General features: G+C 38.0%; 1 protein-coding gene across 1 annotated transcript; it reads right to left on the bottom strand.

Annotated features, from left to right (window-relative positions):
* Window positions 1-39,358: 39,358 nt before the first annotated feature.
* Window positions 39,359-69,970, bottom strand: LOC146002583 (cuticle protein 19-like). The gene is made up of 3 exons (XM_083140523.1): window positions 69,905-69,970; window positions 46,032-46,298; window positions 39,359-40,345 (listed from the first exon to the last, which is right to left on the bottom strand). The coding sequence occupies exons 1-3, from the start codon at window positions 69,917-69,919 to the stop codon at window positions 40,085-40,087; spliced, it is 543 nt and encodes a 180-aa protein (XP_082996649.1). The 5' UTR covers window positions 69,920-69,970; the 3' UTR covers window positions 39,359-40,084.
* Window positions 69,971-72,089: the final 2,119 nt, after the last annotated feature.

Raw genomic sequence — 72,089 nt, 5'->3', positions numbered from 1 at the left:
TCATTTCGATTGATGCCTCTGATATTAACAATACAAAAATAACAGTCATTAAAGTGGTTTTTCGGTTTCCTCCATACCATTGATATACTCCACATTTCAGGCAGTTTCTCATTCCGTTTGTCCTCTGGCCCAAATGGTCCGTACAAGTTTTGCATACAAAATGACGCTCTCATGGCTTATCCTGATTTTCAAGTTTGACACCAAAATAACCTAAACATGCTCCTTTTACACTCGGAAGTTGGTTTCGATCTTGCTTTCAGTGTTTATTCCCTACAAATATAGCAAAATACGTCGGGATGATTGAAGTACTTACGCCTTGAAGTAGACAACCTGTAGGGTGTTCGATCCGCAAAAAATGAAACGATATGCGTGGGAATAGTTGTGAAATAAAAGTCAATTACATTTTATAAAAATGTGGATAGTTCAAATACATTAATTGGAAAGTCAAATAAGAAAGCTTGTCATGACATCCCGATTCTTCATAGGAGATCTTTTAAAGATCGGACTAAAATTGTATACATTCATATCTATCATGTCATATTCATATCTAAGAAACTAGAGCTGATTCAGGCTATTCAATGCAATTTTGAAAATTAGCGCCCTCAAAACCCCCAGTAACAGGCCTAAAACTAGGGCACCAAAAAAATAATGTTGGGCAGTATTATCCATGGATGTCACGCTAGGAACTGGAAAGCCGAGCATTTTTGAATTTCCCCGATGATCATAAATAGGGCTGTTTTGTGAAGGTGGATCTGGTGAACTCATCTGGTATCCATGATGCTTATCGCAGTTTTACCATGGGTCCGGTTTCAAAATATATTTCAGGTACAACTGAAAGGAAATTGACGCTCACATTCGAAAACAGAAAATGATGGGGTCCATTACAGGCTTCTCCATTATTATCTGAAGCAAGGTTTGAAGCTCGCTAAAATACACGAAGGGTTGTAATTCAGGCAAAGTTGATGGTTAGCCGCCTATATTAACAGAAACACAGAATGGTGCATGAAAGTTGTCAAGGGCTGAAAAAAATATATAAATTGCTGAACAATGTAATGCAATGGAAAATAAGCAAAACAGAATGAGATGCAATTTGGTAACCTTTCAACCTTTTACCCGCATCGCTGAAAATCTAACCCTTTTCGAAAGGGTCAATACCTCTCTCTCATACGCGATACACTCATAGCTGTTGGTGTCGCTGTGCTCGAATTATCAAAGCTAGCGATATATCAGTTTTATTATGATATCCTAAAGCCAAAATATGGAGATCATATTCAGATTGTTTATATGGACACAGATTTCTTTGTGTGTATGATAGAAACAGATTATCTATATACATATCTCGAAACTTTGAATGAACATTTTGACTTTAGCAATTACCCGAAAACCATCTATTATATAACACAAATAACCATTGAAAATTGGCAAAATGAAGGATTAATCAGCAAGTGAGATCACAAGTGTGAATCGAGCATGCACATCTAAGCTCACCACAAATGATTACAAAATTTGCCTCTTTGAAAGATAAAAATAATGGCCGAATGCTACCTTTCTAGCAAATTGGAAGGTGTACACAACGCCTATGGATAAATTTCGAATATTGGTTTGCAATATTCATACCTTAGAATAAGTTCATCATAATCCCTCTGATCATTTTATGATTTGTGATTCGAAAGATGAGGAAAATGTGTAAATGGCGCTCCGAAAAGGCATATTGCAGAGCTGTTTGCGGATTCTTATAGCAGTGCTGGATCTATGTTACAGCTGCCTGATCTCAAATTCAATATGGTGACCGGAAGTGGTCTTATCTCCGAAATGAAAAACATCAGAGAAAATTGGTTTGCTTATTCTTAAAGCATGGCCTGATCTATGTTAAACTCGCTTGGTCATGGATTTCATGTTTTCAAAATGGCAACCGGAAGTGGGTCTATCACCCAAATGGAAAATCTAAGAGCATAGCTTTTTGCAAATTATTAAAACATGACCGATCTTGAAAGTGGTGACCGGAAGTTGCCTTATCTCCGAAACGGTAAACAGTAGAGGAAAGTTGTTTGCGGATTTTTAAAACATGGATCGATCTATGTTAATCCCGCTAGCATTCGGATCTGATGCTTTCAATATGGTAACCGAAAGTGAGTCTATCTCCAACATGGTAAACCTCAGATCAAAGCTGTTTGCTAATTCTTAAAGCTGGGCTAAATCTATGTTAAACCCACTTGGATTTGATACTTGGCTCCAGCAGGGGATCGAAGATTGGAAACGGATGGTCTGGCGAAACATATGGTAGGGTCTGATAGCATAATTACTGCAAGAAAATAGCAGCATCATGCCTATGAATGTTTTCGGATGTAAAAAAAAAATCCGGCGGAAGCTTCAACAATAGGAACCTCGGTGAATATGGAGCTGATCAAAGAAATGCATCATAAGTTAAAGGGCTTGGTCATTAAATAGGTACATCTAAATGCGATATGGTACCAGGCAGTTGAAAATCCCGGGAAGGAGTTATATGTATTCAATAATAGCGAATCACCTTACACATTTCCTGTCGGCGGAAAGCTCCAGATCGCGGCAACACCTTGCCATGCAGCAATTGTGCAGATTGCCTGTATCGAATCAAGCATTCCGCTGTGGAATCGAGTACTAAAAATTATATCAAATTGGGCAAATTCCTCTATGGCTTGATGGTTGGCGAATTAAACAAACTATACTCTTGTCATCGAGTTACAAAATTAACATATTTGGAAACACCCGGCATAAATTTTTCCTGATAACAACGATAGACTTCTTATGCTAGATGTTTGAGCCAATAAATTGTGCAGCGATCTGCAGGCGCTGAAGCACAATTCAAGCATACAGACCGAGATACCCAACCTCCAATTGGAGCTTGTGAATTGTTTCTATTAACGTGGATAAAGCTATATTTTTATTACTAGTTCTTAGATATATAATTTTATTCAGGACCAATCTACCATAGACAACTCCGTTAATAGTGTACGTTGCTTAAACTGAAAAGAAGGAATAGTTGTTGGAAAATTTCGAGTATCAATCTAAATTTCGGCAAGAAGATCAACTGCACGCGAGAACGGCATAATCCCGCACTTTACTGATCCGACCCATGAGCTATTGAGGAAATATAATGATTGGTGCAAACTATCTGGAAACGTGGTCTAATAAACCTAAAAACATGTTAAAGATTTCAAAATGGAATGGGTTAATAGAAGATGTAATTCCCTCAAAATGTATCGTGAAGGTTGAGAAAGCATTGGAGCTTTATGGACTTTAGGATTTGCATTACATGAAATATGTCCCGAAGTTATTAAACGAGGGTCCGAAGTCGTGGAATAATGAACATAACGTTGATTTTATGCCCTATGATCAATTTAAGAAGTAATTCGCATCGCATTATGAGAGCACAAAGTGGACAAGCACTTGATTGCAAAAGATCTTGATCGCGCCTTATGTAAAGAGTAATGAGGTAACAGTGCTTCAATTCTGCTCACAAAATTTCAAATTGTTAACATCAGTTCAACGAGAGCTGAGAAATCCCGCATTGTGGCGCAGATAAGTACACTTTTGATATTTAAATGAAAGAAGCATTTTGACAGGCAGAACATCTCACATTTTCGGACGTTGTTCATGCTATTTATGGAAAAAATAAGTGAGCATATTGTATCCATTTGTATACACGATATATCGTGCAGCTACACGATTGCTCACCTCATTTTTTGATGGTAATGGCGAATTTATCTTGGTATTGGTTTTGAAGAGTTCATCAGTATTCCTTAAAAGGGAAGATTTAACATAATTCACTGGAACAGAGAGTGAACGGTTTTTCTTCTGGTATGAGTCGTTTTCAAAATGTTACATTGAACAAACTTGAATCCCAGTTCACAACTTGTAGCTGAGGTGATATACATGCTTAAGAAGAAAGTCCTGTCGAAGTTAGATATTTTAATGATGTGCAAGATCGTCGATCCAATCTCGCCAATATGCAATTTGTGAGAGTGAGGTGAATAGAATATGCAGGCAGCTCTTTGAATAAAGGACTGCAATGTTTTGTTCAAAATGTATATAGTAAATTGTGTTTATATTTTTAGATAGGAAGTAATTGCAATTTCTTATGATAAATATTATAATGGTGAAAATAAATTGTCAGACAAGTAAATCATTTACTTAATTTATATAATAGTGTATTCTATAGAGTTCAGTTATGGGGAGTTATTTTATTGAAAGTCATTTAAGACGCTGAAGTTCTTTGGAGAAATAGATGAAGATATGCATTTTTCCACATCCTGTTTATGTGGACAATGCTGACTTGAGCCTCAAATTGGTAGTCGGATAATAAATGAGTCAGTAGTTTTGTAGAACTCGTGACAACTAATAATTCAAGTTGGGTAATAAAACATGCATGTAAACGTTGCAAGTACGTAAATAGTATTGTCCAGTAGGCAAATGGAGTGAAAAGTACTCTCACAACAGTTTATTCAAATTTTCATTCCTAAGGACATAACCAGTCACGTGTACATATATGCTGAAGACATCATGTTCAAGAGGGTATGTTGTTAATGAACCTGACATGAGTAGTTTTGGATCATCTATTATATAAGGGGATAAGATTAGGTAAATAGGTGCAGAAGAAGTAGAAAGTATCAAACAGCTATTTAGAATCTTTGCAAATTTGGTATCTTCATATAAAATGCTTTCTCTAAGGTGGCCGTGAAGTGGAACCTCCGTGTTCATATGAGGTTGAAGTAGAATATTGCCAGCGGTCATTAAGAATAACACGTGGACGAGATTTTGCGGTGGGCTAGGTCGTACGATGGCAATCGACTGACTCTTTTGCTGTTCAGTAGGTAGAAAAAATATTAACCATGGACATAGATGTTGAGGATGTCAAGCAAGTGTTGGAAGATCATTGCAAAAATAGAGGGTTCCGGAAGGAATGTTCCTGTGAGTTCTAAAGTAGGTTAGTTTGCGAGTAGATATTTTCTCTTCGCTTACAAGCGAAGTAAAGTTCCGCCGGCGGCGGACGAATAAGCCAAGTAGGCGAAATTTTAGGACGGGTTAACACGCACTATTTTGATCGATTTCTATGCTATGTTTGCACTCATCTCACAGACCAATATTGTTAAGTTTGATGTGCTCGGGATTGATATCTTCATACCTGGTTGAGAATTGTAAATAATTGTATGTGGTGATATATATATATTGTTTGTAAATTGTTAAAAAAATATGTATCTTCATATTTGTGCATATTGGAACCAAGTGAAATAATGTGATGTGTATTTTGAGGTGACGTAAAATATGTTTACCAATGCCATGGGATATATGCATGTGTAAATACAATGTTATTTCATTTGGCATGTTCGATTCAGCCCATGCCGGGCGCCAATTATGACAATTCGTCATAAAATATACATTAAGGTTAAAGTAGTTTGCATGTTTATTCAAGGATAGTGCAGCAGGCACAATGGTTATGAAACTTGGGTTTTGTAACTTGGTCAGTTTGGGGACCAGTGCTCCTGTGGCGTACCGTCGTATTATCATTACTCATTCGTATTTTGTCAAAAGTGTTAGAAAATCGAAACTAAATAAACGAAATCAATCCATAGTTGCATGTTAAAATGACTCAAAAATCTCAGTGGTTTAGATTAATCCCATCCATAATGTCGTAGGAACTAATGTCATTTAGACGCTCCGTTTTGTATTTGAAAGTTCAACGAAGATTCTAAATAATCAGTGATTTATCTTGTATTTTTGTCAAAGGACAGTTATTCCTATTCATTATATAATGCACATGAGAATCTGTAATTTAGATTGTGTGCCATGGATTTGAGTTGTTGGCCGGGCAAGCCAACGGTTGTTTGTTTGCTGTTGGAGGGCGGGTATATCTACAGTAGGTTGTTGGGAGGGTGCGGAAGGCGGGGCGGATCTGTTTTGGTTGGTTGGAGTGCGGGCGGATGGGATATGGATGGTTGGATAGAGATGGAAGGTGGGTGAGCGAATGGATGGTTGGTTGGAGACGGTGGGCGTGTGGATCAATGGATGGTTGGTTGGAGACGGTGGGCGGGTGGGTCAATGGTTGGTTGGTGGTCTTCAATTATATTCTCGTACATTCAACATAAATTAATGAAATTATAACTAATTTATTTGTTACTATAACTAACATAGCAATCTGTAATAGTGGAATGCCGACCTGTTAACACGATTCGCCAATGGAGATATTACATGATTATATTTACATATAGAACGACTGAAAATGATGTACCCAAGATCCGGTAACCATTTTCTCAAAAAAACGGGTATTTTAATATTTTATTTAAAAAAATGTACGTTATACATATACTAAAGCTAAGTAAAAGTACAGAATTTAAAATGGGATGCCGATCGAATCCAGAGATATATTAGTTTTTGATTAGGCTTGTTCAACATATGTAAGGGAAGGTAATTCATGATATTATATGCAATTTTATAGACAAATTAACATAAACAAAAGTACAACGGAAATGATACTAAAAAAAATAAAAATAATGTTTCTATTAACGTAGATAAAGCTATTTTTAATTACTGGTTATTACAAATATAATTTTATTCTGGACCAATCTATAATAGACAACTCCGTTATTAGTGAACGTAGCGAAAACTGTAGAAAAGGAATAGGTGTTTGAAACTTTGCGAGTATCAATCTAAATTTCGGCAAGAAGATCAACGACAAACAAAAACGCCATGTTCCCGCACGTTCCTGATCCGAACCATGGGCTATCGAGGAAATATGATTATTGGTGCAAACTTACTGGAAAAGTCGTCTATAAAACCTAAAAACTTATTAAGGCATTCAAAATGAAATGAGTTTATTGAGGATGTAACTCCCTCAAAATTTCTCGTGAAGGTTAAGAAAGCATTTATGGGGTTTAGGAGTTGCATTGCCTGAACTATGTCCCGAAGTTATTGAGCGAGGGTGCGAAGTCGTGATATAATTAACATAACATTGATTGTATGCCCTATGATTAGTTTAAGAAGTAATTCGTATCGCATTATGAGAGCACAAGTTGGACAAGCTCTTGTTTGGAAAAGATCCTGAACGCGCCTTATGTAAAGAGTAATGAGGTAACAGTACTTCAATTCTGCTCACAAAATTTCAAATTGTTAACCTCAGTTCAACGAGAACTGAGAAATCCCTCATTGTGGCTCAGATATATACTTTTATATACTTTATATACTTTTGCTATTTAAATGAAATAAGCATTTTGTCATGCAGAACATCTCCACATTTTCGGACGCTGTTCATGCTATTTAAAATTTTGAGACATTAAAGATAAGAGTGGCTAATATGTGGTGTGTGTGTCCCTCCCAAGAATAAGAGTTTCAAAGGGAGGGGAAAGTGAATCGTATCGTTGACCTCCTCAAGGTTGGATTCTTCAGATGGACATGGCAGTCGTAATAAAAGCAATTAATCCACAAGTGGGGGGAAACTCCTCGTACGAGTCCTAAGTCGGATCGACGTTGTCCCAACTACTAGTGGCCAGAAGGATTGTCGCGGCGAAACCAAGATCAGGGTTGCAGTAAAAAATAGTCCATATACAAAGATAATAAAGCTAGACTTATTGTACTTGCGATATAGGAGACTGTGTAAAGTGAGTGTTACCGAGCGGTTGTTTTAAAACAAACAACTCATTGGTGACAGCATCATAGTTAGATTGGAGTAAAATTTGACAACTACACAGTTACTCAAGATGAAAAAGGCAATATAAATGTAGTCGTATCAGTAAGTGGTCGTAGTTTTGAGCAACTGAATGAAAGGCTCAGTTAGTGTTAAAAATTGTTTGACACTGTAATTGTAATCTTTAGCACAAAATATAAATTCTTAGGTTGAAGACTCTATAAGATATTAAGATAAATTTGTCGGGAACTTTGAAAGTGCTGATAAATCTTACTAATGTATTAAATTGTTTTTTGTTACAAAAATACTGATAAATAAGATTTTTTCGTGTGGGATGAATGGAAAGAATAAGTGAGCATATTGTTTCCCTTTGTATACACGATATATCGTGCAGCTACACGATTGCTCACTTCATTTGTTTATGGTAATGGCGAATTTATCTTGAATTAGTTTTGAAGAGTTCATCAGTATTCCTTAAAAGGGAAGATTTAATATAATTCACTAGAAGAGAGAGTAAACGGTTTTTCTTCTAGAAGGAGTAGTTTTCAAAATGTTAGGTTTGAAGAAACTTGAATCCCAGTTTACAACTTGTCGCTGAGGTGATTTTCATGCTTAAGAAGAAAGTACTGTCGAAGTTAGATATTTTAATGATGTGCAAGATCGTCGGCCCAATCTCGCCAATATGCAATTTCTGAAAGTGAGGTGAATAGAATATGAAGGCAGCTCTTTGATTAAACGACTGCAATGTTTTGTTCAAAATGTATGTAGTAAATTGTGTTTATATTTTTAGATAAGAAATAATTGCAATTTCTTATGAGAAATATTATAATGGTGAAAATAAATTGTCATACAAGTAAATGATTTAGATAATTTTTATAATAGTGTATTCTATAGAGTTCAGTTATGGGGAGTTATTTTAGTGTAAAATTATTTAAGACGCTGAAGTTCTTTGGAGAAATAGAAGAAGATATGTATTTTCCCACATCCGGTATATGTGGACAATGCTGACTTGAGCTTCAAATTCGAAGTCGGATAATAAATGTGTCAGTAGTTTCGTAGAATTCGTGACTTATTGTAGTTGGGTGATTCAAGTTGGGTAATAAAACATGCATGTAAACGTTGCAAGTACGTAAATAGTATTGTCCAGTAGGCAAATGGAGTGAAAAGTACTCTCACAACAGTTTATTCAAATTTTCATTCCTAAGGACATAACCAGTCACGTGTACATATATGCTGAAGACATCATGTTCAAGAGGGTATGTTTTTAATGAACCTGACATGAGTAGTTTTGGATCATCTATTATATAAGTGGATAAGATTAGGTAAATAGGTGCAGAAGAAGTAGAAAGTATCAAACAGCTATTTAGAATCTTTGCAAATTTGGTATCTTCATATAAAATGCTTTCTCTAAGGTGGCCGTGAAGTGGAACCTCCGTGTTCATATGAGGTTGAAGTAGAATATTGCCAGCGGTCATTAAGAATAACACGTGGACGAGATTTTGCGGTGGGCTAGGTCGTACGATGGCAATCGACTGACTCTTTTGCTGTTCAGTAGGTAGAAAAAATATTAACCATGGACATAGATGTTGAGGATGTCAAGCAAGTGTTGGAAGATCATTGCAAAAATAGAGGGTTCCGGAAGGAATGTTCCTGTGAGTTCTAAAGTAGGTTAGTTTGCGAGTAGATATTTTCTCTTCGCTTACAAGCGAAGTAAAGTTCCGCCGGCGGCGGACGAATAAGCCAAGTAGGCGAAATTTTAGGACGGGTTAACACGCACTATTTTGATCGATTTCTATGCTATGTTTGCACTCATCTCACAGACCAATATTGTTAAGTTTGATGTGCTCGGGATTGATATCTTCATACCTGGTTGAGAATTGTAAATAATTGTATGTGGTGATATATATATATTGTTTGTAAATTGTTAAAAAAATATGTATCTTCATATTTGTGCATATTGGAACCAAGTGAAATAATGTGATGTGTATTTTGAGGTGACGTAAAATATGTTTACTAATGCCATGGGATATATACATGTGTAAATACAATGTTATTTCATTTGGCATGTTCGATTCAGCCCATGCCGGGCGCCAATTATGACAATTCGTCATAAAATATACATTAAGGTTAAAGTAGTTTGCATGTTTATTCAAGGATAGTGCAGCAGGCACAATGGTTATGAAGCTTGGGTTTTGTAACTTGGTCAGTTTGGGGACCAGTGCTCCTGTAGCGTACCGTCGTATTATCATTACTCATTCGTATTTTGTCAAAAGTGTTAGAAAATCGAAACTAAATAAACGAAATCAATCCATAGCGGCATGTTAAAATGACTCAAAAATCTCAGTGGTTTAGATTAATCCCATCCATAATGTCGTAGGAACTAATGTCATTTAGACGCTCCGTTTTGTATTTGAAAGTTCAACGAAGATTCTAAATAATCAGTGATTTATCTTGTATTTTTGTCAAAGGACAGTTATTCCTATTCATTATATAATGCACATGAGAATCTGTAATTTAGATTGTGTGCCATGGATTTGAGTTGTTGGCCGGGCAAGCCAACGGTTGTTTGTTTGCTGTTGGAGGGCGGGTATATCTACAGTAGGTTGTTGGGAGGGTGCGGAAGGCGGGACGGATCTGTGTTGGTTGGTTGGAGTGCGGGCGGGTGGGATATGGATGGTTGGATGGAGATGGAAGGTGGGTGAGCGAATGGATGGTTGGTTGGAGACGGTGGGCGTGTGGATCAATGGATGGTTGGTTGGAGACGGTGGGCGGATGGGTCAATGGTTGGTTGGTGGTCTTCAATTATATTCTCGTACATTCAACATAAATTAATGAAATTATAACTAATTTATTTGTGACTATAACTAACATAGCAATCTGTACTACTGGAATGCCGACCACTTAACACGATTCGCCAATGGAGATATTACATGCTTATATTTATATATAGAACAACTGAAAATAATGTAACCAAGATCCGGTAACAATTTCCTCAAAAAACGGGTATTTTAATATTTTATTTAAAAAATGTGTCATACATATACTAAATCTAAATAGAGTGTCGCGGCGAAACGGATATCAGGGATGCAATGAAGATAATCCATTTACAAATAGAATAAATCTTGAGTTACCGTACATGCGATATATGAGATTGGGTAAGTTGAGTATTACCGAGCGATTGTTTAAAAACAAACAACCCATTGGTGACAGCATCATAGTTAGATTGGCGTAAAATATGACAACTACACAGTTACTTTAGATGAAAAAGGCAATAGAAGTGTAGTCCTTTCAGTAAGTGGCCATAGTTCGGAGCAACTGAATGAAAGACTCAGCTTGTGTTAAAAATTGTCGGACACTGTAATTGTAATGATTAGCACAAATTATATTCTAAGGTTCCAAACTCTAGAATATATTATGATAAATTTATCGCGAACTTTGAAAGTGCTGATAAATCTTAGTAATGTACATGTATTAAATTGTTTTTTGTTACAAAATTACTGAAAAACAAGTTTTTTCGTGTTATAAGAATGGAAAGAATAAGTGAGGATATTGCATCCCTTTGTGACACGATATATCGTGCAGCTACACGATAACTCACCCTCGTTGTTTGATGGTATTTTCAAATTTATGTTGAATTTGTTTTGAAGAGTTCATCAGTATTCCTTAAAGGGAAGATTTAACATAATTCCCTCACTTAGTGGTTGCATTACCTTGTATTTGGTTGTGGGGTTTGCGTGCTCTGACGATCCCCTAGGCTATACCGGTGGTTGCATATCTACTGACAGGTCCCCCAATCCGGGCATTCTAGCGGATAAAGAGCCAGACTAAGAATCAACCTTGCGGTCAACGGCTTCAAAGGCGGAAGAAGATGGATGATCATCTCAACGTCTATGGTGGCGGGGGAACCTAGAGCAGTAATACCTCTATAAAAAGATCTTGGTTCATCTGGCTCTGGATGGTAGCACCTTGCAAGGACCCCTTGGCAGGGTTACGATGAAGACATCAACGACATCTATGGCGGAGAAGTAGAACTTCGGAACGGCAGAGATGGCGGAAGAAGCAAGCAACCCTCTTGGGAGAAGAGGGAAACCAGTGCCTTGTGGAGAAGGGGAACTTCAAAGGCTAAGGTAGTAAACCCCGAAAGAGAATCCTGGTCCCCCATGTTGAGGGTTGGAGTGAGAGGCATTAACTCTACCCGTAAAACATAGAGCAGAACAGCTAAGCTATGCTCAATGCAAGCGCAGAGGCAGAAAGGAGGCAGCCCCTCCACTGGGCTAAAATGCTGTACGCCAATCCCGTGCACATATGAACCTACGATGATTAAAAGAAGAACAAGAGAGCAAGCCGGACAGATCACGATAACGACGAATTGACGAGGATATGGCTCAGTGAATGTAGGAACATGGTATGTAAGGGGTCTAAATTTGAAAGAATGTGAATTAGTAGTAAGAGATAAAGGAAACAATAGTGAAATACCTTGCAGTTACTGAAACAAAGAAGAAAGGTAATGGAATTGAAGAACTTGATGAAAACTTTCTTCTATTCTACAGTGGAGTACCAAAACAAGAAAGAGCAAGATCAGGAGTGGCATGCATGACACATAAAGATAGAAAGGAAAATATCAAGGGATGGAAATTTATAAATGAGAGAATAATGGCAGTAGACATTTTAGAGCAGAAACAATTAACTCTAGTGATTGTATATGCCCCTAATGAGAATGAATCTTCAAACAACAAAGATCAGTTTTATGAAATACTACAAAGAACTATTGAAGACATAGATAAAGAAGTTATTATCCTAGGAGATATGAATGCCAGAGTGGGAAACAAAACTGATCGATGGGGAAACGTAATAGGAAAGTATGGAGAAGAAGTGATAAATAACAATGGAGAGAGACTATTCGAACTCTGCATAATAAATGATCTGATTATAACCTACACTATGTATATACATAAAGACATACACAAATATACAAGAGAAGTACCAAGTAGAAATGAAAAATCTATAATAGATTACATCATTATGCGGAGAGAGATGAAAAAGTTCATAAGAGATACAAGAGTTAAAGAGGGCCAGAAGTAAACACTGATCATAAACTTCTCATATTAGATATGACCATAGGGTAAAGTAAAGTAAAAGTAAGACATCAAGGATGAATAGAAGGAAGAAAACGATAAATTACAACATAAGAGAGAAGATAAAAGTATACAAGTTGAAAGAGAAAAATGTTCAAGAAGAATTTAGAAAGAATGTGAAAGAAGAACTAGCAAATGAGCAAGTAGAAGAAAGAGAAGAGGACTTAGATAAGCTCTGGAGTAAATGGAAAGGGGCAATAATATCTGCAGCTGAACAAGTGTGTGGAACATCTGGAGTAGCAAGCCAGAAGAAGATAACATATTGGCGGAATCCAGAAATAGAAGCAGAGGTAAAAGAAATGAAAGAAAAATGGAAGAAATACCTGTCAGTGGGTACTCTATAGGCATTTGAAGAATATAGAAAGCAGAGAGATAAAGTGATAAAGTGTTTCAAGAGGAAAAGAAAGAAATGTGGGAGCAATTTGGAAGAAGTGTGGAGCAAAATCGTAAAGAAAATAAAAAACTTTTTTACAAAGTTTTGAAGAAAATGAGGATACAAGAAGATTGGCCTTTAAAATTTATATATGATGAAAATAAGAAAATATTAACAAAATCTGAAGAAATAATGAAAAGATGGAAAAAATACTTCCAAAATTTAGTAAGTGAAAATGAAAGAAGAAACGTAACAAATAAAGAGGAGGAGGAGGAGGAGAGAAGGCCTGAAGAACCAGATATCCTAGATGTAGAACAAGGAGTAATTACACGGGAAGAGTTAAGTAGAGCTATTAGTAGAATGAAACTAGGAAAGGCAGGTGGTCATGATGGCATTGCACCAGAAATGATCAAGTATATGGGAAAGGAAGGAGAAGATCTGTTGCTCAGAATAATAAATGTGGCATGGAAGGAAAAAAATATAGTGATGGATTGGGACATATCAATACTAATACCAATATATAAAAAATGAGATAACTGGAAATGTGGAAATCACAGAGGTATTTCACTGCTCAGCGTGCCTGGCATAGTGAATTCAAGAATTTTCTAAACTAGACTAAGACAAGAAATAGAGGATAAATTAGAGGAGACACAAAGTGGATTCAGGCCAGGTAGATATGTCCAAGATCACATATTTACAAAAAGGCAAATAATAGAGAAAGTTATGGAATACAATAGAGAATTATACCTATGCTTTATAGACTTGGAAAAGGCTTTTGATAGGGTGCCATGGAAAGAGCTATGGAAAACCCTAAAGAAAAAGAATGTAAACAAAAAATAGTAGAAGCAATACAAAGTTTCTACAAAGCAAATAGATGCTATGTCAGAACTGGCAATAACCGATCAGAGGAATTCATAACAACAACAGGAGTAAGACAAGGTGATATTTTATCCCCATACTTGTTTATCATTCTGATGGATGATGTTCTGACAGAAAAAAACCAAAGATGAGAAAATTCAAAGTAGGAAATTGGAAACTGAAAACTAACTGTATCTGAACTTTTATATGCAGATGATATTGTATTATTTGGAAATTCACCAGCAAACCTACAAAGAAATTTAGAAATAATAAATGGTAATATGTCAGGGAAATATATGAAAATAAACTAAGATAAAACAACTGTGTTAAGGATAGGTAGAATAGAAAAACCCTGGATAATAAGCCTTGAAAATTCAGAGTTAAAATAAGTATAAAGTTTTAAGTATCTAGGTGTTACAATCAATAGTAATGAAAAAATAGATTAAGAATTAAACACTCGAATAAAGAATACAAACAGATTATATTATGCCATAAACAAAGGATTTTAAGGGAAATAGGAAATAAGCCAAAAAAACAAAAATGATTGTGTACAAATCAACGTATGTACCAACACTGATATATGGAAGTGAATCCTGGATAATTAATGAAGAACAGAAGCAAAACTTACAAACAGTAGAAATGAAATATTTGAGGAGAACAATGAGGAAGACCAGAAGGTACAAAATCAGAAATCAAACAATCAAAATAACATTAAACACAAACCATTATATTAGGATGTTGAGCAAGCACAACTCAGATGGTTTGGACACCTCAGCAGAATGCCTGAACATCGAATACCCAAACAGGTATGGGAAGCAAAAATGGGAGGATTGGATGCAAAGAGACCGAAAGGAAGACCACGTACGACATGGAATGAGGGAATGAAGGATATCATGATCAGGAGGAACATCTCGTAAAGTGAAGGAATGAAGCTGGCAGAAAATCGTGACAGATTGTGAGCTCTCTGCAAAACCTCGACACCAATCGGTAGAAGAGGATCGGAATAAGTAAGTAAAATTAAAGTTAACATAATTCACTGGAACGGAGAGGGAACTGGTTTTCATCGAGTGGGAATCGTTTTCAAAAGGTTAGGTTGTAGAAACTAGAATCGCAGTTCACAGATTGTCGCTGAGGTGATATATGTGCTTAAGAAGAAAGTCCTGTCGAAGTTAGATATTTTAATGATGCGGAAAATCGTCGGTCCGGTCGGCCAGTCACTTGCACATATACGCCGAAGACATCATGGTCAAGAAGGTATGTTGTTAATAAACCTGACATGAGCAGTTTTGGACCATCTTTTCTATAAGTGGATATGATTAGGTAAATAGGTGCAGAAGAAATGGAAAGTATCAAACAGGTATTTAGAATCTTTGCAAATTTGGTATCTTCATGAAAAATGCTAACGATATCTAAAATTCGTACCAACTGTGGAACTGTGGAAGTTTTATACAAGATGATAAGTATACCCACATGCGCTCCATTGGTTGTACGGAGGATTTCTAGAAGATAATCTAGTTCCACCAATGTAAGCTTCAAAATAGCTCCGTCTAGATCGCTGCACGTTTTGTCTCTCTGTGCACTCGCACGTCTAGTTGATTACACTGTGCAACACCGACTGGCCTACTTCGTTGCTTTGGTGTCAGGTAGTGTATTTAGTGTCTGCACCGTTTGCACTACGTTCTGGAGCGATGTAATGTGTGGTGTATGGTCACTTGGTGCGTGCTAACCAATCAGGTGAACGTTTGAAGCAGTAGACCGGCTTTTCTTGAATATTCTGAACTTGAACACTGCTACAATTCTACTTTAGTGAACGTCATTTCCTTGCACCAGTCTGACACCGGGGAACACCAGCACTACACCTAGTGTCAAAAAGTTCAACGAACTAGACGGGTCTAATGGCTGCAGGATCTTTTCTCAAGGGGACAGAGTCACACAAACTTTTATTATTATTATCATTATTATTATTACATTATTACTACTACTACTACAAATGCTTTCTAAAATTACCTACATTTGTAATCTCCGTATTCTCTAGGACAATTTGCATATCGTCCAAAGGCAAAAAACATTAATCACCTTCCCCTGGTATTTTTATGCGTTAATCACTGTCGTGTTTTGTTTTTCACTTTTCTAATTAACTAACTTGATTTCGTTAATGAACTCTTCCTTATCTATCCTTAGGCAGCTCAAAATTACCAATCCGGTTTCTTATAGATACTTAACACTAATTGTAAATCTCTTAGCAAACTTATCAGACAAGCATTATAAGTACAATCTTGTACAATTTGAACAAATGATATTTGATTTCAGTTTAAAACTGCCTATGGGAACACTTCTACAAATTCTTGAGTTGTAATTATCTGTGTGCATGACTTGCGAATCCAGGAAGACGTCCAAAACTTGCACTTCGCTTAGGTAAAATTGTCCAAAATTGAGAAAATGTTAGGTGCCCCACTTGTGACGACCATACAGGAGTGGCGCATCTTCAGAGTATAAACATGGATGTCACATACATATCGTTTCTCGTGCAGTTATTTCAAGGCGTAATGGCTGCCTGTGTGTCCAACTACACCTTCACAGTGACGGCGATTTGGGGAAAGGGGGACGAGGGAGGCAGTTGCCCCAAACTTTTCGCCACTTTTGCCCCCGCAATGTGCTAAAAATAATCTACAAGGGAAATATACTGTCTTTGCCCACCGGTTTTGGAACCCAATCGCCGCCAATGCGACCTACGTATATTAAATAGCTCTAATTTTGGTACATCCTATAGAACGTATGCGACTTTTATTTCACCAAAGAGTTCAGTTTCTAGAAACATAGATTATACGTAGATGGACGCGGGAATAGTTCAATTTGCATGTTAACATTATTCTTCACCTTAATACAAATAGCAGACGTTCGGATTGTAATATTTTTAAAGCACGAACATGTGAAACGGTCACTGCAATCTAAGCTAATAAAAGCATTTATTATCATTAAAGTAGTTTATAAGAAGTAATAAACTACACTAAAAGTAACTAAATGAGCATACTTACATGTTATTCACTCAGAATCGAAGATTTGATTCGCAAAACTAACTGTTTTGGTATTTTCACGATTTAATATATAGGATTAATCTTTTTTGTCTGTTTATAATGTGGTATACTATATATATATATATATATATATATATATATATATATATATATATATATATACATATATATATTTGTGAAACAGGCAAAACATGTAAACTTTTCAAAGTTTTTAAACTACCAGTTACTTTATGCAACCGGCACTGAAACAAGCGCGGAATATTTTCTTGCAGAGGAATCCTACGTACAATAGGTAACCTAGAGCTTCTGTCGATTGGATTTCTCAGTGCGGTCTAGGCTAGACGCAGTAGTATTCCCCTGTAGCTTATCTCCTGCGCGTACAGGAAATTTAATCTATAAAATCTTCTACTACAGTGACCAAGTCTGCATTGAGAGGTCAACTCACGCTCTACCATCAAAGGCTCTGGATTTGAAACCCAGTCGGGCACACACGTCCCCCTTAAAGAGTGTCCTTTCATACATTTCATCTAATCATAATAAATTAATATGTTTAGCACGCCATCAAGTTTACGAATGGTGGAGGAAATTCGATAATGGCGTCATATGGATGGAGATACCTCATAAATAACTGCACATGCATCCCAAAGATTATTGTTTTTGAGGTACTCAATCTTGAAAATATGTGAATACAATATAATTTATTTTCAAGTATGAACTTATACAACTGTATATACGGTACAAGGATGAAAAATGTTATCATTTTTCCCTAAACCCTTCTCTCAGTCTACTTCATCTTTGCACTGCTTGGGAGTTCACAAACACCATCATTTCCCTTACTATCACTAGTCTTGCGCTATTTCACTACAGTATTTCACTAAACTCTTACCTAGATTTTTCTCTTATATTTATTTATTTGTTTAGTAGCCTCCATTCACTCATTTTCGCTCTCCCCACTGAGCTTCTTTGCTCTCTTTGCCCAGACACAATGTAGGAAAATTCCAAGATCCCTTATTTGCGCGTCTCCGCCTCTTGGTCTCTCCCTCCTAATAATGGTTGTCATCTCAATGCTAGCTTCATTTATTTCCCTTATATATTTTTGTCTTTCCTCACCTGTTTCTTTGCACTGGAGGAGAATGGGAAATTTCGTCTCGGCATAGCAGCATTCTACGCTCCCGTCCTCCAGTTTGAGTTGAATTTGTGTCCATCACACAGTCTGAACCAGGCCAATCCTGATATTTCTTTTGCCCACACAGATCAACGTAGTTCCTCCTTCCTCATTCTCGGTCTCTGTCCACTATTTTTGCTGAGGTTAACGAAATTTTTGCGCCGCATTCCGCCAAAATGTTTTGTTTGTTAATGTCGTCCAGTGTGTCACGACTGGCTCCTATCATCTGCATATCAATTCTCCCCTCTATTCCCTCTTCCCACACCCATGCCAGCCCTATTCCGTATAATTCCGTCTTTATCTTTGCTACCCATTGGCCATTGCCTCCCATGGGAAATTGAGTGGTGTAAGCGCAGCGTTGCCAACCGTATGGTCCTGACCGTACATGTACGAAAATTTCATGGCAAATTCACGGCTTGTCAAAATTTGCAGTTTTATCAATAATATTCCGCTAATAAATTCTTAAATCAAGCGTACGGACCTGGAGACAAAAATACAGTCCTTTGCCATCTGCGTACGGTATTATGGTTTTCGATAAAGTTTGCAATGCTGACAGAGTAAAGCAGGGAAAGCGGGTAACTTCAGTCGCCCATTACGCAATCCCGTTTCTCTCACTGTTCATTGGTGGAGCCGTCTCGCGTCACTGCTTGAGCAGAGACTTGTTCTCGTTCGCCTGGTCTACAGTTAGCTGGTATAGGGTTTAGGTCGTCTGCGTACAACAAAAGCGGAACCTTTATGTCGAATATCATCGATGGGTCCGTGTCCCTCTGCGCTACTTCCTCCACGATATTGGTAATGAAGAGGATAAACAGCAGAGGGGAGAGAATGAACCCCTGCTTCACCCCCAGTATTGATTCATTTGCACATGCCACGCCCTCATTCCCGCACTTTACGCAAAACTACACTTTTTCACATGCCGCTTGGAAAGATTTTATCATTTTGGCGGATACCCCAACGTCCCACAATTTCGCCCACAGCATTTGCCTCTTAACCGTGTCAAACGTCCACGTAGGAGATCAACAATGGGGGTATGTTAAAATGGAGCAGGCTTGTGCAACCGTACATGCAGAAATCTATTAGATAAAAGACAAACACAAACTAAAATTTTTATTGAACTCTCCCACTTATGTAGGATTTCCATGTAGTGAGAGTCTACATCAACATTCGATATTTCCTTACATACATATGGAATGTCATGATTAAGGGGTACATTTTGAGACGTCTTTTGTGCGATCTCAATGTAGTCCCATAGCAAATGTTACTAATTATTCAAACCAGATGCTGCTTTTTTTATTTTGCACACCCCCTCCCCACCGAAGACCAAAGGCTATTAGTGAAAGTTACTCTTTTCAGCTTTAATGAACACTTTACTTGATCTACCCCCCCTCAATTTTTACTTATACTGCATCCATCTAACGGGTTAACACATTGACTGCCGTGTGTATGATATATCATACACATGGCTTCTTGCTTCTGGGCCACGTGTATGCTACTCCATACACAAACAAGAACCTGATTCTTGGCCGCGTGTATGGAAATGCGTACACAGTTCAAGCAAAACTATATGACTGTTAAATAGCCGTGGCGTACAGCTAAGATGGGGCAGTAATAATTTTTCGTTCTGTAATGTCTTACAAGAGTAATAAAATCTTCAAATCTTTATTTACGCTTACGTATTATTTTCACTAGTACAAATGTATTGACAACTAAAGAAGAAGGGTAAATGTGTAAATACATTTTTTTCTGGTTTGAATTCACAGCAAACGATTATACATTATGGAATACATTGCTAGTACATCATAATTCTTACAAAACGATTCGTTATATAATATTTTTTTGTAAACTTATGTTCCTTGTAGATATATATAGATATAAGAATAACATATTTGGTACCGAACACTTTGGAAGTTCAATGATTTTTGTTGAAACACTCCCGGCACATAAAAGGATTTTTGGGACATTTGTCAAATACTGTCTTCACCCACCTGGCAAACTTCCTCCCTGTCGAGTCAGAATTTCCACTTCTGCCATAGATTTTGTAGCAATGTTCACAGCGTCCTTGCATCTTTCTTCCATTATCCCCTACTTTGTTTATCAAGTGATGAGTTGGAGTTTTTCTGCCTTGTTGCCCAGGTAAAGTGAGTTTGCTGTCCAGGAGTTAATTGTTCAGAAATAATATTTAGGATTACAAGTTTCCTGAATTCATTTATGTGTATGTTACTGGACTGGATGCAGTCACTGTAGAGAATGTAGGCATTCACGAGAGCCGTTCTCCATATAAATTCAATAATTACTTTCTTGTACCATTTTGTAGTCTTTCGCAGAGCATTCCCATATGAAGCGAATTGATCACTTACGTCAATGACGGACTTGCTAGTAGTGTAATCAATAATTGCGGTAGGCTTTCTAATTTCTGAACCACGTCTTTCTGTTACAGTTACCTCTTCAGCAGAGTGAGCTGTAGATAGGACTAACACATCTCTCTTATCTTTCCACTTCAGAATAGTTACACCTTCCTGAGTTTCCATTCCTACAATATCACCTTTCCTCAATTTATCTTGAACAACATTTGCTGGCAAATATTTACGGTTAGTTAAACCTAATTGTACCAATCAGATGGGTATTATTGTCAATGGCAAGGTAAGCAAGAGGAACGCTGGTGTGATAATTATATCTGCGTAAAGACGCCGGCCTTCACCGAGAAGATCTCTTACAAGCTGTAACACAACAGTTTCAGGAACTGACATGTTACCGGCCGTTTATATTTCCAACATAAAGAATAATGTTCCATGTATAGCCCCTGCTGGCACACAACTTGAAAACTTTCACTCCGTATTTATTCTTTTTGGAAGGGATGTATTGCCGAAATGAAAGTCTTCCCCGCCATGGTATCATACTTTCGTCGACACAATTTTTTTCCCCCTGGTGTGTATATTTCTTGGACTTGTGAAATGAGTTTTTTGGTGATGTTCGTAATTTTTTGTAATCTATCATTAGGGACAGCACGTGAATTGTCTGCAAAATGCCACATTCGTAGAAGCAGTTCAAATCTGTTTCTACTCATCATACTTCGGGGAAGAGGAAAATCAAACAAAGCACTAGTGAGTGCTCCAGTAGTCTGATAATTTTGGTACGTTGATCACCACAAAATTTTAAAACAGCGTGATATTCAAAAAGAACAAGACAAAATGTGGTAACACAAAGCGAATAATTACGTGTATGAAATCATATACACGTGGCATACAACCTCAAATTGAAAACCTACGCCGCGTGTATAGAAATGCATACACACCACAAAAACCTCAACAATGGGCTTAATTTCAATTGTATTGAGATATTATGCATACACATTTTATTCACAGTCGGTCAGTAACAAGAAAATCGGATTGGCCCAGAAGAGATACATTTTCAGTTACATGGTGGCAGTCAATGTGTTTTAAATATGATACGCATAGGAGCAAAAATGGTTTGGATGCATTGATTGACTAATTTATTTGGTATATTTTACTTTGCTTTTCTGACACTTTTGGGTAATCCCGAATATGAGGGTAAGTATTGATATGAAATTGATGAAACGTCACCCGCAAATAACACCCATGCCCAAAAAGTCACTTGGATCGATCCTGTGACGGTCCTGTGAATCCGCACAATATAATTATATGTTTATTGAAATTATTAATTTCATATTATACAAATCACTTTATATTAACGTTTAAAAAATGTATAATTATTACTTTGTACAACGTTAATTATGTTTTATGTTATTCATTGCACTCTACGCTGTATAAACGAGATATTTGGAATTCTAACGTTGCTATAGCAACGAGAATCAATAGTCATTATGTGGTAGTGTGTCTGACAAAAATGGAAATATAGGTAATAGTGAACTGCATATTGCTTAGATATTTCACTAATATATAGACCTATAGAAGTTGTATCTTCACCTTCGCGTTTTATTTCAAATATTTATGAACTAAATGTGATCGTGCAAATGATTGACTTGTGAACGTCACAGGATAATTGGTGGCCAGTATTGTGGAACGTTATCAGCACGATCTTGAGTGATGTGTTTTGCGTAAGTGTTAACTTACACCATTGTTCTCGTGAATCTAGTTTGTACATAAATTTATATTATGTACGCATTAAGTAATCCTTATAATCTGAGATCCAAAACAAGTCTTACAGCTAGATCTATCAATTGTGGTGATGAACCTGATGAATCACAAAATAAGAATGGTGCCATGAATATGGTGAAGTGCTGCAAAGATCCCGATAAGGAAAGGTTGGTAGCTTGTGAAAATTGTGGCCATTGGTATCATTTACAATGTTTGGGTTTGTCCGATAAGCATTGGGAGTTATACCAGTTAAAAGAAAATTATTTCTGTACAGATTGTGATCCATCTTATGATCCGTTCAGTATTGAAGCTTTTGTGCAATGGAAAAGAAGTCAAGAAAATGTTCAAGAAATTGACATTCGTCCTTCTGTGTTGGCAGAGACGTCAACGGGGCAAAGTAATGTTCCTTTTCAAATGTTTGATCTGCTGGCAGAGTTAAGAAAAATGAGCGAGTCACAACAGATGGAATTTACAAAAATTAGGGAAACTCAAGAGTCTCAACAGCTTGAGTTTACAAAAATGAGGCAAACTCAAGAGTCTCAACAGCTTGAGTTTACAAAAATGAGGCAAACTCAAGAGTCTCAACAGCTTGAGTTTACAAAAATGAGGCAAACTCAAGAGTCTCATCAGCTTGAGTTTACAAAAATCAGGGAATCTCAACTGGAAATTCAAAATTCACAGCAACTACTCAAGCTTGACTTCCACGAATTGAGTACATCGTTACGAAAGGAATTAGCTGAAGTTGCAGAGTCCTGCAAATTAGCAACACGTTCATTACATCAGGAAATGGAAAGAGAAGTGCAAGGACTAACAGAGAAAATCGAGGAAGTCAGCACTACTTGTACAGAGAATTCTGATAAACTTGCTGGCTTGAATGATCAGATTACCGAATGCCAGAACAATGTTTCAGGGTTGTCTCGGCAAGTTCAAAGACTTGAAGCCGTTGTGAGCAAGGACGAAATATCTAAGCGCGTGGAAGCATGTGAGGAAAATATTACTAAGTTAACATCTAATATTTCGACTAATGTTGAATCAAGTAATCCTGTACAAGTTTACAGTTCTCATGTGAATAGTAACTGTCAGCCTGGTATTCCTGCACGGAACCTAACCTCCCCTAAATCATCTGATTCTTCAGCGTGTGATGTTTCTGATGATGAACACAATCGCATTGCTTCACAAAGACACAAACGTTCTAGAAATAATCGAGTGAGAACTAGTAATACTAACAAGTTATGTCAATCAACCCGTACTTTATATTCTGATGGTTCTGGTCAGGAAAGAAAGAGGCAAGTAAACCAAAGGTCAGCAAATCCGCAGAATCATCGATGTGATTATCCTGACAATTGTATGCGTTCGCTTACTCAAGAACCTCGACGGTTGGTAAGATTGAATGAACTTACTGTTCTTCCTAAATATTCTGGAGATCCTGAAAAATCAAGCCCACGTAAGTTTATTAAAACTTTAACGTCCTACTTAGACTTACTGCAAGTTCCTGACATGCAAAGGCTTGAATGTATTACTAATTGTTTTCAAGGACCTGCAGAAGGTTGGTATAATACTCATGTCGATTAGTTTACATCATACAAACAGTTTGTTGACGAATTTCTGAATCACTACACGTCTTATTCGTTAACTCAGGCTCAATTATCTGAACTTAGAAGTCGTAAATATGATCCTAAATCGACGAATAGTATGGAAGTTTTTGCTATTCGTACGCATTCAGCATATTATAATTTAGTTGATCGTCCGAATGATGCAGAAGTTATTGATATTTTAATCAATCAGTTGCCCACATCTATTGCACAAACAATATTAGCTGCTAGATTAGTTAAAATGGATGATGTAATTGCGTTACTAAAGAGGTTGGATTTAGTGAATTCAAGATCAAACAAGAGTTTTAATGTTCATGATAATGTACGTGAAAAAAATTTCCGACATGATGGGAATAATTCTAAAAGTTTTACCGACAATAATAGTGCAAGGGCAAAACTGAGAGTTCAAAGTGTTGCTAAAAGTTCATCGTTTGTGAACGATGATGAACCTAATGGAAATCAAGGTTCAAGACGTAACGTAAGACCTAATGATAGTGTTCATTTTGTTTCTTCTAGCGAAGAAAATAAAAGAAATAAGATTCCACGTACAGATGTTCCATTTGTTGCTGAAAACCAACAATCAAACTCCAGCCAGAAGACGATGATATTTAATAGAAATAGTAATTTTGGGAAACCTAACCTAACTAACAAACCATATAATCGTTACAGACGTAATGGTGCAGGAACTCAAAATTTCCGGCAAAATAGAAGTCCACAAAGCTCACGATACTTCAACAATAATGGTAGATTTATGAGCAACAGTTTCAATGCCAGAAACGAGCAAGAACAACAGCAATTTACACTGCGTCCTAACTCTCAGTTCTCTAACAATAATTTTCACTCATTCCAACCATGCAGTGTATGTGCCAATTGCGGATATTCGTCTCCTCAGATGTCAACGGGTAACAGTTGCAATGCAACTGCAGTGGCGAATACTCCATTAAATGAAAATGCTCCATCTTTCGATCCAAGAGAAACTTCTTGTAAACAGTTTATTTCTTCTGTCTCTGAAGCAACATTAAACGAACGTCGCGGGTGAACGTGGACCAGTTTGCTCGCACTAACATAATGGAGGGTCCGTCTAAATCATATCATAGTGATAATATAGGCACAACTTGTCAGTATGCTGTATTAAGTAATTCCGGTTTATCTGAAGTTGATCATTGTTATCCACTTTCAATATTTTTTTCAATTAGATTGGTACGAAGATGAATCTACTTGGATTTTAAATGATACTGGTATACCTACTCCTATTACTGATCAACCTTTGATCACAGGAACAGTTTGCGGTATTACGATACAGTGTGTCATCGACAGTGGAAGCCAGTGTAATTTAGTCAGTTATGAATTATGGTGCAGTATAAAATCAATTATTCCGAGTGCCAAACTGGATACAGTGGATCAACTTAAGTTATTGCCGTTTGCAGGACATCAGAAGTTTCGTGTTGCTGGTCGGAAGATTATAAGTATTTCAATTAACTCGGAAGTTTTTACTTTGGAGATATTCGTATTGAAGCAACTGCATGCTGAATTAATTCTCGGAATGCCATTTTTAAGGCAATACAAAGCTGTACTCGATTTTAGAAGAAACGAAATTAGTTTGATGGCGTCTACGGGTTCCGAATTGGTTCAACCATTTAACTCTAGCAAAATCACAACTGATAGGGATCGCTGCCAAATGCAAGAAGTTACTATAATCAAAGAAGCAGAAAATTTACTTGTCGTTTCTCTAGATCAGATCACAACGAAGGTGCGGTCGTGTGAATCACTCAACACGGAGCAGCAGTCTCAGCTTGAGAATCTAATAATAGAATATCATAGTTTGTTTTCTGATCGACCTCGATCTGCATTCGTAGAACCTTATCAAATTGAACTAGACACAAAGGAACCAATTAAGGCACCTATATATCCAGTACCGTTCGCCAAAAGAGCGGCGTTAGAAAATGAACTAGAAAAATGGAAAGCCTGGGGAATAATTAAAGAGATGTCTTCGCCTTATTTGAACCCAGTACATATCGTCCCAAAATCTAATGGTGAGTGGCGTCCAGTGGTGGATTTTCGTCGCCTAAACCAACATGTAATTTCACCACTTACCCATGTTGAACCGATAAACGAGCTACTTCAACATTTTAAGGGTGTAAGATATTTTTCTTCGATTGATCTCTCCTGTGGATATTTTCAAATACCACTTACGCCCGACTCATATAAGTACACAGCTTTTTCGTATCGAGGACGACAGCACGTGCTTTGTTACTTGCCATTTGGTATAAAATCAGCTGTTTCTGTTTTTGTTGAGAGAATGAATAAGGTGTTTGGACCAGAGACTTATTCATTTCTGATGATATATGTGGATGACATTTTAATATTTAGCCCAACAATAGAGAAACATTTTGAACATCTTGATTATGTTCTACAGACATTGCAGATGACGAACATGTCCATAAAATTTGCCAAATGCAAATTTTTCCAAACGGAAATTAAGTTTTTGGGTCATGTGGTGTCTGGTTCCGAGATTAAGGTCGATCATGATAAAGACTCAGCTATTCTACAGTTTCCTGTTCCTCAAAACAAAAAGTCACTTCGCAAATTTTTAGGACTGGCAAATTGGAGGAATCGTTTTATACATGGATTTTCAGATATCGCTAGTCCATTATATAATCTTTTACGCAAGAATGTGCCATTTTATTGGACACCTCAGTGTCAAGAAGCTTTCTTGTTATTAAAGAATGCTCTAATTTCAGCACCAGCATTGAGTCAACCCGACTTTGAGTTGAGGTTTTGTGTTTCTGTTGATGCAAGCCAGAAAGGATTAGGTTGTGTACTTTGGCAAGTTGATAATGATGAAATTCGTGTCATACAATACGGCAGTCGTTCTCTTAGAGGAGCAGAGATTACATATAGTACACACGAATTGGAATGTTTAGCTATATTATTTGCTCTGGAGAAATTTGCTATATATCTTAAAGGAACTGATTTCAACTTATATTCAGATCATAAGTCGTTGTCTTGGCTTAAAACTGCACAATCACTTAATTCTCGTCTTACGAGATGGGCTCTCAAACTGCAGTGTTTTGATTTCACGTTATATCATGTCCCAGGAGTTTCGAATAATATTGCTGATACGTTGAGTAGATTTCCGCCTTGTACTTCTTATTCTGCACTTGATGATAAATTATATATCAATCAAGTAATTGTGGAAGATTCACAAGATGATACTTCTTCTATTTGGTTAAAAGCTCAACGAGCAGATGAAAATTGCAATAATATAATTTCTCACCTGGAAGATAGTACAACTGATAAAGACTTTTCAAAGTATCTTCTTCACAACAAAATTCTGTTTTATAAACCCAATTCAGATTAAATTTGTAAACTTGTAGTGCCACGTGAGCTTATACCTTTGGTATTGCACAAAATGCATGATTTAAATGGACATTTTGGTTATCAGAAGGTTTTAGCAGCTTGTAGAAGGGCATATTTTTGGCCGTACATGAGAAAATCAATTAGAAATTACCTGAAAGATTGCTTAGAATGTGCACGAACAAAGATTGTAGGTCGCCGTTGCGGAGAGATGAATATCACGTCGTTTCGCACCAACCTCACGATTTCCTCTCTATTGATTTAATCGGAAAATTACCAAGATCACGTACATATGAATATCTCCTCACAATTGTAGACGTTATGTCAAAGTTTGTTATGATTTATCCGTTAAGAAAAGCGACTGCCAGGGAAATTATCAATCGTTTTGAAGAACAATATTTTAAACATTACTCTGTATGCAATGTATTATTATCAGATTGTGGAAGCCAATTTACATCAAATGAGTGGAAAGCCTACATGGATTCAAGGAAAATTAAGCATATTACTACCACTACATACAATCCGAAATCTAATCCTATTGAGAGGTACAATAAAGAGATTGTTAGGTTACTGCGATTATTCTGCAATGATAATCACACCAGTTGGTATCCAAAAATAAATTCTATTATTCAGTTATTAAATCATTCATGCTCTTCAGTTACCGGATTATCTCCTAGTGAACTTTTCTTACATGAAGATATGAAGGACTCAATATTTGAAGAAATCAGCTGGCCAGAACAAATTAAATCTTTGCAATGGAAATGCAAATTGTTTTTAGCAGAAATCAGGACTAGACAATCTAGAAGAAGTAGGAAGATTAAGAATGCATTGAATTCGATCAAACTTCAAACAGGAGATTTGGTTATGATAAAAAATAGGCAAGTTAGTTCCAAAATTAACAGCCAGATTCATAAATTGTTCAACTTGTATATTGGGCCATTCCTTGTCAAGGAAATTAAGGACAATAATGCAATTCTTTACACAATGAACCAGCAATATTATGACAAGGTGAACTTTTCAAATCTTCGAGTGTTTAACTGTTCGGAAGAAAAGAGGAATCAACTCTTGTCTGAGAATTAAATTTATGAGAGTAGATACCTGAAAAAAATGAAACCATTCTGTTTATTATTTTGTACAATTGAATGTTGTATTATGTTCTGATTTGTTATTACCTGTTAGGCACAAATCTGTTTATGTGCACGTTGTTGTCGAATGTCAGATAATATTGTGCATTTGTAACTTTGTCTTAGTTATGTTGATAAACATCTGACTGATTTTTAAATGAAAACTCCTCCTTGCTGTTTCGTAGTTTTCATTTTCCCGGAGGAGGGGAATGTTGTGACGGTCCTGTGAATCCGCACAATATAATTATATGTTTATTGAAATTATTAATTTCATATTATACAAATCACTTTATATTAACGTTTAAAAAATGTATAATTATTACTTTGTACAACGTTAATTATGGTTTATGTTATTCATACGCTGTATAAACGAGATATTTGGAATTCTAACGTTGCTATAGCAACGAGAATCAATAGTCATTATGTGGTAGTGTGTCTGACAAAAATGGAAATATAGGTAATAGTGAACTGCATATTGCTTAGTTATTTCACTAATATATAGACCTATAGAAGTTGTATCTTCACCTTCGCGTTTTATTTCAAATATTTATGAACTAAATGTGATCGTGCAAATGATTGACTTGTGAACGTCACAATCCAAAGTAAGTGAATTGCTAAGAAAATTCTGATTCCCGCCTCTCCGTCTCGTCAAACATATTGCAGCATGAAGCTAAGGTGTAAACGTTTATGAATAATTTTCTGAAAAAAATGTTGAATTATATATTGTTGTAAGGAAAAAATCTTTTCCCAAAATTTTGATGACGCAGTTCACACTTGGAGTCGAACTGGTGTAATGAAAACGAGAACGTGAGATGTTAACCTGATCAGAAACAAGTTATTTGTTGGCGAAGAAGCTAAAGCTATGGATATAATCGCTTATGATCACTTTTATGAATCCTGCACCGTGGCTGTCTGAGGCGTCATGCTTTGGGCCCCGACTTCGGGACGCGCGCAGGTTCTATACCCTGTCCCAGCTATCTGTAGAGCAGGGCCGCGCATATCGGCAGAGGAGGAGGAGGAAAATCGAGTGGTGAGTGCGGATTTTTTGCAACCGTACGATCCAGACCTTAGTGCGTACGCTAAATGCACGGCTTGTCAAAGTTTGCTCTTGCAGTTGTATCCCTAATATTTCCCTAAGAAATTCTTAAACCAATCATACGGACTTGGAGTCAAAAATACAGTCCGTTTGCCATGTGCGTTCGGTTTTATCCTTTTCAAAAGTTTGCAACGCTGCATAGGAAATAAGGTAACTCCCGTCGCCCATTACACAATCCCGTCTCTCTCACTGTTCATTGGTGGAGCCGTCTCGCGTCACTGCTTGCGCAGAGACTTGTTCTCGTTCGCATGGTCTACAGTTAGCTGGTACGGACTATTGTCTCCTGGAGGAAGCGTCGCAACTTTTCTCTGGAGATTTCGACCTGAGTATGGAACCGGTGGTCACCCACCATCGTGAGGATAACTACGAATGAAAACCTACAACAACGACTGGTGGCTCGTCGTGCTGACCACACGTCACCCCGTAACTGGATGAATGATCTCCCACCTGTGGTGAGTGAGTGAGACGAATCAGGTGGGAGTGACCTGGCAGTCGGTAGGTAGGCACGGCCCTCAATGAGCTGTTATTATTATTATTATTATTATTATTATTATTATTATTATTATTATTATTATTATTATCACATAACTACTTTTATGCATTTAACCTAAAACCGGAACTGCTACAGTAGCGCTGCTATTTTACAAAATACATGAACATAAAACAGATTCAGAATTGTATCTTTCTTTTTTGCCTAGAGTTCGTTCCTTCTTTAAACTTAATTGTTGCAAAAATTGTTATCACAATAGTAAGTCAACACAGAAAGATTTACCTCCCTGAACGGAATTGAACCACACGCACCAAAGGTGAGAGCTTTAACCTAATAACAAATTCTACATAAAACATGATGGGAGGAGTAAAATTAGTTTTTTTTCTTACACGAAATGAATGCTATCCGTGATTTGAAAGTAGCAGTATTCCGATTCTGACTTGTGACACTGAAAAACTGTCAGTACGGTGGCACCATCTGTGAGACGTCCTTGGAACTACAAGCGATTTAATGCAGGCAGGCCTAGTGCAGTCACATCGCAACGGGGCGCTGTGTTTTGATTCATTGATTTCGTATTTTACTTTGCTTTTCTGACACTTTTGGCTAATCGCGAAGATGAGGATGAGTGATGATATGATGATATTTCTTAAGGGACACTGACGAAGCACCATAGGCGGCAAGGGGAGCAATCGCCCTCCTAATCTTGGACGTCCGCAAGGTATTTTTCCATGGGGTATATTACCCCGATAATAGTGCTGTCCCCTCAAAAATCACAACTTGAATTTGAAATTATCGCTTTAATGTAAATTAATATGACTGAAATGAAATTACACGTGTGAAATATATACTTTTAGGTTGACATTCGATTTATGTGGGGAAATGTGGCCATCCTTGCCCCCCTACCAGACGTCCATGTCCCTACATTATTATACTTTCGCCTAGAAATTTAGTGTAGATTAATCTTATCGTGGTTATTAAACGCTACTCTTAAATAAAATAAAGTATTTTAAAGCCGATTAATGTTCAAAGCAACTACTGGGAAGGGGGTGCAGTGGCGCAACCACAGGGGGCAATGGACATTGCCCCTCCCCAACCTTGGACAAAAATCAATTCTAGGAGAGCAAGGGCGGCAAATATTGAGAAAGCAAGATTAGTAGAATCTGAGAGTACCAGGACAAAAGGATACTCAAGATGGAATTTAATGCAGGAAAGACGTGAAAACATTTCTTCCAGACGGCCAAGAGCACTTGCAGGGAGACACAGAGGGGAGTTGCCCCTTGATTTCAAATATTATACAAATAAAAATACATTTCGTAAAATTTTCTTGCTCGCTGTTATTCTTGCAGTCTTGTCAAGTTCATATCCGTAGTTAGGGGCCGGCGGGAGTTGGCCCTTGACGCCGAATGATCTAAATTAAAATAAATGTAAAAGAGAATGCGATGGAGCCCCATGATTTTTTTTTTGGTCATATTAAGTAAATATTGTTTTTCAGTTTGCAAAACTTTGGATCTAAACATGTTCTTGCTCGCTTTGCTCGCAGTTATATTCTTTTCTGTAATGCATTGTAATTTACCAGAGAGAGAAGGTATACTTATTAAGTAATTCAGACTCTAGCTGCTAAACAGTTTTGTCTTAGTGAACACAATTGTTTGGAGAAATATACCCATATACACATATACCAATCGATGCAATGAAACTAATACAGTGAAATAGGATGAAATTTTCTTTCCCGACTGAACTTTCATCAAGGCTTTTGCCCCCCCCCCTAATCAGAGGGGCTGCGCACACCTATGCGAAGGACATCCATGCTCAGTCCGATATTCGAACCCGAAATCCCTATCGTCGTAGCGCGCTGTGAACGCTGGGTTTTGAGAACGTAAACCGTAGAATGGCACATTTGCTCATGCACGTATACTAAATTTCTTTCTTTAATTTCCACTGAAGAAAGTATCTGAAAATAATTTCGTATCGTATTTCTCTATTCAGCGTTGCAAAGATCTGTTCCTTATAAGAAAAAGATTACAGAAATTATTGCAATCACTCTAGAGTATAGTTTCTCAACCTATGGGGAGTGATCCACTGCTGGGTCTCGATGGGGCATGTGGTGGGTAGCGAAGTTGGTCTCGAATTTTTTTAACTGGCTAAGAAGGCATACATAGTGTACACATTTACTTATCTAGAATGAAGTATGTGTAATTTGTTTAAGGGTAAAAGCGTAAAACAGGACTTACTAAAGTACTTGATGTTAGAAAAATTATGATTATGAACTGGTTGCACACCCCTACAAGTAATTCTGCCGGTGTTCATGCTCGTGGGTACAATGGAGTTTAATATCCTTCAAGGTGGATCCCGGACTGAAAAATGTTGAGGACCATTGCTCTGGAGTACAAAATGTAACGCAGCACAATGTTTGGGCAGGAGGATGTTTCCAATATCCTTGCCTGTAACATTCATCCTTCCCTCCCTTCTTAGTGCAAATCAAAATTCAAATATGGATAGTTGCGGGAAACGAAAAATATTTTGAAAAGGAAGAAAAATGTTACCATTTATCCATTGTGAAAAAAATATACTCCATTTAAGTAATAGTGCAATATTGCCAAATTTAAAAATCTGAATAACTGTCAGTTATTTTCTATTAAGGTACTTCCACATGAAAACATACCGGGATTATGAAAAGAGATTTTTGTCTGACTGAAAAAAAAATTACCTATTGTTTCTAAATATGGAGACGTTAGGCACCTAACACTATTTTTACAACAGATGCGGCCAACTCAAAGGCATTCCCTGGAGGCAGGTTGCGGCAATACAATACTCAAAAGTGATATCTAAATTTCATAGATTGCCCTTGTTTGTTGATGTGGTACGTTTAGAACACAAAACTTCCTTAGTGTTATTGGTTATAATTTGGATTAGGATTTCCATGACTTAGGTGGTAAGAGTGATGTGTTCTCTAACCATATAGAAATTCATATCATGAAGAAAATAATTACATTAAGGCGTTTTTTAAGGGAATATTGTGGCATATTTGGTCACTTTTACGTGATAGAAGATATTTTGATGGATTTTCGGAGTAAGAAAGAATGCTGAATATGTCTCGATGGTTTATTTCTTTTCATCTTATTGGTGAAAAAGATTTTACAGAAAGTATTCATTGTGCATTGCAACTTGGAGCCACTTGACTGTCCTGACTACTGGAGCAAGTACTGGCTCCAGTATTCTCCCCACTTGTTTACACGAGGAGAGTTGCTCGCTTTTCCCTGTTCGCTTTTCCCTACTCGACCAATGTAAACCAGGCTTTATGGAGCTACTTGGAAGCAATAGTAGCGTACTCTGGCCTCGAAAGTCGGAAAAGCAGCGGCGATGGGAGTCGATATCGTAAAACTACACTCTTGACAACGATATTCTGACCACGTGTCACTCAACGTCAAATCACATGGCAGGATCTGGCCGTCAAATGGCTGTTAACTCCACGGGGCTTGTATGTGTGTGTTTGCGTATGTGTGTGTATCATCATCAGTAATTATATCTATTACCCGTCCAAATCTTTTTGATTTACATTTTAAAACTTGCGTCTAGACTAGACCTAGATTTTCAGATACTGATTCTAACATTATCTTAGCCATATCTACCACAAAAGGGGTTACGGTATAAAAAAAAGAGTACTTATTGTTAGTGGATTATAAAATCCCGTAAGAATAAAACGTGCATATGTGTGACTGTGATTTTTCTCAAGTCAATGGTAAGACTAAAAGAGGTTGTATTTCCTAGACGAAATATCCACTTTTTGTAAAGCATGCGAAATGAAATCGTAAAGTTAAAATCGTATTGAAATCGTCTTAAAGGCTCACAACGAACATGTATAATTACTATTATTAGCAAGGAACATGCTTACAAGCAAAGTTCCTGGACTTTGAGTTCAGGGAAAATACTAGAGAGGTGTCGGTAACAACTTTTATTTCACCAGGCTCTACCCGCTTTAATCTCCTAAGTGAAAACTTTAATCAAGATGGGATATTGGGTAGGTACTTTATAACATATGGAGCAGTTATCTGAATTTGTCTTCTTATGTGTTTGAACGTTATGATGTTAATACAAGTAAGGTATGTTAGATGGACGTTTAGTTTGAATTTGGGAATAGAAATTCGGTCACATTTTTGGTATTATTTGATCGATAGCTCTTTTTCTGCATGACTTTGGATTTTCCTACGGTATTTCTAAATTATCTTTGCTCTTACAAATAATTTAAAACAGATCATTTCTAGGTCTTACCATCAATGTGCGAATTAACCCTTTTGCTTTGGAGGATGGCCATTCACTGGTGCATTTGTGATTTCATTTAGGGAGGAATGATTTCTGGGGGGAGGGTATGTGAACTAAACTATTACCTTGCGGTTCTAAGTACCTTAGTATATTGATTCTAAACTTGGTCATAAAATGTTATGATAACATTTACACTTAACTTAAACACTTACTATACAGGGTGTTTCTAAAGTTCAATTCCAACGCGTAGGAGGTAATTCTACAAGTGAAAATAAACACAGAAGTTCATGTGACGAAATGCCGAAAACGTCACCCATTCGGATTTATTGAAGTGGGAAAAAGTTCGAAAATTATGTTTACAAGAAAATAGTGGCACAACGACCAACCATATGACCGCGGCGAAGGACTTTCACAAACAAATACGGCATGCTCTATTCAAAAAGCACATTCCCTGAAGGAAGCGAACGGGTCTGTTGAAGTCATTGTGGGTAGTGGAGGGTTTTATGCAGTGATTAGCATCACTCCATCATGGGCGATGTTTTTGGTCGCGATGGTGTGTTGTCGATATTTGTTGTATATTTGTCGATACCACATGCAGAAAGGCCGAAACGTTACAGTAGGTTTCTTCCGGCAGGAAAGGACAGGTCGCTGCCATTCGTTCTTCACGTACTGCGATAACAGCATCACCGCGCATCAGGTTACCATCACACGTTTGCGGTTGAATACGTACGAGTGGAAGGACGTGAACTTTACGAATTGGGCAAACCTCGCAATAGGCACTGCTAGGCGTTATCGATAGGCACGGCCCATCGTGTACAGTGCACTAGTGTTCGCTGTCTACGGGTCGGCAGATATCCAGCAAGAGGGGTGGCTGCATACACCGCAAGAGAGCTGGCAGACATGCATCTCATTTATGGTGAGACAGGAAGTAATAGCCATGCAGCACGGGGTCTGTATGAGGAACGTTTTCCAAATAGGAGGCTTCCGTCGCACACCTTCTTTCAAAGAGTGCATACCCGACTTCGGGAAACAAGATCAGTGATACCACCCCGTCGAGAAATTGGAAGACCATGAAGTGTGCGCAAAGATGAGTTTGTGGATGCGGTGTTAAATGCTGTCAGGGATCGTCCTGACACCAGTAGGTACGCTATAGCCAGTGCCCACAACACCTCCCATGTTAATGTGTGTCGCGTCCTGCCCGAAGAGGGGATGTACCCCTTCAAAATCCAAAAGGTACAAGACCTTTTACCTCAGGACTTTGGCCCATGTGTGGTGTTTTGCCATTGGTTTTGGAATCCGATGGAAACTATCCCTAATTTTGCGAACAGGGTGTTGTGGACTGATGAAGCAACGTTCACCAAAGCCGGGCGTGTTCAAAATTAAAAACAGTCACTTTGGGGATTTTGCAAATCCACATGCAATTCTCGTGACACACTATCAGCACATGTTTGCGGTTAATGTGTGGTGTGGGATAGTGCATTACCATTTGACTGAGTCGTACATATTCCCTGTTCGTCTGTGTGATGGCATAATCATGCATTTCTTCGTGATCTTTTTCCTGAACTTTTGGAAGACGTGCCCTTGGCACTGAGGCAAAGACTATGGTTCCAACACAATGGTGCACCACCACATTTCAACCAAACTGTGCGTCACTTCCCGAATGGCTTGTTCTACAATCGGTGTATTGGTAGGGGTGGGCCTGTGCCGTGGCCAACAAGATTGCCAGACATCACTCCCAAGATTTCTATCTATGGGGAGAGATGAAACGCCTCTTATACACCTGTAGTGTCAACCGAGGATCTCGTTGCACGCACTAATGTCGCCGTAGCGACGATAGCAGACACCTCGGGGTTGTTTCCTCGCACTAGACAATTGTTGATTAGGCGTTTTCACCTCTGCGTGGAAGTTAATGGCAGACAGTTTGAATATCGTCTGTGATGTGGTTCCCTCGGCACCTCCACTCTGCACACAGTGAACACATATGCAACCTAGCGCAGCACAACCACCATCTTTGTCTTTCTACGTAATGGTGATGTCCACTACAGATATTAGCTTTCTTCTTGGTTGTCAGTCTCCACATATCACGTGGATAACACATCTTGTTAACCCTTCACTGACTTGAACAGACCCATTCGCTTCCTTTGGGGAACACCTTTTGCATCAACTTCACACATCTGTCAACTAACTAACTCTCTAGCCTTTTTAAACCCGAAGGTTCATGGCTGCAGCAACACAGGCCTTCCATCTGTCCTTATCTTGAGCAAGATCTATATACTCTTTTCCATCCCTACCGATTTCCTTTAGGTCCATCTCAACGTTGCCCCTCAATCTTCGTCTTGGCCTTCCTACAGGTCTCTTACCATCAGGTTTCCCAACAAGAATCCTGTAAACTCCTCTTTCCTCTCCCATTCGTGCCACATGGCATGCGCACCTAAGTCTTCTCGATTTAATTATTCTAATAATATGTGGACATGAATACAAATTATGTAGTTCTCCACTCACCTGTCTCCTCATCCCTTTTAGGTTCAAATATTTTCCTAAGGATCTTATTTTCACATCTGTCATGTTCTCTTTTTAACAGAGCATGCCGCATTTCATTGTTGAACGCCCTTCGCCGCGGTCATATGGTTTTCCGTTGTGGCACTATTTCCTTGTAAGCACAATTTTCGCACTTTTTCCCACTTCAAAAAATCCCAATGGGTGCCGTTTTCGGCATTTCTTCACATGAACTACGCGATGGAATTGAACTTTAGAAACACCCTGTATGTACATTGTAAGAAAACCCAAATTCTTGCATAAAAAGAGCTGTCGAACGAATAACACCGAAAATTTGACCGAATTTCTATTTCAAAGTTCAAACTAAATGTCAATTTAACCTACATACACGTTTCATTTGATCACTTTCATGTATGTAAAATATCAGCATTATTCCATGTAAATATCTTTTGGGAATGCAAACCTACCTCCTAAATCACAAATTCCCCACTGGCTGGCCATCCTCTCCCCCCCACCCCTCCAAAGCAACAAGCTTAAATAGCACAGTGACGACCAGATAAGAGGATTTATGCAAAACTAGTTGAAGGAAACAAGAATGCGCCACAGTCATGTTCATACGAAAATTGATCCTTTGTGTAGAACTGAAACTCTTTCTTTCCTTCGCCACTGTGGCTTATACTGAACACTTCATAGGCTATGCATAATTTTATTAAAGGTTCATGGTACCTGAATTCTTACGTTCCTCCATTCTCATACCAACCCAAGAGTATGGACAAATGCAATGCGGAAGGGGTTCTCCATCAATGATATCACTTGCCATCTTCATTTTCTTCCTTCACACCTACTGTACCCTCCCTCCAAATTCATACGATGCATATAACCTGAGGTCCGTTTAGTATTGATATTATTTCTATTCATCAGAACATAATATGAATATTGTTAAAATTAAAATATATGTTCATTGATTCATTTTATTATTTCAGGATGTTCAGGCTAATTCACATTAAGAGCCTAACTATTTCTTCACTCGAACCTATTAACAAGAACACATAACAAAATGCAAAAATATTTGATAGGGTCTTTTGAAATTTATATCGTGGTAAAACTCCAAACCCAAGTAATTAAAATTAAATTTTTGATTAACGTTATTTGAGCGGTTCCCTCTTTATCTTTCTGAAGCTTCTCAAATATCTCTAATAACAATTCTTAGACAAATTATCCATATAGCCACATTGTATATCATTATTTAACACATTCAAAAAAATATTTTTGCTTTAGTCTTTCCTGATTTGTTTTTATTGGGTTACAAAGACTTAATGATTACATCTTCTTTAAAATTTCCTAAAATTCTCGTGCAACCCTTTTAAATAAATAAATAACGTGTAAAGAGGGCAGATCCAACCCTTGTCACTATTCAATAACGAAAATTGCTTGTATGGTCTAGAAATATGTTGAGCAGGTTTTACTCTCGTTTGGATCTATATCGTTATGAGGCAATTGACTGCTCTTTTAATGCTCTGTCCGAAAGGTACAAAGTACAGACTTGAAGTATGGGCTTGGCGGAAGTGACGTCACCTAGCACAGTTCGAAAGCGCCAAGAACAGAAGCACGCAAGTGCACACTAACAGTGCAGATGGTTGGTGACAAGGTCACGTGGTTTCGGCAGTCGTTGTTCATTTGTTTAAAATCAGGGAGGTAGAAAGCCAGCGACACAGGTAGATATACGTTATGGGCCAGCAAGTTGTTGGTTATAGTTCTTGTAATGCGTGGAAATATATGTGTACGAACTTTTGAAAATGCTATGTGATTTCTATGGTGAAAAATAAGTGTTTAAAACGTGGGGAAAACAACGAGTACTCAGTTTTATCTACTGATCGTATTTGGCGCTGCAGTCGAAGTGCAATTCGAAAGACTTTCACTTCCAGTCCACGACTTGAAGACCGCATTCCAATACCATACTCGGAGGATGCTCGCTTCAAGTACGGTCTTGCACCTTTCGGACACGGCCTAAGTTGATGCTAAGTTCAAGTGTAACCAAAAATGCATAATGGTGAGAGGCTCAAGGAGACATTTCCTTTTTGCCCAATGGTCCCCTGCACACATCTACCTGGAATGCAAAATTTGACTACCATATTAACTGAGATTCATATTAAGTATCTTTTTGATTCAGAATAAAGCAAAATGCTCAAAAATTTCGAACATGATTTGTTGTTTCTAATTTCAGGTCTACAATCTGTGTTGGGGCCTATTACATAGATTGACAATTATGTCTAAAATGAACACGAAATTAATTTCCGGTATCTTTACTCAAAAATAGTATCTTTTTGAAGATCACCTTATGAAAAATTAATTGAAAAATAATTATTGAAAATCGGAATATTACTTTTCCTTTGGAAAATGAATAAGTGTTAGGTCAATTGCACATAGTGTACAAAATCAGTTTACTGGATTAATACTTTACACTTTATTAGCTGCAACTTTTGATATGCACCATATACCTCTATTTTAGCTCCATTCTGGGTTCTCATTCTTCTAACAACCGGTGACCATGGGACTGAAAATGATAACAATGTATCTTGATTATGAAAACTACAATTGTTAAATATTTTCAAAAATTTTATTCATTCCGATTCAAATGTACAATTAGCAACAATATGAAAACAATGGGGTAAACTTATAAAAATAGACTCTCTACCTATATGCAATTAATGATGGAATTATAGTAAATGCAAAAAGAAGAATATATTTCGGTGTGACTGTTGTTATAATGGAGCATAAGGTATTGCATAAATGTGATTACTAACTTCGCAGGGCTCATGACCAAAGTAGCGAAAGGAACACAAATTGTATATTGCTAACTATTCATATGAGATAAGTCTTTGGAAACTAAAATGTAGTCTTCAATAATACTGATATATCAAACTACAACTTACTTTAAGTTGTGCTTCGTCCTAACAAACATGCATTGTCATAGAATACATTCTTTACAGGCACATGCAAATTGAAACAGTAATAGGAAAACATCGTTTAAGTTTTGTTTTTCCTGCTTTCATTGCATTGGTATAACTTAGGAACAATCGAGCATTTTTTCGACAAAGCATAATGATTTATGCATACTATGTTGTAAGGTTATCTTTTGATAACTATAACAATAAAAAAGAGTCATGAAACAACACAAAAGAACATATCTGACATGGTTGACATGTGCATGAATGCATGTTAAGTTCTTTGACACATTTTTGAACTATCCAATAAAAAAGATACCCTGCATGATCCAATAGCAGAAGAGATTGAAATAGTAGACAGTGAAAAATAACAACACATGATGATTTTATCCATGGTAGCCGTGACCAATAGCGATTGGAGCTGCAGCCACGTGCTGTGGATGAACGGCGTGACCAGTCTTGTGGACAACTGCGTTGAAGCCGTTGTGGGAATCTGCAGTGTACTGAACTGTCCTTGTGGTGCCGTCTGGTTCCACCAAACTGTACTGGCCTTTCACGACGTCTCCGTCCCTGGCTTCTTGCTGGCTCTTAATGTCGCCAGTGTGGTGGTCAGACACGCCATATTTGAATTCATATTTTGGGTAAGACTGCAATGAAAAGGATTAGATTCCTTCAGACATTTGTTGGAAAGGTATTGGACATACTGTTGAACAGATCATGTGCACATATACACACAAAACGCACTATATATGAATGAATGGGTGAACATTTTAGATGCTTCGGCACGTATTTTACACTCAGTAAGTGTACGAGAAAAATCCACTTACCTAAAACTCTTACCTTAATGTTAAAAAGGGAGCTTAAGGATCCCCTTGGGAAAGGTTAAAACTGAAATGTTGTAACGTGATCTGCACAGGACATACACAATACATTAAAAAAAAAGTTAAGGATATTCTAAAACCTTCCTCAGAAACATTGTAAAAGGCCCGCCCTTCTCAAAAATATAAAATCAATTGAAAAAACACTGTCATCATCTCCTAACATGGAGATGGTAAACAGTTTGGAAGATTGATATTTTATCTGGGGAATGTAAAATCGGCACATTCAATAAGGATATGCTGAACACTTAAAGTAGTATTACATGCACGACACATTGGAGGGTCTAGCCCTTGCAGCAAACGACCATGTATGAAACGGCTGTGTCCTATTTTAAGAAGAGTTAAAATTACTTCTTGTGGGTGGGAAGGTTTGGAAATAAAAATGTTATGTGATGTATCTACGTACATAATCAAAATATCTTGTATTTGTCCTACTGTTGAAAACCTAGGTTTTCAAGATCAGCTGTTATGGTTATTTGTTGCAATTTTGGGAGTATTTTTTTAAATTTTTTATTGTTTCTCAAAAACATATACCAGCTCCAAACTTTGTATACTGTTACTGTCAACTTTATTACTTTTACTATATCTAGGATTGAGTGTTGAAAAAGGTACCCAAATATGTTACCTTAAGAAAAAGACTTAATTTTCTTCTTCGGGAAGAAATTATTATTTTGCTATCAAGTGGTTCAAATCACAAGCAATTAATAAAGATAGCCAAATAGAAATTAGATTTTTCTTCAAGTTTTTAAATCATGGGTTTCCAAATAGGGTTTACTTCTAAAGTATTGACTCTTACAATTAGTCTACTAGTATAAAACATTAGTCCTTGATTTTCTTGTATTTAAGCAAATTAGTCGAGTTTTTATAGTGTTAAGAGTAAAGAAAACTGGTAATGTAGATTAGTGTTTGCACAAAAATGGAATCTGACATTTTTCTTTATAAATCACTTACTGACAATAGAAAATTGCAAGCATTATTTCAAGTGCACCAATTCAAGCACGTACAGTCAGCAAATTAACCGTAATTTTGTTATTAATCGCTTACTTTGACCTCACTTATACATACTGTACTTAGTGCTGTGATGAAAAGTGAATGCGCTATTATTTTAATTATCTGCAAATTCAAATAAAATTGCTATTAAATTTATTGTTTATGAAATTCTTTTAAGATTTTTCTGACAATAGATTGAGATATAAATGTGTGAGTTTTTGTGCTTATTTGCATACAAGAGAAATACTGTATATAAGTTGATTTCTATCCATGGAAAAACCATGTTCTATTTTTTAAAAAGTACACTTTAAATGGTAGATAGTGTTTCATCAAGATTTTTTTACAAAACCGCACTGTCAGCCCGGAAGTACATTTGACGTTTAAAATAAAAAAAGATACATTTTTAACTTACTCCATTTTACAAACTACACGTGGGTATATATATTTTTTGCATTACAAAGAATAGTAAGTAAATTTTTACATGTGTACTATTTTTAACATGCCCAACTTCAACATGAGCTTCTCTGACGAATAGCCTTCCAAACTTTCAAAGGGTTCTCCGCTTTCCAATCATTTTTTCACATGGTTTGAGAGTTCTTGGCTTAAGTACATTCTATGCAAATATAGGTTAATCGGGACTGGGCCTATAGTTTTAAATGGGATCCATACCACTGTATGCCTCCACCGGGTATCGAACACATTTTCATTTTTCCAGCCATATAAAATTTTGCACAATCTGGAAAGTATGTATATCCCGTCTAGGAAAGCATAATCGCCATTAGATTAGACAAATATTTTGTTCATATAATTTTCCAGTTGCCCTTGTTGATGAGCCCAACGTCCTGGGTTTACATATTTCAGAACTGCTCTTTACACTGGCATATACGATCTGTAATTCGCTACTTTTTTTGCTACCAGATATTATTTTATTATATGTCTAAGTGAACATTTCTATTTTATCGAGAACTCAAAATAGACAATACATTTCCTATTTTATTTCATTGATTTGTTAGTTGGTTGATTTTTCAAGCAGTAAGCTACTCTAAAGGTATCATCCTGTCGTTCTCATGGAGTTATTCGACACTGGGATTTGAATGATTGAAATTGATTCTGAAACTTTTAACTTTGAAACACCAGCGCAATTATCAGACAATAGAATCCCCATTCGTGTTTAGTGATGTGTGGTAACTTCATTCAACGGATCCTTCAATTCAACCGCATTCATCTGCTATCTCACCTTGAGTGACACTAACGAAGATGGAGTGCTGGGGGTTTGAGAAATGAAGCCCGTGTCGCAATCGAATCAATGTGGCAAGGGAACAAAACGTTTCGTAACCTTCAATTTCAAAGCACTGACCACTCCTGTTCTAACTCGTGGCAATTCCTCTGAACAAGATTTTGTCCCCATTACATCAACACGTCAGCTAAGAAATATCGTCTTATGCTTCGTTGTTTGACACTTGCAGATTGTTTGTATATGTAATTCTTGTGTTGTGTAACAGTTGGGCAACTTCAATATTTGACTTGTTTTATATGTATAATAAGGCAGGTAGTGACAGTGCGAACATTATTCAGTCGGAAACGTATTGGGAATGCGATAACTTGATTCTTCATATTTTGACTGGTGCCTCAATTCAAAGGTTTTAACATTCAACACATTCGGAACAGTGAAATCGCAGCACTGTTATCTTTTAATGAAGGCAATAGAGCCGCTTCGGTGGCTCAGCGCGTTCAGTGCTGGCCTCGCCAACAACAATTCCTGATTCAGTGTAGTTTAAAAGAGCCTATAAGATTTGAACTTTCAGCCCTGCCCCGTGCGACGAGGGCGGAAGTATAAATATGGCCTCTCTGACAGAGTGAGGGAGTGTGTGTGTGTGTGTGAAACGTATAGCAGAAGGGAGAGCATGATCTTTCGGTCTTCAAGGGACTCCCATCAGAAAAAGCACCCCGAGGCGGTTCCGCCGGTGCTTCCACGCCGTGGTTCAGCCGTGGGGCTCAAATTAGAGAAATGTAAATAATGTAAATTAGCAAACTAATGGAAGAATACCAGCATTGTTTGATGTAAATAAATGTATAAAGCCCATTTCTGCGAGTTTTCAGCAATCAGCCTGCAACATTAATTCAGTAAGTTCTTACCTGTGATTGATTCTTTGGTTTCGAGCGCTCTGGTGAGGAACGGGATGGGAACCCAGGACTACGAGCCATTTAGTTGTTTATTTGTGTTTTTCCTGCCAGAAGCGACCCTGTAAGGGTAGAGTGTTGCGAAACACGAGACAGACTTCTCTCAAAGGGGCGGTCTACCTTCTGCTCGAGCTACAGATTTCTTCGTCCGCGGCGACAGTAGAATTCATCTCCCAACTACTTGAGACAAATGTTATTATTCTCCTTGCTCATCTTACTTGCAAATTTAGTTTCTTAACTGTTCAGGTGAACTTCTCTATGGTGCCTGAATCTCAAACTTGTGTGATTGTGAAATATCGGCTTCCGTCAAAGTACATGTGTGTGGCGCCTCCTCGATGACGTAGTGATAACGTCGTCGCTATGTAATCAAGTGATCCCGGGTTCGATACCTGGTGGAGGCTCATAGTGGTTCGGATCCCACTTTAAACTATATGTCTAGTCCCGATTAGTCTATCTGTGCATAAAAGGGAACTTAAAACTCATACTCTTTTTTATGTGTGAAAGGAGTCCACCTACTAGTTGCTCGCGAGTCTTTTGGAGTACATTACTGCAACGCTTTCCCCTGTATTGTCTTTTACATTTTATATACGACTCTAGTTCTCTGAGAGAACTGGAACTCTGGACATGGGAATAATATCTTGAGATGCTTTCGTGATGTGAGAAACTCTGTCTTCTGCAAACAGTACCTGCAAACAACTATTCCCAAGGCATAGTCATGGGCGTGCGTAGACCGTCTGATTAAGGGGGCCATAGCTTTGATGAAACTTCAGCCGGAGGAAAGAAACCCTCATTCCATCTCACTGTTTTATTGCTTTGATGGGTACTAAACAGGGTCGTACATAGTTTGTGTCCGGACACGCCGAAAGAAATTACTCTATTAGAAGAATTCCAGCTTCTGTGGATCAATAATTCTCTGTCCCCCTCCTTACTTTGCATCTAAGTGGTTCATTTCAATTTACACATATTCATTATTTTGTACAGCAGATTCAAAACAACTATACATAATGTATTCATTTCCAATTTATCCTGCTACCACATTGGTGGAACGCAACTAGGCTAACGAATGAAATGCATTAGTCTTAATAATAAGTAATTTGCTGGGGAACGAAGTGAAATAGTCCCATTACATAGGAAATATTACATAGTAGTTTCTTGGAACTTTCGTCGGTTTGAAAATACTTCATATTTAAGAGAATAATATTGTTTAATAACGATAATAAAATTTCCCCACACTAAATTTCTAATTGATAGTATTAGGAGGAGCAACTGCCCCCCTTGCCACCCCCCAAGAGGCGCACGCCTATGTCCATAGTATTAAACTCACACTGAAATTTCGATCGCGTAAGAAGGAATCCCGTGACCTGTATATCAGATCTTTCCTCTGAACCATTCTTTATAATTTGTGTTAAAATGTGCGTGTACGCCAATAACACCACCCTCTTCGGTACGTCAATTGCTTTAAAAAATATCCTCCTTGAATTACACGATTTAGGTGGAGTTTGCATGCGTCCTTTCAAAACAAATCCCTATAATTTGATGTTGCTAACCCAAGACTTACTACTGGCGTACGCAGGATTTTTTTTTCCGGGAGAGGATAGAATTGTAGAGATAGCTAGTACCTATTTGCTTTCTGGGGTGGGGGATACACAATAATATATATCGTATATTTAGAACTCTCTACTCTCAAAAATGACAATCGGGGGTTGCATTTACCACTCTCTTTTTTTCTGAAATCTTCACCGCTTTTATTTCAAAATGTTGATTTTCTCAATATTTCGTAGGGGCTGTAGCCCCATCAGCCCCCTCTGCGTACGCCAGTGATTATAAGGCTCCAATGTCCATGCAAATCAGCAACAGTACTACGAGGACCTTTCCGATGGCGTAGTGGTTACGATGTCGCCTTGTAATGACACGGTGGAGACACATTGCATAGTGATTCGTATGCGTGTATAAACTGCAAATACAGTCCAGATTATAGCGTATTCGAGCACAAAGTGGGCTTAAAACCAACTTTCACAGGAATATTATGCTTGTGTGGGAAGCAACACTTATACTCTGTCCCGGTAATCTCTGGAGCAAGAGAACGAAAGCAAGTCTCTACGCAGGTAGTGACTCCACCAATGAACACGTGCGAGATTGCGTGGAGGGGGAAGAGCGACTGCAGTTACCAATCTTTGCAGCAGCGTGTTCTGCTTCGCTCCGCCCACTCGATTTCTCCCGTTCTCCAGATATTCCAGAGATAGGGTATAGACAAATGCTGGTAGCACTGTCAACCCGTACTTACATGATAGTCAATTTGTTTGGTGGCGACTGGAGCCGCATGGTAGGCGATGGGAGCTGCTGCGTGATAACCAGTTGCCGCTGCAATTGGCGCAGGTGCGTAGGCTGCTATCGGTGCTGCTGCTGCTGCAATGGGTGCAGCTGCAGCATAGGGTGCAGCTGCAGCAAAGGGGGCAGCAGCTATAGCGCGAAGGGACGTTGGATATCCTGGAGATAGTGGCCCACCTGGGAAGGCTTGGACTGAAGCAAGCAGAGCGGTGGCTACGAATACCTGAAACGAAAAGCGTTAAGTGTTAAGTACACGTGTTTACTATAGAGTTGGCACACTGCATGTATAATTCCAAATAGTATTCAGTCAGTAGTATTACCACACTAACGCATTCTTTATTCAGCAGAATATACTAGGGAGAATCAAATTAAAACCTTAAAAATCCGATAAATAATTATATGACAGCTCAAATTTACATGAGGTATCAACTGTTATTTACAAATTGACTTCAAGGCTGCAACACTGATCAAGTGAGCTTTAAAACGGGTGTCCCTTATCGCACAACGCTAGTACAACCTTGCGTTCTGACGTCAGAAAAGGAATGCCTATGTTGTTAGGTTTGGTTCTCTTAGCATAAATACACTGCAAATGCAAAACCTAACAAGTTAGGCATTTAGACTAGAAATAAAAGCATATCTCGGTGACGTCAGAATAGAAGGTTGTCCTAGAACTGTGCGATAATGGAGACCCTTTTAAAACGACATTTTTGACATATTGAAGATGACGCATCCTGCATACACATGCACCAGCAAAGTGCAGTTGTTTCTTGCCCTCTGAAAGCCTAAAACGTATAGACATTCTACAGCAAATGAAAATTCAATGTCTATATGCATGCTTACCACACCAGCAAGTTTACAAATAGAGGAGGAAGTCGACAATGGCCTCAGTCTTCACGCGAATGGGTGGAAAGACCTTCGCGGTGGCTCATAACTGACTGCACATAAATTCAATATTCTTCTTTTAAGATACACAGGCACTAACATAGACTTGAAAATATATGTGGATCAGCAATGGGTCTATACTAAAATTGAGCAAACTTGTTCAACTTTTCATGCAGAAATCTACTAGATAAAAAACAAAAACAAATTTAGATTTTCATTTCACTTCCCCTCGTATGTTAATCGTGTTTTTGTACGGTGAACGAGTAAGGAAAAATGCAGTATTTAATTCTTTTCTTTTCAATTAACTTTTCGCTAATAGAGGTAGACCCCATTCATAATATGTAATCCACATAAAATGAGCGACATTTCTTTATTTGTCTTAAAAAGGCACTTAAATTACTTTTGTACATAAGTCAAATTCCATAATTTGGACTTCATAACACGTAAATTAATCACTATCAAATTATCGCCATTAAGTTTTCGTATAAATATGTTTTATGTTTTCAGTGTAATAAGTGTATATAGTAACAGTTAGATATATTTTCATTATCTACAGCATTAGAAACGTTACGACATCTTTGATTTGTATTATAAGTTTAAATGTTGTACATTTGCAACAGAACTGATAACTCGAATTCTGGGAACTTATATTTCTGTCAAGACAACGTGCACATTTAATAATGATTCTTGTAGTTGATTGATTGATTGATTGATTGATTTAGTTTATTTTACTTCACGTTTTGTGCCTCTTGGCTAATTTGCGAAGATGGGGATGAGTGATGAAATGGTGAAATTGATGAATGGACATTCACAAACAACCAAGCCCGACCGGGATTCGAACCCGGAACCCTTGGGGTCGCAGCGCGATGTGCTAACCACTCGGCCACAGGGTCGGGCGATTCTTGTAGTGTCTCATGTTATATTTACTGATAACAGTAAGGACACCATAAATAAATACTAGTGGGTCAGGATGGCGAGTGAATAATTTCGGGAAGGCAGTTACATTTAATGTCGTGGTCTCTCTCTCTCTCTCTCTCTCTCTCTCTCTCTCTCTCTCTCTCTAGATTACTCTATTTTTTTAAATTACTCGTGGTCTACCGCACCACGAGGTCTGCGGGCCCTTCATCGCCATCGTTATTATTTTCTTTGATATTCCAATTACAAATAAATTGCAAATTACCGATGGAAATTGCTAAGCAGATTGACTCTCATTGAAATTCTGAATGTCAGGCTATGTCGAATTTGCAACTTAATATTTTAAAGAAGACGATAGATACTCAGACAGTCGTGTAATAACGAAGCGTAAGGCTATATAAAAAAAATTAGTGCACGGTTGAAGTGATGGTTGCATAAAAATATTTCAACCCTTTTTTCTCTCTTTCAGTACTCTGCCCCCTGCCGCTCCGCCTGTAGGGGTGTAAGGGGTGACCGACCCTCTCAAATGTAACTCACTTCCAGGTAGTGTACCCTGTCCTGCATCTTGCATATTAACGAGGCTGTGACATCTGGTTCACACCCACCATAATTCTATGTGGAGCTGTATGTGTTCGTCATTCATCCATTTCTTTGCATCACCGTTTATCCTCATCTTTGCGATTAGCCAAAAGTTAAAAGAGAAGTAAAGTGCACTAAATCAACCAATAAATTAATCTTTGTCTGTAATTTTCTTTACTGTCATTTATCCACACACTCTCCCTCTAAGATTGTACCGTACTGGTAAGGTGTCGTTGTAATCAAGAGGTCCTGGGTTCGATTCCCGATGGAGGACCATAGCGGTTCGCATACCACTTTAAACTGTAGGTCCAATCCCGATTAGCCTATCTGTGCATAAAGTGGACTTAAAATAACAAGTCAAACCGTTTCTTTCATTTCTGAGAAGAGAGCATTTTTTTAAAATTTAAATTTTGAATTACTCTTAATAATTTATGCTAATGTGAGAGATTAACATGAATTCGAATTTTTTGTGTTAAGTCACCTTATGCACAAATAGGCTAATCGGAACTGGACCTACAGTTTAGAGTTAGATCGGAACGACTGTGCAATGCGCCTCCACCGGGTATCGAACAGGGGGCATCCTGATGAGAGATTAATGTGGTATGAAAGTATTGAGATGGTTTGCTGCAAAAAGTCCAGCATAATTCTCCACATGTATAAAAGTCTCTTCGTTTCCGTTTTTTGCTTCCACCTTATTCACAGACAGGCAAATCGGGATTGGACCTACAGTTTAAAGTGGTATGCGAACCACTAACATGCCTTGCGCCTCTACTCGTTTTAAAAAAAAAACAACTTTATCTCCTAAAATATTAATTCACGAATACATTTATATTTGGTATAAACAAATAGCAAAATACATACATGTAATTTGAATCTGGTACGAAAGGTCAAAACAACAAACTGTAAAACCATGCATCATTAAAGTGTTTATCGAACTTATCAGCAAAGAACCACACTAAACAGCGTGTCAAATGAGTAACAAAACCAAAATTTCTGTATTTTCTGTCCGGTTTTAGTGCTAGCGTAATAATAATAATCGGAGGTGAAAGATCTCTTCTCTTACTCATCGGGTGTTTCGGGAAAGGTGTTTTTGGTTTACTTGGTGTGGATAATAAAATTGAAGCTTTAACTCTTCTGGTAGTATACCCCATTTTGTAAATACAAACAAATATTGATATTCATAAGCATTTGTGTCTGCCTTGGTTTATAAGTCAGCGTCGGCGTCAGGATTAATTGTCTAGAGATGCTAAGGGTTTAAGAATAGGTGAAAGTAATAGTTGCCAGCGCATTTTCTTCACTGTCGTCTACCCTTCCGCAATGTAATCAATGACTTGAACTATTCAGCTAATGAAGCTTTTCTTCTAATCTGTACTTTTTCTAGTGATTTAACATCTTCTGTTTGCAGTTGTAGGGCATAAAAATATAATGTTTCGTTGAAAATATGTATGTTAATTCCGAAAGGAACTATTGGTATTTCGTAATTTATCATTCCTGCTGCGCCCTTGAAGCTCGTCTAGTTGGTTAGACGGTGCAACACTGAGTCGTCTACTTCGTCGATTTGGTGTCTCCACCGTTTGCACTACGTTATAGAGCGGTGTAGTGTGTGGTGTATGGTCACGTGGTGCGTGCTAACTAATCAAATGAACGTTTAAAGAAGCAAACAGGCATTTGTTGAATCTTCTGAACTTGTACACCGCTATACGTCTACTTGGTTGAACGTCATTTCCTTGCACCAGCCTGACATCAGGATACACCTGCACTACGGCTATGCTCTGTCCCAGTTATCATCTCAGGAGGAACCGAACGAGAACAAGTCTGCGCAAGTAGAGACGGCTCCAGCAATGAACACGTGAGAGGCAACAAGATAGAATGTAGGGGGTAAAACTGCTGCAGTTACTAGCCAACGCAACTGCTGCGTCGCTCTGCCCACTCGATCGCCCCCCTTTTCTGCCGTTATGCGCGGCCTTGCTCCAGAGATAGTTGGGACAGAGTATCAAAATGTACAGTGAACTAGATGGGGTCACTATGTGCTTCCAGCGGGTATCGAAACCGGGACCCTTGATTACAAGGCGACGACAAGAAAGGTCTGTTTTTGAACGGTAACTTGCAGTATGCATGCGAGGCAACGGCCTCTCTCCCGACGATTCTGCAGCAGGAGGTTGTAAATTTCCTAGAAACCCACTTCGTTATTCGGAGAACTGGAGCAGTAAAAGTGCTTTTCTTCCTCTGGACGCAAGCGAAAGTGCCAATTCACCAAAGGAGCCCGTTTGTCCCTGCAGGCTGCTGCAGCGCCGGGACATATTGCAAGGAAGTGAAAGCGGTGGCTCCGAGCAATAAAGAAACATTCAAGGGAGTTTGCTTCACAACTCCCTGGGACGAACGCAGCAAAAAAAGGGAGGGAAAATGTGGGCAGCAACATTATGTAAATTGCAACAGTACCTGACCAAGAGAGGGGGAGGAAAAAAACTGATCACGAGATTTTGGAATGTAGCTCTGGGACTCACGCGCTAGTTGATTTATTGAAAGCTGCAACCTGTTTCTTCAGGCTTTCGAACGGCGCCTGCATAGGAAGAAGCTTATAAAATGGCAATGTCCGTTCGCTTCTACAGTCACTGCAGTTTTACGTCCGCTGCAGTGATGGTTTTTGGAACCATACCGGCTTATCTCGTTTACTGTGGTGTGGTGCAGAACCACGTGCTTCTGGCGTCCTTGAAATATCAGTTGTACGGAAGAGTTCAAATGATTGTAAAGGATTGTGGTCCGGATCTCACCCTGGCCACTCGCAGGATTTTTCTCAGGTGGGGGGAGCAGTGCTAAAAGTGGTGGAAACGTGGAGTGATGCTTTCCCGCAGTTAAAATAATTCTCATAAAGCATCCCCAGCACTACGACAATTTGCATATAGGCACTTAATCTGCTGTCTTTCACGACGCCCCTCGTCTATGTTTTCAAGCTACAATTTTAAAATTTGAAATCTTTCCAGATATCTCAAGGGAGGCAAGGGCACCCCTGGCCTCCCTGACTCCCCTCTGCTGGCGCCCTTCGAGCTCACCTAAAATAGTTGCAACAGTACTAATTTGCATATACGGTTTGTTCTCTAGGTTAATAATGACTACTTGCATAGAAGTTTGCGCGATATGACACCAGGTATACTGGTTTCGAATCATATGTAAGATCCGGAAATTTCTCTACGATTTTACATTAATCAATTTAAATGCGATCATCATCATTGTTAAGATTAACGTAGAAACGTAGATTAGTGATGTAAAAGAATGTAGCCACTACAATGGTTGATGATTCCATAAAATACGTTCGTTCTTATGGGGTAAAAAACAACAGATATCCACAGCATAGAGATTCAAACTCAGATCCCCTGTGTTAGGAACATGTTACCATAGCTGCTTAATCACAGGGACGAGCTCCTTCTAGCCTTGGGTACGAGTACAAAGTTCGATTCTCAGTAAGATTCAGATTTTTTTGTTTTCGCCCAGTATCTTGAGGGTAACTGCATAATTTGCATTCGTGTCCAGATATTATTAGAATAATTATATCAAGAAGACTTAGAGTGGGCAGGCCATGTAGCACGAATGGGAGAGGAAAGAAGAGTTAACAGGATTATTGTTGGGAAACCAGATGGTAAGAGACCTGTAGGAAGGCCAAGAAGAAGATGAAGGGATAACGTTGAGATGGACCTAAAGCAAATCGGTAAGAATGGATAAGATTGGATTGAGCTTGTCCAGGATATACAGGGGCGTGAGTAGGCTGGGGTAGGCGGGGCGGGCACCAAAAATCCGGAAAACTAAAATGGATTTTCATAACTGATGTTTTGTTAGACTGGCCCGCTGCAGGCAGATTGTGATTCTGAGATTCTGAGGCCCAAGACTGTTTAGTGAGTCCGTATATGTGCACGTTTGCAGTAATTATGCCACGATTTTCCACTATGCTAAGCAAATAATGCTAGTGGGGTAAAATTATAGAGGTTTTAACACAATTAAGTAAGGATTGCAACGATGCCCGAGAAATCGGTACCTATGTGTACAAAAAAGAACCCAACAATTTGCACCTCAAAATTGCGTTAGTCATACTTTAAATTCGGTTCTAAATGCAGTAACCGGGAAAGAGCCCTGTTTTTTGTAACAGTTCAGACTGTCATTTTATTTGTAACAGTATTCTCCAATGTCAAAGTTAAAATCTTGAACAAAAGTAAGCCGAATCCAACAGGAAAATAAGAAGTTGAGTAAGATCTCAAACATTTTTGAAAGTTTTTTGCTTACGTACGTAATATTAGCAAGTAGGATGCCAAACGAAAGAAGTGGGGTTATTGATCTTGTGGGGAACATTGAATCTTGGTTTCATTTTATTGCTGTCTGTTCAATTTAAAGTCTTATAAAGCAGATGAATATGATATCTTACGGAACTCGCTATTAGAAGTGGCTGAGGTTCTGGAATGATTTGAATCACTTGTTGGAATGATGAAAATATATTCCAAGTAGTAGGATTTCAAGTGAATTCACTGACAAAAGAATTCAAGGAGATAAAGAATCACTTTGACGAGCTCTGTTTATAGACTCGTGAACCGAGAACTCGTTCAACGTATCAATATTTTATCCGATGTTGGACAAAATTTTCTCACAACTGGACAATCGGTTTGAAGGCACAAAATATTGAAGTTTAACAAAGTAATTGATGCTCTTGCGTAAATGATAATTAGTTAATCTATTATGTAAACATTGTAATGAATTCAAGAAGACTTAGATGGGCAGGGGATGTGAAACGAATGGGAAAGAATAATTTACAGGATTATTGTTGGGAAACCTGATGGTAGAAAAGTCAAGACAAATATGGAGGGATTGATCTTGCGCAGGATCTTGCCCAGGATAGGGACAGATGGAAGGCTTGAGTTGCTGCAATCATAAACCTTCGGGTTTAAAAAGGCTGGAGTGAGAGAGGGAGATATATATATATATATAATGCAAGCATTGCAATTAATAATTTATCTTAACATGTTCATGAGAAAAAATGTATTTCAAAGGAAAAATATTATTTTCTATTTTAATATTCATCTTTGGCATTTATAAAAAACAAACACTTCTTTAATCGTAATAATGAGGATTACTTATATTACAATAATATAAGTAATTACATTTGCTTACACCCCATTAACGTTGTTGCCTTGTAATCAAGGTTTCGATGCAGGGTGGAGGTACACAGTGATTCGGATCCCACTTTAAACTGTAGGTCTAGTCCCGATTAGCATTAGTGTTCATGATGTGGACTTAAAACACAAATCTAGTCATTAAACGCATACTTGCATCGCACGTGCTACAATTACGCATTTTTTAATCCTACGCAGCGTATGGAATTTTGCGAAAATCAAAAAAATTCAAAAGAAAGCAGTATGAATGAAACCCCGCCTTAAAACGCCCCCCCCCAGAATATATTTTCATTGTTCTCTTTGAACAACATTTAAGACAAATACGAAGGTTAAAATGGTAATTTGAAATATTTTTTAACATATCCCAACCTCTAGAACGTAGCCTCATCACTATAATAGCAATAGCTGGGGTTCCCCCACTTGAGTAGCCTGTCCCGGGGCCCCCATGAGTCTCGGTACGCCCCTAAGGATAGAGACAGATGAAGAGCTTGTGTTGCTGCAGCCAAGGGCGTAGGCGTATTTAGAGGGCGGTCCAAAGGGGCCGGACCTTCTTCCCCCGAAAAACTTAAACGTACCAACTACTAAAATGAATGAATTAAAATACACTTGTTTAGCATCTGTTGTATCATCGAAGATTATAAATTTCCACCGACTTTCACGAAAGCAAGGATCAGGTTGGGTTGGAAGATTTATGCACATTACTTCTTAAGACTAATATGTACAAGAAATTAAGCAAGAACATTTTTGTTAACGAGATTTAACATCCGATTTTGTTATGGAATAAAGATTCGATTTTTAATTTTTTGACATACATTTTCTTGCTAGGACAGTTGTTTCTATGCATTTTAGCGAATATTGCTGTTAAAGCTTTATCCTTATTCCGTCTATTTTAATAACTATTATTATGAATAGACCGGTTAATTATATTAAAGTATTAATTATGAACATTGTTATATTATTATTAGCATTAATAATAATTATTATTATTATTTGTATGACACTTGGTTTGGACCCTTCCCGAAATATATTTCCAGATACGTGTCTGGCTGCAGCTAAAAACCTTCGGGTTTATGAATGCTAGAGAGAGAGCGAGCAACATATTCAAATTAATTATGGAGTTTTCATTAAAAATTTCTGTTGAGGACCATAATTTAGTAGTTTACTATTTTCTTCTGGTTAAAATTTCGAGGATGATAGGAAGTTGACAGGCGGTCTTGCGATTGCTGCAAATAACCCATACGTAGTGTGATGTTCATTGTTCTCTTCTTGAGAAGGTTCGACGACATTTGTCGCAGTACGACTGAAAGAAAGACGGCAGAATCGTAACATCCCACGTTACTTCAGAATTACTTACCGCGAGACAAAGACAAATGCCGTAGCGACCGGTTTTTCTAAGCATTAAGACACAGAGGAAAATACGAAATTTCTAGACACACAAAGTCATTGACTACTGACTGCAATTTTATGTGGAGAAAGAAGCAGTGTCGTAGAATGTAGTACAAAAAATGAATGGACGACACACAAAATGGTTAACACAGCGTGTAACGACTCCAGTGGTCTGGGGTTTGAATCCTGGCCTTTCATGAGTGTTCTTTGTTAGTGTCTATTCATCATCTCATCTCTCATCCACATCTTCGTGATTAGCAAAAAGTAGCAGACATGTGATGTAACATATAGCTATGATGCCAATAAATCTATCAATCAAATTTTCGAAGTTCCCCAGTTCAACTCCTGGCCTGGGTAAGGATGTGGTTTTTCGAGTGTACATTCACAAGTTTTATTAATCATCACTCATCTTCATCATGGCAAATAGCCAACATTGGCACGAAAGTTACCATAAATAACAAAAGTAGAAATATAATGAATAAATATATCGTCAAACAAAAAATCTTATAAATAACACCAGAACAATAGACCATTCTGATAGACCTTATCCATTGCACACTGGATGAACAAGAATGAGCGAACATATTGAACATGTAGTGCAAAAATAAATCTAATGAACGAATAATTAAATATCGTTGTGTTAAATATTTAAAGCAATAGTTAACATTACGAGCCATACCAATCACTGAGAGCATAGCATCTTTTCAATTATATCACCTTACATAATATTTGAGTTTTGGTACATAAAATTATAGTGACTTGAGTGTGATTGTGTGAAGTAAGATTGATCATAAATAGTTAACAGAACAATTATGTATATAATAATATAATGTGTTCACAATGTATATTATAATGCAAATGAACAAAAATAATAATGTAGTGATATTGGAGATTATGGCGCTGAAATAATCGTAAGTCACGTTCGAAACTACATTACGGGAAAAATTGGTTAATCTGTGGTTGCGAAGTACATTTAATTAATTATTATTAAATATTATAATGGTGCATTTCACGAACAGTGGTTCTACTCCATGTTAATAACGAAATAAAATAATATGGAAGTTATTATTGTTCTTAATTGCATTAAGGTTTAGATGCTTGTGAATGCTTATAATTTACAATTTTCATCAATATAAGTTACTGCGTAGCATCTGCAGCCTATATGCTTCACAGACAAATGAAGTCAAAATTTGCTACATTTTTAAAGCGTCACACACGTAACGCACTTTGTTAATGCTTTTCATGCATTCAGCCTATGTTATCATACTCAAGTTTCTTTCATTTGTTAGCAAACACCATAACGTACTTCACAATTATATGAAATCAGTTCATTATGAATATTTTAATTCAATCTCATGTCTAGAATCTTAAATTTTGTATGTAAAATGTCACACACGTAACGCTGGAATGACCCTAATATTCTCACCACTGAAAGTAGTGATTAACTCATTGTATTTTCCAAGATGCACCGCCTACGACTATGCTACAGGACCTTGAGTATTATATACAGGGTGTATCATAAGTAATAGCGCAAACTGACACAGTTGAAAGTACACGATAATAGAAGGAAAAAAGTCTCAGTAAACATGGGTCTGCAAACGAGCCGTTTTCGAGATAATTGCGAATGTGTGGTTACAAGCCGCCACTGACCTCATTTTTTGTAAACGTCGTCCTAGTTGGTAAAATGCTAATAATGTGTGCGAATGTGTGGTTAGAAGCTGTCACTGATTGCATTTTGTAATCAACGACTGCTTTACACCTTGCGCGTTCCGAGTTTTGCTCTTTGTTTACAAAACAGAACATTTCCGAGAGATGGCGTTGTAATCAAACAGGATGGATACAATCAGTACAGAGAACAGTACATGCTTGTGACCAATTCCGAAATGAACCGGGAGTGTTCGAAAGAATTCGAAACTCAATGCGGAATCGCGTACAGTATTGCATCCAGATGCAAGGACGACAATTTGAACACCTCCTTTAACAGTTACGAGTGTACAGCAATTGTAACGTAGAGCATACGTACTAGTAAAGTAGTGCTGTATTCCTTGTTAATGTAAATAGGATGTTCAATAAGAGCAATGAGATCTCCAATGACTTTTCTTACTGTATTATTAGCATTTTACCAACTAGGACGACGTTTACAAACAGTGATGTCAGTGGCGGCTTGTAACCACACATTCGTAATTATCTCGAAAACGGCTCGTTTTCAGACCCATGTTTACTGAGACTTTATCCCTTCTATTATCGTGTACTTTCAACTGCGTCAGTTTGCGCTATTACTTATGATACACCCTGTATATCTTAGTTAAACTAGGGGCAGATTTACTAAACTTAAAAATAATAACATAATACAATTAGGAGAGAATTTGAATGTAAACATTACATACTCTGAAAAATATACGTTCCACATTAAAATACTTGATATTATTTCCTCCAAAATGCATTCGCAAGGTCTCAATATTAAGAAAATACATGCTTCCGAACCGAACATTATGGTGTTAGTGAATTATGATTCTTTGACAGCTACAGACAACCTGGTCCCTGACACACCTTTCATAATTTATAGTAATCATTGCTTTTTATTGCATTCGAAAATTCAGCTGGAAGAAAATGAATTTCACTGCACGAGCATAGCATCTGGTTAGTCAAGTTAATTAACTTTGTTATTAAACTTTCGCCGCGTAAGCAGAGGTAAGAGAGAGAGAGAGAGAGAGAGAGAGAGAGAGAGAGAGAGAGAGTATACGCACAGAAGGAGAGAGTTTGTATGCCAGTATAATGCTAATGTAGCGAAGTCATATAAAATGGATTTCTAGCAATGGCATATGCTGGGGAAATGCACTAATGGACGCCTGGGGCAACAGAGGAAACGATTTCATGATCGTTTCAAGTGGGGAAAATGTGTTCCTTTCAGGATAACTTCAGTAACTACAAAAGAACTCCGCCGAGTGTATCTTATGTTTGCAAAGGACTTACCTGAGGCAATTCAATATTTGATACGCACGGACGTTCCCTCAAGAGCAATTAGGTATCTTTAACGATGTGTGCAAACATCTTTCTCGCGAATGTTTCTTTGTGTCCTTCATGTTGTTAAAGTCTTGACAGGGAAGTTAGATTCCAATAGTTGTTCAGTGCCGCACTAATGATTTTTTCCAGGCGGAGTTTAGTTAATCCGGCTCATAATCAGAAGATAGAGAAATGGAGAAAGAATGTACTATTTTTGTCACGTGTTTACTCCATATTCTATCTCTATATACACTAGCTGATGCACGAAATAAAATGAAGCAATGGTTTTGTTATGATAATATTGTGTTATCATTGTTTAACTTTGCGAGACGAAATATTTCCCATAACTTACGTCCCAACTCTCCGTATAAATGTAATTGTTTAGAGCTGAGTACAAGCTGACATAATTAAAAACTACTTTCTCTTCTTTTCCACTTTTCTTTCAAAATAGATTTGCACGTTGCATCCTTGTACAGTTTCTCATTCTCTATGTAAACTAAGGGGTGTAAGGGGTACCTTCCACGTAGGCGCCCAAAAGTCAACCTCACTTCCACTTAGTACACCCTGGACTGCAGACTAACGAGGCTCTGGCGACTGGCCCCATAGCCAGTATAATTTTGTTTGTGTTGTCCTGTGTTTTGTCCTTATTTGTGCTGAGTGCTCATTTATAGCTTCAGCTTTTAACGAAAGTCAGAAGATTTTAATATTTTATGATTTCAGTTATGCAACGTTCGAGTTGTTATGTGTAACGATAAGGGGCTGGACCCCGTATAATGTGACCGGTGCAAAATAGCCTTAGTGCTGACGCACCCAAAATTTTAAATTCAAATCAAATCTATGTAAACTATAAGCTAACGTAAACTACGCACATAGACATAGATTTATAGTGGACTATTTATCATTGTCTAGAATGCTCGGCAGTGGCGGTGATTAAGCTGGGGCATGAGTGGTCAGTTGCCCCCTACCCAACTTTTTCCCACTTTAGCCCTCGCACTATACTAAACCTTATCTACCAAGGGAACGTAAACTGCCCTGCCCCTCCTCAGTTTTAGCACCTTGCCCCCCCCCCACCTTTTTCGAGCCCAATCGTCGCCACACTTCGGAATTGTAGTGCTTTAACTATTTTAGAAGCTTATTACTTCTTGTCCAGTAATCTTCAATTTTCGTGTAATATCAATTTCCAAACGTTAAACTTACATACAAAAGGCAACTCTATCGGAATACTTTCACATTTCACTGCAACGATCAATCCCATTTTTTTTCTACAAGACGTGGCGCTTTGGCATCATAAAACAGCTCCATTCTTGGGGCGTGCGTGGCCATATGGCGTACTTTATTGAAAATTTTTTATCAGATCGCTTTTTCCGCGTACGTGTTGGGAACTCCTTTTCGGATCTTCACGAACAAGAGAACGGTGTCCCGCAGGGCAGCGTACTTAGTGTGACTCTGTTTGCCATAGCCGTAAACAGTGTTATGGCAAACATTCTTTCCCCTGTACATGGCCTCCTCTATGTCGACGACCTCACGATCTTTTGTCGCTCACGGAATCTCGCGTCAGCTTCTCGTCAACTCCAACTGACGATAAACCGTTTGGTTGAGTGGTCCTCCCAAACAGGTTTCACCTTCTCATCCGAGAAATCCGTGTGTGTTCACTTTTGTCGTCAGCGTACATGTCATTTAGATCCTGACCTGTACATGGGGAAGTCTCCCCTGTGCTTCGTGAATGAGGTCCGCTTCCTGGGCCTCATTTTCGATAAGAAATTAACATGGCTACCTCACCTTCGCCAGTTAAAGTTCTCTTGTCTTCGAGTTCTCAACCTTTTACGCGTTTTATCTCATACTTCTTGGGGTGCTGATAGGACGGTATTGCTTCGCCTATACCGTGCACTCATCAGGTCGAAGCTAGATTATGGATGTGTTGTGTATTCTTCTGCTCGCCCATCTAGACTTCGCATCCTAGACACTGTCCACCATGCTGGTATACGTGTGTGCACTGGTGCCTTTCGGACCAGTCCAGTCGCAAGTTTGTATGTAGAGGCATCTGAGCCGTCGCTGTCTCTGCGAAGACAGCGGCTGGTAGTTAACTACTTCCTCCATCTTCGCTCGATGCCTTCACATCCTTCATTCCACACCATCTCAGACGAGGGTAGGCTGGCAAGGTATCGGCTCCACCCTAGTGTCACTAGACCATTTGGTGTTCGTGCAGACGAGATCCTGTCAGCACTTGGTGTTGACAGTGATCTTCCTGGCGTCTCTCCACTCATTTCGCCTCTCCCTACCTGGGAGTTTCCTGCACCTTCTATCGATTTTTCTCTGACTGCTCTTCCAAAGTCAGAGACACCAATGGTTGTATACCAGCAACGGTTTTTAGAACTTCGTGCGAAGCACCCCAATTTTAATGTGTTTTACACGGATGGGTCCAAGACATTGGAATCAGTTGGTTGCGCCTTCGTCCTAGACTCTCAAAGTTCCAGTTTCTCGCTACATCCTGCCTGTTCCATCTTTACGGCAGAGTTGTACGCCATTCTAAAGGCACTGGACTTTGCAGACGTCAATGGGCTGAAGAAAGTCCTTGTGTGCTGTGATTCGACCAGCGTGTTGCAGACCCTGAATTCGCCGTATTCCCGGCATCCAGTAGCGCAACGCATATTCAGACGGCTTGTGTCCTTATCTGCCAGCACAGATGTACACTTCTGTTGGGTCCCTAGCCACGTGGGCATCCAGGGGAACGAAGCAGCTGATGCTGCCGCCAAGTCTGCTGATGCAGATGGCGACGTTCTCGTCCACCTTTTGCCTGCTAGCGACCTGCAGAATGTGTTCCGTTCTCGCCTTCTTGACACTTGGCAGACCGAGTGGGATGTGGAAACGGGGAACAAGCTTCACTCTGTTAAGCCCACCATAGGTGTTTGGCGTTCCTCGTCTCGTCCCTCTCGGCGAGAAGACGTTATTCTTACCCGCCTGCGTATAGGACACAGCCGTCTCACGCATGGTCACCTACTGCAAGGGCTGGACCCTCCGTTGTGTCGTACTTGTAATGTTTTATTAAGCATTCGACACATTCTCGTTGAATGTGTCGATCTTGCTTACCTCCGGCAGACTTTTAACCTTTCCGGCTGTTTGTCATCCCTCTTGGGTGATGACAGCAGTATTTTATCACGTGTTTTTAGTTTTTTGCGAAGAGCTGGACTCTTCCACCGTCTGTAAGGAGGTTTTTAGTTTATTCTGACTTTTTAATGTGTCGTGTTTGTCTCGTGCTGGTCTCTTTACAACCTTGCACTTTTAGTTTTTTTCCCAAGGGGCTATCTACACCCCTTTTTTAAATCTGTCAGAATTTTAGATAAGGGGACATTTCCCCGTATATACAGAAGGGTGCGAAATGGCCTTAAGTGCCGACGCACCCATAAATTTTAACTCAATCAATCAATCAACAAGACAGGCCCGCTTTAAAGAGAATACATTCAATTCCAATTAGTCTATCTGAGTATACAGTGACATATTTTATTTACTCTATGCAGTTTCTAGTCCATGCAAGAAAATTGTCAATCCATTTTGTACTATAAGATTTTATGTGATTATATCGATATTTAAAACATCATTTTGATTATAATGTTTGTAAATGTAAATGTGTGTTTATATAGCTTACAATAGTGAAGCTAATGTTTACTTTTTACTGATTTTAATGAAAGTTGAAGTTGAAAAGTGTAGAACATTTCGAATATAAAGAGAGCGAGAGAAATGAGAGAGAGAGAGAGAGAAAGAAAGAGAGAGAAATAGAGAGAGAAATAATGAGAGAGAGAGAAAAGAAAGAGGGAGAGAAAGAGAGGGATACAGAGAGAGAACGATAGAGACAAACAGAAATAGAAATAGTGAGAGAGAAAGGAACAATGAGAGAGAAAGAAATATATAGAGAGAGAGAAAGAAAGAAAGAGAAAGAGGGACAGAGGGAGATAGAAATAGTGAGAGAGAAAGAAATAATAAGAGAGATAAAGAAAAATAGAAAAAGAGAAAAAGAGAGAGAAGGAAAGAGAGCGAGAGAGAAAGAGAGAAAGGTAAAGAGGAAGAAAGAGAGAAAGAAAGAGAGAGAAGGAGGAAGAAAAAGGGTTATAGGGAGACAGAGACAGAGAGATAAGTAAAGAGAGAGAGAGGTAAATACACAGAGGGAGAGAAAGAGAAAGAGAGAGAGAGAAAGATAAAGAAAGAGAGAGAAAGAGAAAAATATAAAGAGTGGGAGAAAGAAAGAAAGAGAGAGAAAGAGAGAGAGAGAGATATGCAACTGAAAGAGTAAATCTTTCACACCTTACCCACTATATCAACCTTTGTTAGCATCCGTGACGAAAGTGCGAGTGTAACATGCACGGAAGTCTGAGATCGTAGGTTTGAATCATGGTCCTTAGACGTATCAATATGTTTGTTTCTTCCTCTATTTCAGTATTTAACTTTTCACACTTTTTTCGTCCCAAAAAGCTGGCTCTAATATCCCTCTTCAGGTGTAATGGAACTGTTCTTTTTTTACATAAGGTGTGTGGGTGTTTGTAAAATACTACGCTTTTCATTATATAGTTTTACGAAACATTTAGAATGGAACTTGAGTTTGCAATAAATACGATTAGAATTTTTGGAAGTTACATATTTTCACTTTTCCACACGCTTACCTACATATGTATTTCTTAATGTTTTGCTACATACCTATGTGCATTAGTTGATGCTCCATAAAAGCGTAGTGGTAACGTCGTCTCCTTGTAATCAAGGGGTTCTGTTATCGATACCCGGTAGAGACACATAGTGGCACTTTTAACTGTAGATCTAGAACCGATTACCCTTTCTATGCATAAAGTGGACTTACACCAAAAACTCAAAGACTCAAAGATAATACATATAAATCCGGAATTTAGTAATTTGTGCTTTGATTTAAATATTATTATTTTTATGTTGCTCTTCTACCTTTCTCTGATTAGATAAAATTGTTAACTGACACAAATGAACACAATGTTCAAGCCGGGATTCGAATCCTGAGCCTTCTGTATTCTTGACAGTATCACAACAGAACGTTCAGAGGTTCTAGTTGGACTGGCTGTGGATATTATTTGGTTGTCTTCTATCAACAGTTTCATCTAATTCTCAAGAGGAGCTCGCCGTTAGGAAGGAGGCTCATGTATTTCAAGACTTATATTTTGATCTGGATTGAATGAAGATCTGATTCATCGAGTTTGTGTTTTAAGTACACTTTATGCACGGTAAGGCTAAGCTGGACTGAACCTACAGTTTAAAGTGTGATCCGAACAACTATGTGCCTCCACCGGGTATCGAACCCGGGATCCTTTGATTTCAAGGCGACGACGTTACCATTACGCCATCAGGGAGGCTCTTTGAATGAAGATGCAAGCTAATGTGTAATTTTACTGTTACGTCTATAAGTCCGAATATCAATGTTGGATATAAAAGATGTGCTTTGGAGTCTGGTAAGGTAAAGTTCCCCGTGCATGTAGCACCGTGCCATGAAGGAACATTTTACGGGACGTGGGGGTAGATGGTCTCGACAATTTTAGAGGTGATGTGATCAGCACCACACTCCGACCGCCTTTACCCCCAGAATTAACCCAGCTACCCATTGATTTGAGGCTGGGTAAGCCCCAGAGCAGCTGTATGCGGGGACAAATCCGGAAAAATTCCGACCTTGGATCACCCAGCCCGGGAATCGAGCCCGGGTCTCCTGCGTGGAAGTCAGACGCCCTAACAACTTGAGCACCGTAGCTCCTTTGCAGCCTGCTCCTGTGCCTAAAATGCTGTGATATATCGATTGTTGTTTTATCTTGTGAGAGAAAGGTGAATGACTACCAATGGTAAGTACCAATTAAAGATTGGAAGTCCGTAAGAAAATTATTTCCACTTCTCCAGAGGGAGATTTCATAACAGTGACACATTCAGATCTTTTTTCTTGTAACTTCCTTCAGAGGTTGTTCACATTGTTTCATAAGGCATGTACAATTGCTTACGAATTCAGAGTGAGAGTCTCTAAATTTAACTGTAATGTCTAGGGTAACAATTTGGAAATAAAATATATTTCTAATGTAGTGTCTGGTTTAAGGACGAGAGCAAACCAAAAATGGGGAAACGCTAATTTTTTTGCCACGTTAGTTGTCCTACGTTTAGAGATTTTGATCTGATGTTTCCGCAGGCACTAGATACATTAGGGGATTAGTCAAGATGGATGACGAAGAAGCTGACGTTCCCATTGTTGTAAATTCTAATTTTGATAAAAACTTTCTAGATTACACTTTTTTTAGTTTTAGCGTCAAAACACACACATTCTAGAGCATTACCAGGGCTACAATTTGTTAGTTGAAACATTTATTTTACGTTAATTAGGTAGAGACTGTATTTGTATTTCTTTCGTTTTTAAGTTCATTTTCCACTTCTTTAAACGTATCGATGAAGACGAACATTGATGAGAAGAGATGAAATTAGCAAACGGACACGCACAAAGTTACACGCAGGATTCAATCCAGGAACCATACGTGAATAAATAGTAAGCCTGGTCTTCATTGCTCTCAGACAAGGAGGCTAGTATGGAGGGGTTCGTAAACAAGTCGACCGGGATAACTATGGCGAATGTAGAGTGTTTTGAGCTAAAGCATTACGGACAGCTAGGGCATGCATATTTCGTTCTTGACAAAAACATGAAATCTTAAATAACACATTGAAGTGTTAATTTTTCATGTTTTTGGAAGGTGAGAGGTGCATTTTGCTACTATGTTTTGTCACGAAATGATTCGAAATAAACTCTCAAACACTCTCTAAATTAAACTATAAAAATTTAGGGCTTACAACGTGACATCATATAAGGTGTAAATTATCTTTTGAGTTATGCAAATCACAGAATTTTTTTTAATTCTGCTGGTAGTATTTGATGAGGATTAATTGACTCATTTACACAGGAATAAACTTAATATTCTTAGAAGTATTAAAATGTGTTATTAGAAGTGAAATGTTAGTTTTGTGTAATAAGTAGACGTCCGATTTCAGGTTTTTAATCTATTTTTTTTCCTTTACAGGTATGTAAGAAATATTAAATTATGTCATCGTTTCGTTAAAAGACGTAACAACTGATGAAGTTTTATAGTGCGTAAAAATACCTATTTTGCTTGTTAGAACCTATTTTAGTTTTATACGCCTAAATCAAACCTTTTAAAAGGTTTTTTATATACCTATTTTTAAAGGATTTACAGGTTTTTTATGTCACCCAGCGGCATTTGCTTTGTTTGATCACGAAAGAATACAATGACATGTTTGAAAGACACTCTCTGTCGATTTCCCTTGCTCTAAGTCCATGGTGATTTTTCAAAGCTCTAAAGAAAGCAAAATATCTGGTGTCACTGTTACCTGTACAATCCAAAGTGGTCTGATCTGAGTGGTTTTGCTAACTTTCGCGTCACTTCGGTGCTTCGTGTCATTCACGCCTTGCAAACTAACATTTCAGCATTGAAGTTCGCACCACTGACTATGTTTTTGTTGAAAGAATATTATCAGCTTATAAAATGATCCTCGCAGACAAAATTGCAGAGTTTGACTGTGGATAATATGAAAACAGATTGTTGCCTAAGTATACGGCGAAGAGTGGATTTTAATAGCAAATTTCCAATGGTAAGTTCTGCCATCGCCGTAGGGTTAGGCAACACACATAACGTTATGCAAGATAGTGCGTATTTAAGGATATTGGTGTCCCATTTTCATTGTCCGTGACTAGCCTATAACTCATCAGCATTTTTCAGGAATTTTGAACTACTTTAAGTATTTTGAACCTACTTCAGGAATTTTCAAGCCTAAGGTAATATTTTTAGGACCCATTTTTGGATTTTTAGAACCTATTTTAGGGTTTTTAGAACCGATTTTAGGATTTTTAGAACCGATTTTAGGATTTTTAGAGCCTATTTTAGGGTTTTTAGAACCGATTTTAAGATTTTTAGAACCGATTTTAGGGTTTTTAGAACCGATTTTAGGATTTTTAGAACCGATTTTAGGATTTTTAGAGCCTATTTTAGGGTTTTTAGAGCCTATTTTAGGGTTTTTAGAACCTATTTTAGGGTTTTTAGAACCGATTTTAGGATTTTTAGAGCCTATTTTAGGGTTTTTAGAACCTATTTTAGGGTTTTTAGAACCGATTTTAGGATTTTTAGAGCCTACTTTAGGGTTTTTAGAACCTATTTTAGGGTTTTTAGAAACGATTTTAGGATTTTTAGAACCGATTTTAGGATTTTTAGAGCCTATTTTAGGGTTTTTAGAACCTATTTTAGGGTTTTTAGAACCTATTTTAGGGTTTTTAGAACCGATTTTAGGATTTTTAGAGCCTATTTTAGGGTTTTTAGAACCTATTTTAGGGTTTTTAGAACCGATTTTAGGATTTTTAGAGCCTATTTTAGGGTTTTTAGAACCTATTTTAGGGTTTTTAGAACCGATTTTAGGATTTTTAGAGCCTATTTTAGATACCTAAAAGCACACTTTTCATATCCTAAAAATCCGAGTCTAGTAATAGGTATAGGTTTAAATAAATTTTAGGTCTATATTCACCATTTTAACACCGGAATGCCATTTTATATACACGCTTTGGATCCACGCAATATGACAAGTTTTTGTACCGAAATCTTGATGTTTTATTCACCATAAATATATATTTACATGTAGCTCACTATGCCCAGCCTCGATTAATGAGCAATAGATGTGAGAAAAACATTACCAAATTTTATCAAGGAATCAAAATTTGGTTCAAGCCTCTGGATGCTGCAAATACTTCGCATCCCTCTTCTGTAACAAGTACAGTAAAACTTATCCTAACGGACACCCCTGAATAGCAGCAGACACCTCTAAATTACGACATTTTTAAATTCCCCAGCAGAAGTGCACGGGGTGTAATGGCAATATTACTTCTCAATAACGGAAATTCTTAATAGCGGACGAGGACACTGAAAACTACCTCCCCAACGCAAATTAAACTTCTTAATAACGGACAGCCTGATAGAAAACAGTCGCTATTCCTGGAATTCAAGAAGAGGAGAGCAGTCAACATGATGATGACAATGCTGAACTGAACTACCCTCCATTTACAAGTAAAGAAGCTGCTGAAGAGGTGAGGAAGTTAAAGCATTACTTTTTAAGAAAAACAGATGAAGGGGGACTCAGTTTAGCATCTGAACTTGAAACACATATTGAAAAGACAAGTGTAAAGAACTTTAAGATTCAGAAAAATATAGATGATTATTTTGGACAATCTCGGTCCGGCCAGAAATATTTAGAGCCTATTTAAAAAGAAAGGGCATTTTGAATGCAGTAATTTAACAAAGGATTACACTACCTGTACTGTATTTTTTTTTTTTGAAATTTGTAATGTATGTAGGGATACTTTAGTAAATTTGAATTCACCGTATGTAGTACAGTATTTTGTTCCTTGAATGTAGGAAAACAAACATTATGTTCGTAAAGTACGTACTGTAATATGCTTATCCTATTGTGTAACATCCTACACTTTTTTTCTGAATAACGGACATTTATTGTTCCCCCAGGCCTGTCCGTTATTGAGAAGTTTTACTGTAATTCGATTACTAGGAACCGATTTCCGAACACCGATCTATTCAGAAAACGTGGTCTCTAATCCTGGTTCAAAGGATGGAGCAAGGGCATTGACCTAGGCCAATGTCAAGGAACAAGATCGCAATGATCTTGACACCTAATGAACGCGTTCGGCCTTGTACGCGATAGATGACGCTGCGCTTTCTCAAAGAGAAGATTCCTCATCTTCTGATAGTAGTTTCCGTCGTGCCCCTGCGCAACCTTGACTTCTTTTATAACTAATTCATTCCCAATACAAAAATGCTGCTTTTTCTGTATAATAATGTGCAGTTGGGAAGCACATGTATGCACATAAAAATCCGTCTTGAATAGAGATGGTATCGAGAAGAATCTCGTCTCGTTTCATGATTTCTCGTTCTCGGTCTCTGAATTTAATTTATTACAGTTTGCTTATGCTCAGCTGGGTTAATCAAGACTGCACCTACAGTTTAAATTAGGATCCGAATCACCGTATGAAATCACCACCACCAAAACGTTACTTCTACATCATTAAAGGAGAACCTAAACTTCAGTCTTGTTTTCATCTTAATTTGAATAAAAAGGTTCAATCATGTGTCGAATCTGGAAGTAGTAGATTACGAAAAACTCTCTGTATAAAATGAACTACCTTGGGGTATCCAAATAAATCGCATACTACAGTCATTTTTTATTTATGGGACAGTTTCAATAAATATAAAAACAGTTGAGTTCAGTAGTGTATAATGCCTGTCGTGGCAATAAATGATGAAGAAGTTTGCTTTGAATGTAGTTCAGACGGATTCTGGAAATGTTCACGAGCTGAAGATGGGAGTGAAAATAGATCTGACGAATACTCAAAATGAAACGTAAAGAATTCGCTATCAAATGATAATGGAAACCGCTTCGATATTTAGCATTTAGTGAATTCTTAGTTTCAGCTGTAGGTGGCACCATTGCTACCAATATTTTCATAACATAATTCAAGTCCAACAATGCAATATTTGTTATAACTTTGATTCGAAAATTATCAAAAAAATAATGTGTGTCTTTTATGTAAATCTAAGTATATTATAGGTTACGAAAACTTTTCAAATAAATCACATTGCATAAATATCTATAACTGTTATTCCGCTTTTGCACAATTTCAACAACTTATCAAAATAATGTGATTGAAGCATTAAAATTATGTTCGATAGTCATTACAAAAAATCATAATGTAATGCTTCCTATTCTCTCACTATGTAATTCAGTAATATTGGTACTAGAGGTTCATTTTATATGAAATTATTGACATGAAGAGTATAATTTAATTCTATTATATTTATTTAAACTCTGATCAAATTATGGAAAACTGATTTTGACTTTTCCATGTAGTATGAGGAATTTCTTCTTCTTCCTCTCTGCCTCTTTCTGTGTCTTTGTGTGTGTGGGAACGTAGCCTTTCTAAAATATATTTGCTACGTTGCCTCCAGAGGAAAGAATTCATAACGCAGTTCCAAATTCAGAACCTTCAGAAAACATTGCAGAACGCCCCGTCCCTAAAATGCGACGTAAAAATTCACAATGTAGATTTGATTGTTTGAATATTTCAAAATTTTCATGAAATGGGGACAATATGTGTCCATATTCTTTAGTAGTTAATTTTAATGTGTTGCTACAACTACTGTTACATACGCACGCAGACAAGCGGTGCCTTGCTGGCCGAAGACGTTAAACATGTTTGGGTTCTATTCCCGACGACACGGATTTTTCAATCTTTCTTCTATCATCTTTTGTTTGTAATCATTCACCCTCATTGACGCGATTAAGGTAAAGTAATAAAAAGCGACGTTGAATAGTCAAATACCAACAAACAACAAACTTTATTGCCTCACCGATGGCGTAGTGGTAACGTCGTCCCCTTGTAATCAAGGGATCCCGGGTTCGATACCCGTGGAGGTACATAGGTCCAGCACCAATTAGCCTTACTGTGCATAAAGTTGACTTAAAATAACAATTTAATTCAATATAAGCAATTACGCAGAACCTGCAGGAACACGGAAGTGATTTGTTTTAACTACTAAGGCAACAATGATGAGAGATGCATTGTATACGTATTCATGATTTAGAATTACAAAATGCAAAGTTCCTTTTCCATGCAATTTTCCATCCAGTTTCAATTCTGTTACTGCAATATACCGTTGGAGGTACGAACCACTGAACCGCAGGCATTGGCAAAAAGCACTTACCACCCAGTCACGTTATAGTGACCAAAACAATCACGCGTGGAACAACCGTGCCATAGCAGCATACTCGGAAGGAACTACTCGCACAGGAAGATTCTCAGACTTACCTTGAACGTTTCCATGGTTACATCCAAGAATTTGTTCTTGCGAAGAGCTGCGGTCGGAGCGGTTGGGAGATCTTATATAGCCGCGAAAGGCTGACATCATTCCCCCGTCACTTTCCAAGTATCTGCTCGGCGGACACTGTGCTCAGAATGTGGGTCACTTCTGCTGTGCACACACATTCAGGGGAGATCTTTTCGTTTATGAAAACAATGCTTTGCGATTTTCAGTTTCCTGGGCTTTCCTCTCGCCCTGTTTGCTGATGTGTGTCCGGCCGGCCCTCTTGTTGGTACTTAAGAGTCTTCGGGTTCGATGACCACTACGAGCGGTAACAAGTACATTGCTTGATTGCTGGTTGATTTTACTTTGCTTTTCTGCCACTTTTCCTAATCGCGAAGATGGGAATGAGTGATGATACAATGAATGGACTCTCACAAAGAACAAAGACTGGATTCTAACCTAGGTTCTAATCTTGGGTACATATGGTATGATTATTATGTGTATCCAATTATTTATTTCGTCAGTTGGTCGTTTCATATCATTCTCGCGATATACCTTAAACGGAGAAAATTGAGAAAAATAACTAAACGCAATGTCATGAAATTAGGCGGGTGGCAGAAGTTCGCGCTGTTGCCACGTCGGAGCACAACTATGTGTGTTCGGAAGTTTAAAAGAATAAAATGTCTCGTTGTAGAGTTGGTATTTGTAATCCATGTGATACAAACTGACAGCATTTGCTCGAAAGGTTAGGGATGACACAAAAGTGTCCCGGAGAGAGAGAGGTCGGCCTGACGCTCGAACTAGGTAACGCAGCCCAGTTGACGTTGCCACATAGTGCGCGGAAACCAACAACGCGCAGTTCTGCCCAGCCGCCTATTTGCAAGACCGTGCGTTTAAGTACAAAATAGAAATAAAACAAATGTGTAATATTTGTCAAAGTGTTTCCTCGTTTAGAGTCACATCAACGTAGGAACCGTGTACAATCAGGGCTGGGTCTTGAGTGTGTTTTGTTTATCCTGACTGGACCTACAGTTTAAAGTCCGATACGAACCACTATGTACCTAATCGGGTTTGGATTGATTTGTTGTTTTAAGTCTACTTTACGCACATAAGGCTAATCGGGACTGGACCTACAGTTTAAAGTGGGATCCGAACCACTATGTGCCTCCACCGGGAATCGAACCCGGGACCCCTTGATTACAAGGCGACGACGCTACCACTGCGCCATCGGGGAGGCCTGTACCTACTCGGGGTATTGAATAGAAGACAGCGATGACATCCCATAAAGCCTATGGTTCTTTTGGGAATTAGGTTCGTGTCAGATCGGCATTTAATATGATTTGAGTAATGTGCATTTTATAGTAAAATTTGGTAATTTTGACGCTAGAAGACTTCGTTAATATTGCCACTAGAAAAAGATGTAGGAAGCTGAACACAGTTATCCTGGTGGTATGTGGAGGATTTCCTGCAGAGTCTCCAGTGGACATCGTGTGAAGAATAAACCGGCTGGAAGTTAATATCGCCAGCGACCGTACATCGTAGAAAATTGAGAAATAATAGTTCTCACACTGCTGTCGGGATGAGCCATGTAACCCAATCCTCCTGATAACTCTAGCGGTAGCTATTGGTTGTGTACTCTAGCATGGAAAATAGACAAAACGGGCCTATTTTGACACGCATTTTCTTACTCAGTTCGTCATTGCTCATTGCTAAATGGTAAAGTTTGATAATTTCCAACTTCAGTGACTTTCTTTTTGTAGTTCGTTCTCCTGCTGTGATCACGTCCTCGAGGCGTTAAGTGTTTACATATTTTTAAAAGTAGATTTCTTGGATGGCAAGAGCTGCTTTCGACAATATCTTCTTAATTCAACCACTTAATGTTATCGCTTTCTTTCATTTCTTGCAATTCATTTTACCTGCACGACAACACCGACATTACAGAAAACCTTTCATATGCCCAAGTCTTCAATCAGCCTGTAGTTGATTGCTGTATAGAGTGAAAATATAGTATTGTACATAGTAAAAATAACTAAAGTTGAACAAACTGATTTCAGGACTGTAATCGTTAAATTATTGATATACTACAAGAATACAATTTTGTGTACTTTCAGTCAATCAATTATAGATACTTCAGACAATAGTAACGGAGTACTATTATATATAAGTGATGATACAATATCACATGACTTA

Source organism: Lepisma saccharinum, chromosome 18 (genome assembly GCF_977018435.1).
Source record: "Lepisma saccharinum chromosome 18, izLepSacc3.1, whole genome shotgun sequence".
Lineage (NCBI taxonomy): Eukaryota > Metazoa > Arthropoda > Insecta > Zygentoma > Lepismatidae > Lepisma > Lepisma saccharinum.
This window is presented reverse-complemented; position numbering and strand designations above follow the sequence as displayed.

Coding starts and splice junctions, on each gene's coding strand:
- LOC146002583 (XM_083140523.1), bottom strand. Junction 40,346..46,031: donor CCAAACAAATTGACTATCAT/GTAAGTACGGGT, acceptor TTTTCATTGCAG/TCTTACCCAAAATATGAATT.